Source organism: Cyphomyrmex costatus, unplaced genomic scaffold (genome assembly GCF_001594065.2).
Source record: "Cyphomyrmex costatus isolate MS0001 unplaced genomic scaffold, Ccosl1.0 scaffold277, whole genome shotgun sequence".
Lineage (NCBI taxonomy): Eukaryota > Metazoa > Arthropoda > Insecta > Hymenoptera > Formicidae > Cyphomyrmex > Cyphomyrmex costatus.
Genome location: NW_017276877.1, coordinates 455,239 through 527,327, shown reverse-complemented (window position 1 = coordinate 527,327; position 72,089 = coordinate 455,239). Strand labels below are relative to the sequence as shown.

Genomic DNA, 72,089 nt, shown 5'->3' with positions numbered 1-72,089 from the left:
ATTTGATAGTTTAAATTCGAGTTGTGTTAGATATAAAATTTATATTGTAGAATTGCCACAATAAGACCGAGAGCGCTAATTTCTCCATGGGCAACGCATCTACTTCTGAAAAGAAGGAAAAAGGTTGCAACTGCGAGCGTATACTTTCGAATATCGAACAACTGTTATTCTGGGCGAGACACACGAGAGGAATGACAACAGGTTTGAAAAAAAAAGTTTATTTAATTATTGAAAGAGAGTTTATGTATCGAAATCTCTAAAAATATTAATATGAGAGAATATTAAAAAATTATATATATAAATACATATGTTATTGCATTTATTTCATATTTTGATTACTAAATTTTATTCGATTTTATGGAACAGGTGCAGTTTCCGGTAGCAACTTTTCGGTTCCATTTTTTCCTAGATACGAGTTTAACTCCAATAAGAGTAATGCACAGTTAGAACTACGTAAAAGCAAACGCGATTCCAATGACGGTTGGCAAGTGATCGATCTTAGCGATCGGACGAGTTCTGTTTCACCTTTGATTACGGAAGAATCTAAGACAGAGGGTAAGTTAGAAGTAGACTAAAAACAATTGAAAACAAATATGTTACACGAATATTCTAATAAAAATGAAAAGACTTACAATAGATGTTCATTTAAGTTTAAGAAGAATAGGGTAAGTATATAAATGTGGTAGTAAAATAAATGTCAAGAATAAAGTATAAAATTCGAAAATAATTTCAAGAATAGTCCTAAATATGAAATATAATATAAAATAGAAAATAATGTATTAGAATTAGATTCTATTTATTTTAATTCTAAGTGAAAATAAACATAAAGTTACATGTATAAAATATAACCTAGCAAACACAATCTGACGTTATTTATTATTTTGACGTAAAAATTAATAATCTTTCGTTAACTTATAATAATATATAAGAAAAAAAATGAAAAAAAGTAAATTTTTTGTTTATAGGAGATATGAATTATGATACTACATGGGATATTTTCGATGTGTTGTCTAAAATAAGAATGGCTTTTTTCCGTTCTCTACTCGAATCGTTGCACAAGAACGATGGTGTGGTCAAGAATGAATTTCCCTCGCGTAAACAGTTCTTTCTTCAACCGACTGCGACTAATTTAATCGAGAAAACCATCAAAGAGATGAAGTCTATGCCAAACGATAAGGGTTACATGTTAATCGCTGCCGTGCCGGGAAGCGAGGGAGCCGCCGCTGTCGATCTTCTTCAACGCGAAGTAATCATAGCTTCATTATCAATAAAATCATCAAATCTGATCCGCAAATGATTTAGAATATAAATATAGTTTAGTAGGTTTCTTAATTGGAGTATCTTCGTTAAATATTAAATTGAAATGCCGAAATCTCGGAAATAAGTATAATAAATAAAAAATAATTATCAATTTTTGCATACATTAATAAGCTCTTAATTTTTTCGTAAATCAATTAAGGCTTCTCTGAAGAACACTCTTTTGATCGTAACACAAATCTGTATTGATGACCAAATACCCGTTTCATTTGCTGCACAAGGACCGAATTCTCAAATTTTTCGAGAGGCAAGAGTTATCGATGAGCTACCAATTTTAATAAAAAAAGCGATAATCACAAGTGATTGTTATGATAATAACGAATGTGTAAATCAACAAAAACGCGATGTTCCGATTGAGTCACGTGTGTCGATTGGCGGAGTCATTTCGCAAGAATTGCCAGCGGAAAAGCGAGTTGTTAGAAACATGAACACAGAAAAACTGGTAAGGTGAATCGATCAGGTCTTGTTAGTTAATAATAATAACTTGTTTAAATGTGTTGCAAGTTTATTTTAATATTATTGTTTATATTTAATACACTTATATACGTCGCATTCTTTGAACATTAATCTTTACATATACATTATTTTATAATGCGTCTTAAAATACAGATTGTATAAAAGTAGATGAATATATAGTTTAACATATATTTGAAATTTAAATAACAATAATAATGCTTTGTTAAATACAATTAATTAATTAATTTGGATTAGATTAATCCAAAATTAAATTAAAAAAAATAATTGTGAAATTAATTGTTAATTCTGATTAAATTATCTATAATATCTTTTACCTAAAAATAATTGTACTTCATTTTTGTACAGAAAACGGATGAACTGAATGGCACCACGTCAAAGTAGGTTCTTTGTTTGTGTAAATTTTATTGTGTGTGTTTGTAACAAAGATTTTAATAAAAGTTAGTTTCAATCAGATTTAAATAATCTGATTTAGAAATATGTATATTGAGCTTTGATATAAAAATGATCATTTTATATCGTTTGTTTAGAGCACCGTAAATACCGAAGGAACAACTATTGGGAAAGAAATACAACCAGGCTTCCCAGAAGACAATACCATGTGACCTTAGTACAGTTCGCGGTATTATGATCTCGATTCTCGCCAAGGCCGCAATAATATCTTAAATGTTGACATAATATTTCGTATTTCGTCTTTATATATTTTTATTTCTTTATCTTTTTTCTATTTACCCTTCTATCTATATTTTACATAATATAGATGCGAAAAAATGAGAGTAAACACAACAATTTTGATAATATTTTCTTTAAAAAGTATTATAAGCGATAATATTCGGCAAATAACTTGTTCGCGAAAGGAAACAAATTATAATGTTATTACATTGTCATATTATCAATTAAATCTATGAATAAACCTTTGACGAATAAATTGTGCTTGTGCGATACGTGAGATAATTGCCCTGATTGCATCAGAAATGAACTTTTCCCAAAGAAAAATTAATTTCCGATACGTAAAGCTGTCTCGTTATGATCTAATTGGCAATTCAGAGAAGGCGCAGAATTGACCAGCTCGCGGGGCCAAGTGTTCACCGCGTGTCTAAACACGTCTTGCTAGGTCCAGTCAATTTCAAAATCACACGCGATTGCAACTAGTAATTTTATATACACGCGAATTCTTTCGGTTATGACGGTCGCTACTCGCGTAATATCGTGCCCTGGTGCAACAACGGCGCACGTACCCGCGAAAGAAAGTAAGACGAGGGCACGAGTGCAGCCGGTGTGAGTAGCGTGCGATTCTATGCACTCGGAAGTGAGTACGATAAAGAATCGAGCAAACGATTATCACAGAGTTATCTTCACTAGCGGCTTGCAAAAGTCGATAATAAGTTCTTGCATTAATTATTAATTATTCGCAAGTGTCGCACAAAGACTTGCGATTCCGTTCGTGTTAATATAATGATCACAATATTACATCGATAACTGAAGTTTTTTTGAAGAAAACTTCGTTAATTTCGTTAAATCTTATTTTATAATCTTATGTGACTATAAAATATACGTTCGAGAATAATTTGATAATAACTTGTGTAGTGTTAAATATATTACTTAATAGGATTGAGCTGGCGATGTGTTCAGCACACATTAGAATTACGATTAGAATTACGTAAAACAAGCGTGCATAATAATGAAGAATGAACTTTGTAACAATTATATTGTTTTTTTGATTTGATCATTATTGTCTATATTTGAATACAGAGTAAACAGGTTTATTTTTTTTTCAATTCAGCTTCTTAAATAGTGTTATCTTCTCTTTTTTTTTCTTCACGTTGGAGAAACAAAGAGATAACGTTTTTCATATTTATCACTTTTTTTTTTGTCACTTTATCCTTTTTTTTTATATAAAAAATGTGCACAAGAAATAACTGCGGCAAATCCCGAGATTCGTCACAATTAATTCTTTCTTATTGTCAATCTTTTTCGCTGATAATTTATTAAATAATAGCCTACATTTATAACTAATTATGCATATAATGTTGATATCAATCGTATATTTATTATGCTAGGCTAACCAATGCATTCACAAAGTGAATCTAATAGTAGATAAAAATAGCTAGTATAAAGTTTTCTATTTCTTTCCTATTGTATATTAATAATACAATCAATTATATGAATACTTTGCTAATAAAAAAAAAACCTGTCGACACTTTTTGCGCGATAGTCTCACTCTCTTCCAAGACATTAATTAAACCAACACGAGAACGGCTTTTTTTGGTATACGATTTAAATACGTAATTCTATATGGTTCTTTCTCAAGTGATGGATGACGATGAACAAAAGCATTAACGGAATAACTTTTGTTTCTTAATAATGTATTTCGACGAAGACTGGGGAATTATTATTAACACGGATCAGTACACTTCCGGGTTTACTTATGCATCACATACAACGGTAAGTAATTGCAATAATTTCGCAATTACTTACCGAGGAACAGCGATAACTAACTTCAATATAATTCCGTGATTTTAGAAACTCACGAAATTGCAACGTTTATATAACGTGAAAATTCTCGCCTGATGAGCGTGCCTGACCGCTTTGGTGCGTGCGTGATTCATCTTTTTTGCTCTGATAAACAATAAAATATGAAACTTTCTTCTGGGAATTAATCTACGTATTCTTAAGCGATTTGCATGCAAATAATTAAAAGCTTTTATTTTTTTTCTCATGTTCTTTTTATAATATCTATTAGCTTTTTTAGTTGGCTTCAGACTCTATGGCTCTATGGCCAATGTACGTCAACTTTATGCACATTCGCTAAATATCGATCTACATTCATAGATAATTATGTATGCCATGTGTATATGTATATGTAACATTGGCTAATGTTGGCTTGCATTAGACATGTCATTTGACTCCACCTTAATAAGATTGGAAATTAGTCAGTAATCTCTTCTTTATAAAAACAGAAATAGACCTTTACGTTAAATTTTTTTGCTCATGTAAAGTCGCTTAAAATTTGCATAAATATAATTTTATAATGAACAACTCTATATTACATTATGAAATTTTCAGATAATGATTATATTTGGTTATTTTCACAATTTTAGCCTATTATTTTTGGGACTACCCACAGACGCTATGCAATACGTAAATGCTTGCTTTGCTCTGTTTAATGTGATATTATTCAAAATGTATTCTTTTACGTTCTCACGGAATAAACGGGATTTTTTCTGACTCCCACCAAATTAACGGAGCTCGACCAATTTATTAGTAAAATTTGCCCGAAAAAATTGTTAATCAGATTTTCTTTTTACCTCGTTGTACTATAACGGCAGAGAGTGGGGTGTCTCTCTGATAAAAGGAGAACCGGTCCACACGAAGTAATCATTCCCACTCCGTTGTTCATTTACCGTCTCTCGAGAGTTCGCGGCTCCGCTCATTTCTCTTTCCGCAACAATCCGAAAGTCGCCGTTGCCGCGATCATTTGAGTGTCTGTGCCTGAAAATCGTGTTGCACATCGGTCAAGGTAAGTTTGGCCCTCTTTTATAAGAAACATTCAGATTGAGATCATTTTGCATGCATATCATGTCACGTTAATGTTACTGCATAATACCACAGTTACAGATACATTTAGCAAAATATGCTTTAAACGTCGCGTTTAATCTCTCTAAATATAATAAAGGGTAAGGATTGTACGTTTCAAATTTAACGCAGAACCGCAATCATATTATCCGCAATATTTTATTTAACTCTTCTTTAATTCTTTTTAAATTTCGGGTTATCTTTATTTCCTCTTATACATTTTTTCCTCGTCTATATATACTACAGACACGACACATCAATTTATTTTATACTATAAATATCAAACAACCATGTGAGATTATTGAATATTTATAAAGTTGAAAACTGAAGATCCTCCTTTGTGTTTATGAGAACAGGTTTAAATGTATTTCTCTTCTTAAATAGTACCATTAATTCTAAATCTTTATAGTTAAACATTACTGTTAATTTTTTAAATCCGTGATATTTAATTAAAATTAAAAAGGTTCTCTCTTTGTCTCTCTTTTTCCCTAATAACTTGACATTATTATAAATTTAATTTCTATTGTATTCAAATTACATCCATTGATGCTGTACAGATAATACCCAAGTAATAACAAAATACCTATAAAATATTAAAAAAGACACTAAAAAATATACAAGCACTTTCTTAGTGCTTTACAGTTGTTTTCAAATATTTGTTAGAGTATAGACTTTCATACTTGCAATTTTCCTGTGCTTTACGAAAAGATAGTTTACGCGATAGTAACCTAGTCGCACTTACGTCATAGCTATTCTAATTTAAAAAACCTCTTGCTTTTAACTTTGTTATTTTTTAACTTCAAATTTTTACTTTCTCCTTTAAGTAAATACTTTGTTCTCGCGAACTCTACGTGGCAAGGAGAATATGCCCTACAATTTGTTGGTATAAATTACAAGAATATGATCTTACAAAATATTAGATGGCGACTAAACAGGTCATAAAAAATGAATTTCGAAATACCGCCGTTCCCGAAACGAGAAGGGATAAAGATTAAGAAACATTCTCTCGGCTTCATACGTATGAAGCCGCGACGAGTTAGAGAAAGTTCGCGTTGAGCAAGCCGCTTTGGTCAGCATTAATTCCTGACATAAGAACGATGGGTATCTCAACCGGTTGTGCAATCCCTGTAGCGCACATTGCGCGCGTAACACGTGCAACCGAAAAAGAGTTACAGGCATTATGCATACGCAGGACGATGTCGGATTTATTTTGCAAATATAATTTAATTTTACGCTTTCTAATCCTGAAAATGGGGGACGTAAATTTATATTTTTTATTATAAGAATTTTTTCTCAATTATCTTCGAATTTGCCTGTCTCTGTTTGGCATATAAGTACGTTCCTACTTTCTTATTGTGCATGCTGTGTTTGTAGATGCTGCTGATACAGCCTACTGAGGAAATGTCTAAGCAGATACGAGTGGAGTTGAACGAGAATATAGCAACGCGTGATAAGGATCTCGAAATGATCAAAGAATGGCTCACTAAGCAACCGCATTTACCTAAGTTTGATGGTACACACGATTTTTGTCAGATATTTGTTAAATGACACATAAAATTATATAATCGCGAAGGCGATCTACAGTCTGTATAAAGTTTTGGGATAGAATCTTTTTTATAGTTTTTTATATTGCATATTTTCATATACATATATACAGGGAATGGAAGTAACTCGTTACTTGTAACGAAGTTACAGTTACAAGTTACTTTTTTGGTAACTTTACTGGTAACTGCGTTACTTTCTTTTTTTGGTAACTGTAACTGTAACTAGTTACATTTTTTACTCGGTAACGAGTAACTGTAACTAGTTACATTTTTTACTCGGTAACGAGTAACTGTAACTAGTTACATTTTTTACTCGGTAACGAGTAACTGTAACTAGTTACATTTTTTACTCGGTAACGAGTAACTGTAACTAGTTACATTTTTTACTCGGTAACGAGTAACTGTAACTAGTTACATTTTTTACTCGGTAACGAGTAACTGTAACTAGTTACATTTTTTACTCGGTAACGAGTAACTGTAACTAGTTACATTTTTTACTCGGTAACGAGTAACTGTAACTAGTTACATTTTTTACTCGGTAACGAGTAACTGTAACTAGTTACATTTTTTACTCGGTAACGAGTAACTGTAACTAGTTACATTTTTTACTCGGTAACGAGTAACTGTAACTAGTTACATTTTTTACTCGGTAACGAGTAACTGTAACTAGTTACATTTTTTACTCGGTAACGAGTAACTGTAACTAGTTACATTTTTTACTCGGTAACGAGTAACTGTAACTAGTTACATTTTTTACTCGGTAACGAGTAACTGTAACTAGTTACATTTTTTACTCGGTAACGAGTAACTGTAACTAGTTACATTTTTTACTCGGTAACGAGTAACTGTAACTAGTTACATTTTTTACTCGGTAACGAGTAACTGTAACTAGTTACATTTTTTACTCGGTAACGAGTAACTGTAACTAGTTACATTTTTTACTCGGTAACGAGTAACTGTAACTAGTTACATTTTTTACTCGGTAACGAGTAACTGTAACTAGTTACTTTTAAAAAGTAACTTTCCATTCCCTGCATATATATATAAGTCTGTATTCAGAATTTACAACAATGTTAGCGTTTTAATATGCTATATATAATTTATGTTTACGTTACACATACTACAAAATTTCGAAGATAAAAACTCGTTTTTTATAAAAAAAAAAACGCGCTATGAATACATATCATAATTTTATAATATTAAATTTTATTTTAATTTATATGTAGTAGTAGTTTTTATTAACGCCATCGCCATAAGGCATTAAGCAATGACTTCCTTCATACATATAATTTACATATTCAACTATATTAAACAATATCCGCCGCAATATACCACACAATTGACTGCTTACAGTACTCACATGCCATATATCCCCTATTTGTTCTTTCCTTTTCTAATTACATTTAACTTTTCATTCAGCTTATTTAGCCATTCGTATCCATTTCCATCCTCTCTTAAAAGTCCATTCACGCTTCCATTCCATCTCTCCATTTTTTCGCACTCATACATCCAGTGTTCTAAGCTTTCTTTTACTCTTTCACACAATTCACAGTTCATTATTTCTCTATCTATCCAATAACAATTATTTCTTTCCAAATTTCCGCATCTTGCCCTAGCTATTATACACTTTTTATTTACTTTTTTATTTTCTCTCTCAGTCAGATATTTTGGTAACATTAACGTTTTTACATCTTTATATCTATAATTATATTCCGAATTTTCCATACTATTATAATTTTCTTGCCCCTGCACCTCAACATCTCTTTGCTTTAACTCATCTACATTTTTCACACTACACTCCCATTTCTCAACACTCATTCCACATCTCCATAAATACTTTCTTTTCTCCTCATTCTCCTCCGTCCATACATTCCTACTTTCATCCTGCATTCTCTCCCTATCGCATTCCAATATTATCTTTGCACTACTCTCCTCTCCCATTTTCTTTTCATATCTTATGGCCCTATTACCTGTTTCTACTCTAATCTTGTTTCTCTTGCCCTCCTCCCTTACAATATATCCCGGTGTATTCCAGTTAACTCCCATAACCCATCTTAGATATTTCTCCCCTACACTTTCTATTTCTCTCCATTCCCTATAGCCCCATATCTCAACTCCATAAAACAGTACACTTTTGACTAGGGAGTCAAAGAGTCTCCATCTCCATCTCCAATCATCTCTAAACTTTCTCTCCCCGAATCCCCAAACCCATCTCATTATCAGATTCGCTTTTTTAACTCTATCTCGAATCTGCTCTATATTCCTATTGCTTCTTTGTAAGATATAACCTAGGTATTTGAACTTTCTTACTACCTCTATGTTTTCACCCTTCCACCACCATTTTCGTGCACTATCCCTTCCTCCCCCCTTTTTAAAAATCATAATCTTTGTCTTTTCTACATTTAGCTTTAGTTTCTTATTTTTTAAATACTTCCCTAATCCTCTTATCATTCCGCTTAGCCCATCCTCTGTTTCCGCCAAAACCACTATATCATCTGCATATTCTAACGTTACAATTCTATATTCCCTTATTTTTACTCCTCCTACCCCTTTTTTTAAGAACTCTACCAAATCTGCAATGTATAGGCTGAACAGTGATGGGCTCAGCGGACATCCTTGTCTGACCCCATTTTCTATCCAGAAATACTCCGTCAATTTTGATCCAATTTTAACTCTGCATCTGGTTTCCTTATAGATTTCTTTTATTTTTTCAATTAAACTCTCCCTTATTCCTCTCTTTTTCAGGCAATTCCACAAGCTTTCTCTATTAACTTTGTCAAATGCTGCTTTTAAATCCACGAACATCGCGTATGTTTTCTTACTCTCATATATTCTTCTACCTACTATGTGTTTCAGTATTTTTATACAATCTATTGTTCCTCTTTTTTTCCTAAATCCAAATTGCGACTCACTCCACGCCCCCACTCTATCCGCTTCCTTGATCAGTCTTTCGTTTAAGATTCCTGCATAAATTTTACTAGCTGTACTTGTTAATGTGATTCCCCTATAATTTTCTACCTTTTTACTATCTCCTTTCTTTTTAATTGGTACTATTATTCCGTCCCTCCATTCATTTGGATATTCTTCTCCTTTTATTATTTTATTGAATAAATTGACCAATTTCTCAACTATTTTCTCACCTCCATACATCCATATTTCATTTTTTAGTTCATCTATTCCTGCTGCTTTATCCTTTTTCATTTTTTTAACCTGTAGCATTACCTCCTCTGTTGTGATCTCCTTTTCCATTTCTCCATTGTCCTTGTTTTTTCTACTATCCTTGCTCGACTTCTCCTTCTCCTCTGTTCCTTCTAACAATTCCACGAAATACTTTTTCCACTCTTCTAACTTAATTTCTTTATTAATGCCTTCTCTTTTTTTCCTATATTTGTTTACATACTGCCACGCTTGTACATCCGTTTTTATGTTTTTTATAACCTCTTCTTCCTTAATTCTCCATTCTTTAAGTTTTTGTTCACATAACTTTTTGTATTCTTCTCTAGCTTTCGATATTTCTACTTCCTTTCTTTTCTTAGCTTCTCTTAATATTTTTCTTAGTTTCTTTTTACCCTCCCAGCACTCCCGGTCCCACCATGGTTTTGTATTCATAATCATTGTATTCTCTTTCCTTTTATTTTTACTAACTGCTTCCCCTAATTTTTTTCTCATATCCTCCCACTCTTCAGCGCTGTTATTTACTATATTCCATTGCATTTCTTCTACTCTTTCCTTATATATTTTAGTCCCCTTCTCCGACCAATCCTGTATTACTCTTTCTTCCTCCCTCTCTATTACTCTCTCTATTTCCCCTTCTATTTCTACTACTAAGGCATTATGATCAGATTCTACTCTTTCTATCACCTTAAATTCGCTTACTTTATCCCACGTTCTCATGCTTGTTATACAATAATCTATTACTGATTTATTTAATCCCTTTTCATACGTCCAATTCCCTTCTTCGTCCCCTTGTTTATTTCCGTTCAAAATTACCCATCCTTTCTCTTCTACTAATCTTAACAGCTCTTCCCCCTCTTTATTTAATACTTCATCTTTAGATTTCCTTTCTATTTCCTTTCTACCTTCCTCCTCCCAGCCCATTTCCCCTCCTTCTCCTATTCTTGCATTAAAATCTCCTCCAACCAATATAAACTTTTCATCCCTCTCTTTAGTAATATTATCTAATTCTTGCAATCTGTCCCTATTTCCCTCTTTATTATATACTCCTATTATTCTCCATTTTTTTTCTCCCAGCTTTATTCTACATTCAATTAGCCACTCCTTATCTAACTTTATTTTTTCAACTACAATTCCTTTTCTTATTCCTAAAATTATTCCTCCCATTGCCCTGCCCTTTATCATCTTTTTATTTGCTCCAACGTTTTCCCATATCCATTCTTTTGGTAAATTTTTTTTAAAAACGTCCCAATTTTTGTTTTCTAACCATGTCTCTATAAAAATTATCACATCATACTCTTTTATCCAATCCCAAAATATCTTATTCTTATTATTAATTCCCGCTATATTCCAGAATAAAATTTTACATTTACCTAACTTTCTTTTTTCATTCACTTTTTTATTACTACTGCTCCTTTTTGCTCTCTTACTCTTATTTAATTTTTTACAATCCTTTACCTCATCCTTATCGCACTCATTCATTCTTATCTCTTCATGCATATCTTTTCCCACATCCATCTTTTCCTTTCCTTGTATTCTTACCCCTCCATCTGTATTTCTGTGCTCCTGTAAAACCCCCTCTCTACAACACTCTTACTTCCTTCGTTCCACATCCATTCTTTTCCATTTACCCACATTCTACCATACGCCACTTTAACATTCGCTCCACTTATTCTTTCACTCTTCGCCTTTAGTCTTAATTTTGCCTGCATCTCCCTCTCTCCCTTAGTCATATCGTCATTAATGTAAACATTTTTATACCCCTCTCTATTTGCCAGCTTCTTTTTGTTAACCATAACTAGTCTTTTTTCTTCGTAATTTCCCAATTTCGCAATTATTACCCCTTCCCTTTCCCTATTTCCGACTCTATACACTTCTTTCAATTCTACCCTATTTTCTAAACCCCCCATCTCCTTGAGTACTTTCGCTACCGCCCCCTTTGCGTCCCAACCCTCTACTTTCATCCCCGTTATTGCTATTCTGCATCTTCTTTCTCTTCTTTCTTCCTCTTCTCTCTTCTTCTCCATCCATATCATCTTCTCTTCATAGCGTCTGCCTTGTTTTTCTTGTTCTCCACTCTTCTTTTTCAACTCTTCTATCTCATTCTTCAGTTCTGCTATTTCTTCATCTCTGTTTTTCTCTCTCTTCTCACTCTCTTCTCTGTATCTTTTAAACTCCTCTTTCCACTCTCTTATCTCTTTTAACAGTTCTACATTGTTCTCTCTTAGTATTTTCTTAATCTTTTCTTCCTCCATTTTACATCTTTCTTCTTTAGCTTTATTTTCTTTCCTCTTCTTGCTTCGACTCTTCGTTATCTCCCACTCGTCCTCGCTGCTTTCTTCGCTTCTCTGTTTCCTCTTCAGCCACGAGGCTACGCTGCTCACCGATCCACTTCTTTCACTTTCTTTCCGCAGGCGATCGACGTTCGTCGGCCGTCCCCTTCGCTTAATCTCTTTTTTGTCTTCTCGTTCGCCTTCTCCTGATATCTGACTTGCTTCCGATGTTGCTTCCCCTTCCTTATCCACTCCCTCTCCTATCTTAGCTACCCACACCTCGGTGCGTCTCTCCCTCTCGTTCCTCGCCAGCTTCTATCTCTCCTTCCCCTCTCTCTGTCGCTACTCTTCTCTCTCTCTACTTCTATGTCCTTCGCTACTCATGTACTAACTCGGAGAGCATTACTCCGCCCTCATCTGCCGTTGTATGCTCGAAGCATGTAGCCCTATGCATGCACAAATATTACAAATATATATATAAATATACTCCGCTCTCCACTGCCTCTCGCCGCCTCTGCACCACTCTATCCTCGTACCCTCTCTCTCACACTCTCATGCCATGCAACTTTGTTGTGTGACGTTTTAGGTTAGATTTGCCTTCTTCCCTTTTTCGCAAAAATCTCGCTTCTCCAAACGGATAAACAAGCTGTTTATTATCGCTCAGCTCTATCTCTACCGACTCTTGCCTTCTGTAACAAACTCCCCGCAGGGCGTATCTCTCTTAACCGGAAATCCTATTTTAATTTATATTGTATTTTATTTTAATACATTATTCGTTGTATTTAAATGTTTAGAATAAAATTCTGTTTTAAATTCTGACATAAAAATTATATAGATTATCTAAAGTAGGCTTTAAGATATTTTTTCGATTAATTACAATATAGATATATAGTAACTATAATATAATCTTATTGCCTATTAGATGATCGAAGAATAATGACATTTCTACGTGGATGCAAGTTTTCCTTGGAGAAATGCAAACGGAAACTGGATATGTACTTCACGATGCGCGCAATAGTCCCTGAATTTTTCTCCAATCGTGACATCACAAGGCCGGCGCTGCAAGAAATAGTAAAGCTTGTGTAAGAATATTGCAATATTAAGCACATTATACATATGGCGATAATTTATGATGTCGATATTATTCGGTATTAGATATTCGGATTCGTAGTGAAAGGATTATGAACTATAGGCAAACTAATCGAACTCTTCGTCTTCTTCTCGCAGACATCTACCTCCTTTACCGGGCTTGACACACAAAGGATGTAGAGTGATCGTCATGAGAGGAGTTGATAAGGACGTACCGACTCCCAATATACCGGAAGCTATGAAGGTATAAGTTCCATTTCATTTCGTCAAAATTATCCAGATATTTACGGTTTTGTTGAAGTAGCTAAAAATTTAGACACAAATCTAAAAATAATTTTGTTGAACCTTTAAAGTAATTATGTAGGACGTTTAAGTAATGTTTACAAAAGTTTTAGCAATTAGTTTAAGCGTTCTTCATAATTATTTGAATAATCAATAAAATTCAAACCCGTGCTGTGAAAATTTAGATTCATTTTGGCTGCTTTACTTTAAAAGAAAATTATACAAAAAAGAACTGGTTTTTGTTAAAGTACACTGACAATTTAGCTAAATACAAATTTGAAAATAATTTTATTGGTTCCTTAAAATAATAAAGTAGGACGCTCAAGCATGATAGACAATACTTCAAATAATTGATGTTGTAGCAATCAGCTTAAACGTTTTTTATAACTATTTACATGTTTTAAAAAATTATTTTTAAACATATGTAGCTAAATTATAATATTAAATACTTCAGCAAAACCATATAAGCATTGCTTTAGAAATTTTATTGTGCCTGAAAATGGAAGATTAATCTTATTTATAGCTTAATCTTTCGTATTGGTGCTTAGTATTCTGGGAAAGATACTTTATGTTATACTTCGTATCATAGCGTCAGAATAACAGACATTATTATCATTAAAGATAGTGTTCATGATCGGCGACGTTCGTTTGAAAGAAGAGGAGCACGGTGTGGCCGGTGACGTCTACATCCTTGATGCTGCCGTTGCGACGCCCATACATTTTGCCAAGTTTACACCACCTATAGTGAAGAAATTTCTGGTCTGCGCGATGGAGGCATATCCGGTGAAGCTGAAGGAAGTGCACGTGATAAACATCAGTCCGCTTGTAGACACGATCCTTAATTTCGTCAAACCGTTCCTGAAGGAAAAGATACGCAATCGCATCTTCATGCACAGTGACATCAAGACACTATACGATTACGTACCCCGAGAGATATTGCCGGCCGAGTACGGTGGCGACGCTGGACCCATTCAGAATATACATGGCACGTCTCAATTTCATTAATTCTATTTATTTAAAGTTATATAGAGTCTCTCGAAATGTAACTTTTAATTTCAAGCACAGGTCTTTTAAATCTCTTGAATATTTCGAGAAAAAAAGTATTTTAATCAAAAAAGTCTTTTTCATTAAATATATAAAAAAAGTTGTTAAAAAAAACATTAAATTTTCTTTATTAAATTTATGAAACTTTTATATGATATTGAAGCAAATAATAATAACAACTTAATAGTTATTATCAAAATAGCAATAAGGTACTTGTAGGAAACGTTTGCATTTTATATATTTTCAATGTTAAGACGATTTCTCTATATCGTTTCTTTTTCTTTTGTCTTCTTCAGACAAGTGGATGAAGAAGTTAGAGGAATACGGACCGTGGTTCGCGGAGCAGGAAGCTTTGAAGACTAATGAGGCCTTACGACCAGGTAAACCAAAGACGCAAGACGACCTATTTGGTCTCGATGGATCCTTCCGGCAGTTATCGATCGATTAAGTCATTTAACGCGATCCGAAATCGTTATGGCGTAATCATCGCCAACGGCAGTCGTTAATCAGATCGTCAGCATAAACTTTGATGTTGATCGGTCATAAACTCCGTCCACGATGAAAACATTGAAATCTGAACATTTTTGTTTCAAACGACTACAAATGTATCGCAAACTTTTATGCGAATTGTGCTCAACATCGAGTATGTACCTTTAAAATAACACGACCAAATTCGTATATACTTGCGTAGTTAAAGCATAATATATTTTTACCGAAAATTTCTTAATTGTTTCACTGACTCTTTGCCCTTCTTCTATATACTTTGTTTTATACTTATAGAGTCTAACTTTTATTACTTTTACCGAAAAGCTTGCCAGAAAAATAGCAACGATGATTCATTATTAACAGTATTTTTCATTTTTTATAATTTTTTTAATATGATAATTTATTTATTTTTACAAACTAAATTAAATTATAATATCCGTTCAAATGAATTTTTCAAATTAATTATAATTTTCAAATTTATTTTTACAATTGGAGAGACGTTATATTATTGATTATAATTCATTAGACGATAACTTTAAAGACGATAACAAAAAACAAAGTTTATCATTTTTCTTTTTATTCATCTTTCCTTTTCATCGACTTTTATTGAATAATACAGTTCGTGTTTTTCTACGTACATAGAATAATCAAATTTTAATATTCTCTTTTAGGATTTTATGTAATAAAATGATAACTATACTTCATATACATATAATCATATTAATGATAAAACATAAAAATTATATTTTGGTTTTGTCTTCTAAATTGACTATCTCTCTAAATCTCGTGGAATGAAATTTTTCTCCACCACTCTCTTGTTCAACAGTAATAGATTTTTCACTTTTTTTAAAGTGAGATTTACTCTTTCGGAATGAGATTCACTCCAAAGGAGTGAAATCTCAGTCTCTGTTTTGGAGTGTATATAATACCAGAGTAAATAAAACCTCACTCTGAAATGAGATTTTACTTCCTTTGGAGTAAAATTTATTCCAAAGGAGTAAAATCTACTCCAAAGGAGTAAAATCTCATTCCAAAGATTAAATCTTACTTTAAAAAGAATGAAAATCTTCAACTCTTGGACAAAAGTGATAATATTTTCACGTTTCTTTTTTTTCGAGACTGACTTAATTTTAGTCTTTTCGAGTGATATTTTACTCCACGAGATTTAGAGAGTAAGTTAAGAAATTTTATTGCCAAAGTTGATGTCTTACAATAGGTAATATCTCAATATACAAAATATTGTGATATAACGTTTAGTCAAGCAGTATGTTAGAATATACCATACTTTTATACATATGTATATGCACATTATTAACTCTAAAACGCCTTTTCAGTATGACAAATCAAGATTTTCTTTTACCAATACCTGTTCAATGTTTTTCCATTGTTTACAACTTTTTTATTAATAAAGGTACATAACATTTATTTAGTACCGTTATGTTTCTCAATGTCTGACGTTTTAATTGAACAAAAATTGTTTATAACATGCGTTTACTTTCATGAAAGTAATAAGCAATCGCGTTAAATTGGCGAAGTCTAAGTGTGTTGTTTCCGCAATGAGGCGTTTAAGAGTTAAGTTTATATTGTAATTATCACAATCACGTCGTTAGTAAAATATGCGATAATGTTTGGAAATCGAGCAATGCTGAATTTCGTAGTAGAGTAAATGTAGCAATGTAAAAAAGTTTGGTAATAGTTCTGTACAGTTTTTGTTGGAATCGCTGGCGATTGCGCTTGGTAAATGTGCAAAAGTGTGGCGCACTGATACGTACCTATCATTCACGTGATGTTTTCTGATACTTCAGATATTTTTTTATTGATATTCTATCTCTTAAGAAATCGCGAATAATGTCTTCTAGAATGAAATATATGTTAATGTATTCAAATATTAATGGGTAATTTATATAAATAATAAATCGTAAAAGAAAACATTTTTCCTCAATCAATATCAAATACGCAGACAGATTCTTCGCGTGCCTCACATCAGTGACTCATATAGCAGTATTTTCGTCAGAGCGCGTATAAGAAGTTTACATGCGATTACATGTTATACCATAATGAGACGAGAAATTGCGAGAAGTGTTTTGTAATATACAATTTCAGAGACCTTGCAGTAAAACGTAAACCCTATTCTTAGAAAAAAAAATAGGTCCAATTTAACTTGGTCAGCAGCGACGCCAATCATCATTAATTCGTCACGAAGTAGAACGAAAACGAAAGATTCAATAAGAATGTCTCGTATCCAGTGAAAGTTGTATGTAACAGTTAAACCGCTGTACTGAAATTATCCGAGTTTCCATTTACGTTCACTTGACTTCCTGAGATAATCAATGCTAACTCCGTATTTTAATAATTCGAAAGTTAAAGAGAGAGAGAGAATAACTAAAATTTCTAAAAAGTATTACTGGGTCTAAAACAATTATCCTAAAAGTTTCTGCGAACAAGATTTCTTTCTTCTTTTTATTAAAACGAGATCGATGTACAATCTATTTAAGGTTAATTTATATATATAGTTATACATATATTTGGTCGGTTAATATTAATATTAAATTTCAAAAATTGTATTAACTCTTCTGCTATTTGATATATTTATAAAAATTAGCAAATAAAAGAAATTTATCTAATTTCTTGTTTTTTGTTTACTTTCCGCATAAAGAAAGATTTTTTTTATTCACACACATTCTTTACTAATGATATTCTCTATTAGAATAATAAGATTCTATTTAAAAAAGAAACCATCTTATCTCAATATATTATTCAAATTAAGTCTTCATTAGTCGCATCCTGGTAGGATTTGATGATTCCAATAATGACCTAATAAATGTGAAAAATAAAAATAAATTTTTTGAGCGACATATCAACACCAGCGATGACGATAGTGATGGTGATCCTAATATTATTCGTCATGCCATCATATAATATATGCGAGACGAGTAGTCGCCTCTCTTCCCGTGTGGACATATCCCTACTTCTTCATTCTTTTAGTCACTGCAATGCAAATGTCAGTCAGTCAGTCAGGCAGCTTATCAATCAGTCGGTTATTCGATTAAGTTAACTAATTAAACTTTTTCTACAATCCGCGGAATCAATAAATTATCAAAGTGTTAAAGATGATAATTAAAATCAATCAATACAGGGCGCGTATAATGATAATTAAATTGATGTTTGACAAAAAAATAATTTGTGAAAGTAGAGTGGTTTATTTTGTTGTCTTTAATTTGATGAACAATTATAAATCGTCAAAATAATAAATGATATTATCTGGAGTTACAATATTAATAATAAAAATAATTTACGATAGAAAATAAACAAATGTAACAAAATTGAGAAACGCTCTAGTTACAACAGATTAATGAATTATTTTATAAAAATGTACTAACAATTTTTGCAAAATTTATCAAGATCTTTATTATTATATCATTTTTTACTTGTATACTTGTAAATATTTAATTAAATTTTGACATTTTAGATTTTGCAGGCAAATTTTTAAATATAAAAAGTATTTTTCAGTTATTTAAAATCGAATTTTACAGAATAATAAATACTTTGACTCTTTTTTTGCTATATAATGCAATATTATATATGTGACAATTGAAAAAAAGTTTCCGAGCGTGTCAATTGAAGAAAAACTATTGTTTTTCTGGAAGAAAAAACTCACCAAATAATTACGGAGATTTTACGTTCGACTATTAGTATACATTTTGCATTTTTCTTCATTTTGTAAGTACGATTTTTTAAATAATTTTTCAAGCATTTGCATACACTTTTTCCATACTTTGCGAACTATATTGTATGAACTTGAAATTTGAAACAATACTTTGGCAATATAAAAAGAACAAATTTAAATATGAAGAATGTTGTAGAATTATTCAAATTTATTTTAATAATGCAAAATTAGCCTGTTGCTGAATTTTAAGCAGAAATAGAACTTGTTTCAAATTTTTACATAATATTTAATCGGTGGAGGAATATTTTTGGAATATTAAAATACTGTGTTATATACATATATATATATGTGTGTGTGTGTATATTTATACACTGTAATTTATTTGTATAGATTTCTAGTTATAAAATTAACTTATTAACGTTCAAAGCTAATTTATAACTTCAATTTGCTGAAGTGCTGTTGTGTTATTAATGAGAAAAGCATATTGATTGCAGTAGTCTCTGGATTTACCGTCTTCGTGTTTTGACATATATGATTCTATAATAGCGCACACAACAACCTGATAACTTATGCAGCATTCGAGCACAACAGTATCAATATTAATATTCGGTGAAATGAATTTAATAAAACAAATTAGAACAATTGAAGGGTTAAGAGCCCTTTATACAGTAAGCCAGTTATATAATAAAGAATGTTTATTTTAAAAACATAATAAAAATATAACGTTGATAATATCATTTTGGCTGCTCCTTCTGAGTTTGTCAACGATATATTAACAATTTTTCATTCCTTGCATACCAGATTACAGTTTATAGTGCAGGTTGGTACGAATAGTAAGATTAGTTTCTTAGATACACTATTAATTATTGAAGACAACAGACTTATTTTTGACGGATACCGTAAGGCAACCTTTTCTGGAAGATTTCTTTTCAATTCACAATATCCTATCTGTCATAAAAGAGGCGTTATTTATGGATTCGTTGACAAGGTAATTCGCTTGTGCCATCCATGTTTCCACATGGCTAATTTTATTGATGCTATCAATGTCCTTTTACATAATGGATATCCATTGCGATTATTTATCTTTTTGACGATCCATAATAGAATAAAATTTCATATTAAAAAAAATAGCACTATTCAGAATAATACTAACGGTTCCTTATTCTATTTCTGGTTAATTCTATTTTTGAAAAATTTGCACCGTTGGTCAATGTTTTTAATTGTAAACTAGCTTACACAATCCCTAATACTTTAAATAAATTAATAAAAAAGGAAAGGACCATTAATTAAAACCATCAAATAATCAAAACGTGGTCTATAAAATTTTATGTGAGAATTGTGATGTCAGTTATGTTGGCCAAACAAAAAGGCAACTAAAGACACGAGTACATGAGCACGTTTCCGACATCAATAGAAAAAGTGAAATCTCCTTCTGCCATCTCAAACCATCGTACTGAAAATAACCATAATTTTGATTGGGAGGACGTAAAAATTTCGGATGTTGAACCATCCTATAATAAAAGATTGATTTCGGAAATGGTGCATATAAAGAGACAAAAAAGCATTCATCAATAGACAAAATGATACGGATTCTCTGCCAGAGTCATATTCTAATATAATACGGTCTCTTTCCCCTTCCTAATCGTTCTACATTCCCCTTCCAGTTATACTTTACTTTCGGTTTCCTTTTTCCTTGTCACCATTGTGTTGCGGTACTTGATATCATAAACATCTTTTTTTTCAATTTGCAATATTTGCTCCAGTTGAGACTCACAATATTTCTTCTCTCTATTGACAAGGTAATTTATTTTTATTTTAATTATTATTCTTTGTGACGACAATTTATATTATTTGTAAAGAGTATAAAATATACTATATACGTATCTGCGGCCAATTGATATTAATTTTTATTGTTACACTGCGGTACTTTTTTTAGATAATATTGTTTGCTACCTTTGACTAACAAATACATTTTACATAATGGACAACCTTAATTTTTATCTAACGATTATGATTGACTTCTATTGTTCAAACATACGAATTTATAATATAACATATAAGGTTCTTTTGTAAAAAAAATTCCGTTATTAAAATCTAAATTTTGTTAATTACATTGAGAATGATCCGATCGGGATCAAATATCGAAACATTTGTTTTACTTGTTTATTGTTCTTTTAATATATTGTCTTGGTTTTTCTTGAATTTTATTGTTTTTAATTTGGCTCGTTGCTCGTTACACTAATTTAATTTTTATATATTATTGTCGAGCCTTCTCTCAATATTATTAATAATAAAAGTAATTACAAACGTTTCGATGCCAATCGGGTTATTTTCAATGTTACAGAAAATACATTATAATAACAAAATTATTGGAAATCTATTGTTTTATCGTATTTTTGTTTTTCTTTTGTCATAATCTTGCGAATCAATGAATTAAAATAGTCGAATTTGTTGTTAAAAACTCATAATAGTAGTACAATAATAACCTTATTAAATAATTTAATAAAGACCTCAAAGTAATCTTGTATTTAGGTAAATAATGTATCATTTGCAGGGCAAATTATTATTAACGGTTATGTAAATGTAATTTGCAATGAAATTATGCATAAATTGAAATTATTATTTTATTAAAATATGAATCGATAGAACAGAAGATATATTTTAAATAATCCACATGTAACATTGGATATTTGAAATGATACACATGTAATAGTGAAAATCAGTTGATTTTTCAACTCCGGACATCGTTCTTCTGCTAAATCGTGTCGAAAGATTGGACGTTTCTCACGTTCCTGTACGAATCGCTTCGACCAAACCTCTTATTCGAATCGTAGAGATAGCGGCGTGATCTGCATTTAAATACGATCTACAGAAGAAGATCGATGTGGTGAACAACGAAGAGAGAGAGAGAGAGTGGGAGAGTGATATAGCCAGACGAAGTCTCGGCGATCGAAGTGACGGTATAGAACGAGAGAAGACTGAGTACGCAACCTGTGCATGGCACATTCTGTCAGTGCTGAGTACACAAATACCGATGGTAGAAGAGGCAACCTTTGGCCTCTTTTAACAAATAACGCGAGGCACAGAACGGTCCGCGATCATCGTTCATTCTTGGTCTTCCGCGAGTCTTCCTCGAGATTGCGATGCAGACAGTCGACGACATTTAAGCCAGTGATCGGCGCTGACTGATATCGGAATACCTGCGGTAAGTTTGAATTCTGGCGTTATTTTGGATGCGACACGCACACACACACACACACACGCGCAGGATATGCATTTACATTTAACACGTCTCTTAAAGAAAATGTTTTCTAATGGTATTGAATTTTGCCGATTCCAGTCTCTGATAATTTATCTATGATGTAGATTTATTGTAATTAGGATTGTAGATCTGTTTTTTTAATGCAGATATTTTTTGCACCTTTGTATAAAAATATTTTATTCATTCGGATATTTTATATCTATATTCATATACGATTAAAGCTGGATTGTCCCATCTTTCGATTTTCAGCTTGCTCGTTTCGCTTTCATTTTCTCTCTTTCTCTCTCTTGCTTTTTCTTTTGTCCATTAGATAAATCACCACATAATTTATTCAAAGGTGGAACGCAACCAATCCTTATTATATTATTTATATTATTAATTATAAATATAATACTTAGATAAAAAGATTTTACAGCTGAGGTTTTATAAAAGAGTGATCAACCCAGTTTTGCGATGCATTTTACAAGACATGTTTAATATTTTTTTTCCATTAATTTCGTTTTGACTCTGCAGTGGAATTTTATATCTTTACAGAATAAACTTCACGTCTGTTCTGAAATTTGATTTATTTTCAGCTTTGAAGAAGAACGAAGGAAACTTGACACTTTACGAAACAGAACGTTTTCGTGTATCAAGGTGTGCTATGCCAATTCTCAACGACATTGCAGAATAACGGATACTTACACGAGGTTTCTGAATCGACGTGACCGACGCGTCGCGTTCGCGCTTCCGGGACGACAGAATCGCTAAGACAGAATGAAGTTCGACCTCTTCGTCACGTGCGTCACAGTGAGTTTTCCCGGCCAATGATTCCTGATGGTCACTCGCGATTACCTGTTGCATACTTACATTGCCTCGTGTTCCCTCAAACACGATGGAATGCTGTGAAAATTTGTGGTGAAATAACACTAAAAAAAGAAGTGTTTAATTTTAAGATATTAAAATGTTTTTCCTTTTGTTTCTGTTTTTTAAATATTTAAAGATACTTTAGAGTTTTAAACTTTTTTAATAAACAAATAATGTGTTTTAAATTCAAACACATAGGTCTTGTTTATTGAAAAAGTTTAAAACTCTAAAACAACAAAATATTTCAATATCTTATAATTAAACACTTCTTTTTTTTCGATAATTCCGTAAATTACAATAAGATAAATTTTTTTAGTCAAATATAATTTAATTGTCGTTATTACTATTTTTGTTTTATTTAATAAAACAGAGATTTTGTCGGAATCATTAGTTTTACATTCTTTATAAGTATAACAATTCTTATATGATTATCTTCAATGAATTGTCATTACAAATTTTTTTTTATCTTGACTCTTTGCATGGAATTTAGGATGGAATTTTTTTATTATCAGATTTGTCACAGATATTTTGAAGAGTTTTTAATCAGCTTTTTCTATTATAATTTTATAATGAAAAACCTTATATTTTCTGTCTAAATTTACACACATTCTTTATATAGATATTCAGATATAAATAATAAATCAAGAAAGCAGATTAATGAAAACGTTGGTAGAATTTTTATTGAAAATGAGATTCCATTCTTAATAAAGTAAGAAACATTTTGAAATATCTCAGCAGCATTGCAGTAATTAATGTTGTAACTTGGGAATTCCTATGTGAGCGTGAGAATTTCTCTCGCGGAATTCGACGTTTTTGGAACAGTATGTTTAAAACGAGCAAAGATGTCTTGCTATTCCTAAGTTCGTCAAGCTAATTATTATACATTTAATTTCAATGTGTAATAATTTGTTTAATGAACTTTGAAACAGCGAGACTTTTCTTCTCGGTTTTAAACATATTGTTTCAAAAACGTTGAATTTCCCGAAAGAAATTTTCACGCTTATACGTAGGAATTCACAAGTTTACAATAAGGTCGATATTTGCCGAAGCTATTGACGTTTGTCATACAGTAATTACACGGCCGATGAACCGAGAATTTCATGGAAATCCGGAGAACGCTTTGACGACGAGGAAGCAGGATCAAACGCAGCTGCAAATACGCTTCTTCCTTCCTTCTTAAACATACCGTTTCTTGAGTTCACGAATTAGTCATTTCATTTGTGGTACACGTCATGTTGATCATAAAAATTTATATGCAAATCTAGAATGTGACAAGAAAATAAGCTTTTTCAGATAAAACTTTACATAATAAGATAAACTGATCAAAGATTTTTCAAAGAAATGTAAAATATATATATTCAAATAAAATAACTGTAAAATGTAATATTTAAACAAAATAGATTATAAACTAAAGAATTCGTTGTAAAAACAATGCACGAGCATTGAAAATCAATTATGGCGCTCCAAAATCATTATTTATTAGAAGAAAAGAGAGAGTTAATTATTTCAGTGATTATAAAATAGAATGTTTCCTATATTTTGAAAATCAGTATTCATGATGGAATAAAGCTTGTTTGAAAATAAATTATTTATGTAGATTCCACGTCTTGCAAAGTCCTGATTAGATTATTGCGACCTACAATATGTTTTTATTTCTCAAATGTGCTTTAATCTGCTTTAATCAAGGTAGACGCAGCTGTACGAGAATGCGAGAATTTAATTCCTAATGAAGGCTTGTAAATGAACGAAGATTCAACTTGCAAATGAATCGCGTTTAAGTCCGTCACGTAGCTTATACGTGTTCTGCGGATTTATCACAGCAATTCATACGATGCCATCACATAGTCGGTATATCATAAGCAAAGAACAAAAGTGTATGCATATTGTTTTGTGCCGTCATGACTTTAGATAAAAAGATTTTACAGCTGAGGTTTTATAAAAGAGTGATCAACCCAGTTTTGCGATGCATTTTACAAGACATGTTTAATATTTTTTTTCCATTAATTTCGTTTTGACTCTGCAGTGGAATTTTATATCTTTACAGAATAAACTTCACGTCTGTTCTGAAATTTGATTTATTTTCAGCTTTGAAGAAGAACGAAGGAAACTTGACACTTTACGAAACAGAACGTTTTCGTGTATCAAGGTGTGCTATGCCAATTCTCAACGACATTGCAGAATAACGGATACTTACACGAGGTTTCTGAATCGACGTGACCGACGCGTCGCGTTCGCGCTTCCGGGACGACAGAATCGCTAAGACAGAATGAAGTTCGACCTCTTCGTCACGTGCGTCACAGTGAGTTTTCCCGGCCAATGATTCCTGATGGTCACTCGCGATTACCTGTTGCATACTTACATTGCCTCGTGTTCCCTCAAACACGATGGAATGCTGTGAAAATTTGTGGTGAAATAACACTAAAAAAAGAAGTGTTTAATTTTAAGATATTAAAATGTTTTTCCTTTTGTTTCTGTTTTTTAAATATTTAAAGATACTTTAGAGTTTTAAACTTTTTTAATAAACAAATAATGTGTTTTAAATTCAAACACATAGGTCTTGTTTATTGAAAAAGTTTAAAACTCTAAAACAACAAAATATTTCAATATCTTATAATTAAACACTTCTTTTTTTTCGATAATTCCGTAAATTACAATAAGATAAATTTTTTTAGTCAAATATAATTTAATTGTCGTTATTACTATTTTTGTTTTATTTAATAAAACAGAGATTTTGTCGGAATCATTAGTTTTACATTCTTTATAAGTATAACAATTCTTATATGATTATCTTCAATGAATTGTCATTACAAATTTTTTTTTATCTTGACTCTTTGCATGGAATTTAGGATGGAATTTTTTTATTATCAGATTTGTCACAGATATTTTGAAGAGTTTTTAATCAGCTTTTTCTATTATAATTTTATAATGAAAAACCTTATATTTTCTGTCTAAATTTACACACATTCTTTATATAGATATTCAGATATAAATAATAAATCAAGAAAGCAGATTAATGAAAACGTTGGTAGAATTTTTATTGAAAATGAGATTCCATTCTTAATAAAGTAAGAAACATTTTGAAATATCTCAGCAGCATTGCAGTAATTAATGTTGTAACTTGGGAATTCCTATGTGAGCGTGAGAATTTCTCTCGCGGAATTCGACGTTTTTGGAACAGTATGTTTAAAACGAGCAAAGATGTCTTGCTATTCCTAAGTTCGTCAAGCTAATTATTATACATTTAATTTCAATGTGTAATAATTTGTTTAATGAACTTTGAAACAGCGAGACTTTTCTTCTCGGTTTTAAACATATTGTTTCAAAAACGTTGAATTTCCCGAAAGAAATTTTCACGCTTATACGTAGGAATTCACAAGTTTACAATAAGGTCGATATTTGCCGAAGCTATTGACGTTTGTCATACAGTAATTACACGGCCGATGAACCGAGAATTTCATGGAAATCCGGAGAACGCTTTGACGACGAGGAAGCAGGATCAAACGCAGCTGCAAATACGCTTCTTCCTTCCTTCTTAAACATACCGTTTCTTGAGTTCACGAATTAGTCATTTCATTTGTGGTACACGTCATGTTGATCATAAAAATTTATATGCAAATCTAGAATGTGACAAGAAAATAAGCTTTTTCAGATAAAACTTTACATAATAAGATAAACTGATCAAAGATTGTTCAAAGAAATGTAAAATATATATATTCAAATAAAATAACTGTAAAATGTAATATTTAAACAAAATAGATTATAAACTAAAGAATTCGTTGTAAAAACAATGCACGAGCATTGAAAATCAATTATGGCGCTCCAAAATCATTATTTATTAGAAGAAAAGAGAGAGTTAATTATTTCAGTGATTATAAAATAGAATGTTTCCTATATTTTGAAAATCAGTATTCATGATGGAATAAAGCTTGTTTGAAAATAAATTATTTATGTAGATTCCACGTCTTGCAAAGTCCTGATTAGATTATTGCGACCTACAATATGTTTTTATTTCTCAAATGTGCTTTAATCTGCTTTAATCAAGGTAGACGCAGCTGTACGAGAATGCGAGAATTTAATTCCTAATGAAGGCTTGTAAATGAACGAAGATTCAACTTGCAAATGAATCGCGTTTAAGTCCGTCACGTAGCTTATACGTGTTCTGCGGATTTATCACAGCAATTCATACGATGCCATCACATAGTCGGTATATCATAAGCAAAGAACAAAAGTGTATGCATATTGTTTTGTGCCGTCATGACTTCTTTAGCAAACAAAAGACATATGATTGTAATATGCACACAAAATGTATGTATACTTATATTATAATATTACATTTTGCAAAGGATATCCCTTCTTTTTTTTTTTAAAGTCGAATTCCCCGGAGCTTGCAAACAAAAGAAGGAGATAAGCATTCGTACATATCATTACTTCCAAATTTTTATATTTATTTTGTTATTTTTTTTTATTCATCAAGTATTATGAAGTAATTTGAATTTTATTATGTATTAAAATAATTATTGCATTCAGAAATAAATTTCTTGAATTTGAGAAAAGACAAGTGTTCGATACTTCAAAATTCTTATTTATTTTATCACCTTGAATTCTGTTATTTTTAGTCACGTTAAGCCATTTAAAGTTACCCGAAATGACAGTTATATCAAATTAATTATCAAATTAAAACTCTGAAAAATAAGAGTGTAAATATAACAATTTAACATCATGCGGTGTTTGTATATAATTCTCACTATGTTGGTGTTAATGTAATCAACATGGCGATGATGTATTTATGTCAAAACATCATTACGGTGCAAATTTAAAATCTACGGTATTAAATTCACGTTAAGTTTATATCAATGTCAATATAGTGAGAATTATATAGGTATGCATAAACATCGCATGCATGAAGTGGTAAATCCACACCGACATTTTTTAGAGTATGAAGATGCATGACATCATATTTAAAATTATTCAAAATTATGTTTGTTTTCCTCGACTCTCGATAAATCGGAAAATTGACCTTTACTTTTTCCCCCAGAGTGTAAACCTTGATTGCGCAGATTATCGTATACGCAGATTATGTTATAACTGTAGTCTACATAGAAAATTAAAGACTCTACACGACATTGTCCCACATTGCGCTTCGTCCAGTACACGTGCACTGAAAATCATTACATGTTCTCCGTGTAAACGTTCCGCCGTGCAACAATGATATTAAACACTTGTTAATGTACGATTTATCGACAGATTCTGCCGGCAATATTGATTACGTCGACGTGCGAGATAAACGCTGTGCCGGCGGAAAATGCGAAGGCAATTGAGAACGGGAACGATTACGCCAAAGTCCTCGAGCTTTCATTATTGTTTTACGAAGCGCAGCGTTCTGGTAGGCTACCGAAGAATAACAGAATCTCATGGCGAGGCGATTCCGCGTTGTACGACCGCGGCTCAAATGGCGAGGATTTAACCGGAGGATATTACGACGGTAATAAGCCAGTTTATGTTTTAAATTACTACATAATTCGATAAGTTTATGATATAATTATTTAAATCTACGTAGAAAGAAATACAAGATTATGATACATTATTATTTATTATATAAATTTATCAAAGACTAGTTATTATACCATTGAAAGTATAATATCAATATAAGTGTGTTTAGGAAATCACACACATAAATACGTGCAAGAAAGTTATTAAAATATAATAAAAAATTCCATATATTATTATTTTAATTTAAGAAATCAAAAAAGACGTATTTATCTTATAGTGTCATAAAAATAATAAAGGAAAAAAACTTAGAGAGCGAGGAAGAATAACAGAAAAAAATTGAAAAAAAAGAGCGAATAAACTATTTATAATATAAAAAATTATTAATAATTGTGTGATAAAAATAATAGTAAATCTTGACAATAACGGAAGCAGCTCCGATGACCTTGACCTTGACATATGTTGTTAAGGTCATGATCCTGAGTAACCTCCAATAGATTTTAGCCGTCGCTTCCGTTATTATCCAGGTTTACCTATTATTTTATAGATTTTTATTTCTTTAAATCTGTTTAGAATGAAGAAAAATGTATAATTCATTTTGTAAAATTAATTGTTCTTATTCTGCCAGCTGGTGACTTCGTCAAATTTGGCTTCACGATGGCGTTCACAACGTCACTTTTAGCCTGGGGAACAGTTAACTGGCCGGAGGCTTATGACGCCGCCGGTCAACTGGACGAAATTCGTAGAACTATCAAATGGTCTACCGATTATTTTATCAAGTGTCACGTAAGCGAAAACGCGCTGTACGGACAAGTGGGCGATTTTCCCAATGATCATATGTTTTGGGGAAGACCCGAGGAACTGAACACCACTAGACCAACCTACAAGATTGATGCAGAACATCCTGGTATTATCAACACGTTATACTTCTCTTATGATATAAATTATTTATTTATCAAAACTTAAACATAGAAACAAAAAATTACAATGAATAAGATGTTTGATTAAATATGCTGATTCATTAATCCTTTAAAGAGAAAAGGACGTTTTTCTATTCAATGTCATAAAATCAGATAGACGAGCAAAAATTTTAATTTTAATTTTAATTGCACACATTAAAACAAGAATGTAATGGACGCTGTCATATTACATATCATCTATATATATGTATATGTAGATATTTTTGAAATTTTTTATTATACAGTAACTGTAACGATAACGAGTTACTTTCGGGAACGAGTTATTTTTTAGGAAAAAGAACGGTAATGATAAGGAGTTATTTTTATGAGGCAATGCCAACCCTGATTAAAATATATTATTGCCTTCAATTTTTATTATAGATATATATTTACGAGAAAATAATTTTTTTTTCTATTTCCTTGACACCCTGGACTTATCTTTTTACATTTATTACATTTATTATGTATTGCAATCTTATAATATATTTTATTTGCTATTAACCAGGTTCCGATCTCGCCGGCGAAACGGCCGCCGCTCTCGCGGCTTCCAGTATCGTCTTCAAGAACGTCGATCCTGAATACAGTGACAAGTGTCTGGAGCACGCGAAGGACTTGTACAAATTCGCTGATGTTTATCGCGGTCTTTATCACGAGGCGATACGCGGTGCCGAGCGTTATTACGAAAGCACGGACTATGGCGACGAACTAGCATGGGCCGCAATTTGGCTTTTCAAGGCTACCGGAGATACAAAATACTTCGACGACGCAGTGCATCACTACCAGCATTTCCATCTGAAGGAACGACCAAACGCATTCTTCTACAATAAGAAAGTCGCCGGTATCCAGGTACTTATTTATATATTATTTTATTCTAGGATAACCACTAACAAAAAAAGGTATCGATATATCTAAAGGAAGAAAACCTGGATGTAGTAAAATAGGGGAAAGAGATGAGAGCATTAATAATAAATACTAGAATCTTTTTACGACCGTACAATTGATAAACAATAATAAACAAGAAGAAGGAAGCCAATAGCGATTTTTGGAGGACTACATACACAGTATATAAAATTCACACAATTATAATAAGCACTGTGATCCAGCTTTGACAGTTATTGGCTTCCTTCTTCTTGTCTATTATTGTTTATTAATAATAAAATTGAGGTGCGAGAATAAAAAAGGCTAATAAATATTAGTTATGGGAAGGCGATGGAGAGGGGAAGTGTGTATTCTGCGGAAGTGGTAAAGATAATAAACGAGGATAGTTTGATAAATCCATTCAAAGTCTAAAATATAGCACCACCAGTGCGTATCGAGATTATTTTTAGTATTCAAATAAACGCCAAACACAAAATAATAGATGTATGTCATTGAAATTTGGGTTGCATATTCGGGGAGACGCTATTAACGCTATTTGTGTTATTCTATCTTCATCGTCTGTTAGACGTGAAACAAGGACAGTACGACACAAATAGCGCTGATAGCGCGCTTTCCGAATGCAGCCTTAGTGTGCAATCCTTTAAGAGTTGCTGAATACTAAAAATTATCTCGATACGTACTGCTACATTTTAGACTTTGCATGGACTTATCAAACTATCCTCGTAGAAAACACTAAAAAAAGAATCTGAGAAGAGATTGGAGGTAGATTCAATAAATTAGGAGAAAAGAAAGAAAAAAACGAGAATTGGATGATATAATATTAAAACTAGAGTTACAAAGAAATTGTGTAGGAAGCTAAAGAGATGATATTGAGAAGAAAGAGAGACGAAAAAGTATCTTGTTCTTTTTCTGATATTTTCAACTGAAATATACTTTTTCTCACTTTTCGTAGATACTATTGGCCGAATTGACAGGACAGTCTGAGTATCAAAATGCCAGCCGCGCGTTCTGCGACTTCTCAGTGCGGCAGCAGAAACGTACATCGAAAGGTCTTCTATTTATTGATAAGTCCGGTACTCTTTCTCATGCTGCTAACGTAGCCTTCGTCTGCCTCGTAGCGGCAGACTCCCCAGAAATCGGCGAACCGCAGGAATATCGCCAATTCGCAAAAGAGCAAATTGATTACATGCTGGGTGGAGCTGGTAAGACCTGAGTTAAAAATATAGGAGTACAAATTAGTCCGGTCCGTTTCCCAAAAAATGATCGCCTCTAAAGACGAGTCATTTTTTCGAGATGGAATTCGAAAATTGCCTGAGAGATGGGAAAAAGTAGTAGCCAGTGATGGACAATACTTTTATTAAACTGTTCATTCATTTTGTTTTGAAATAAATGCATTTTTGAACACAAAAAACGGACCGAACTAATTTGTACACCTAGCTGCGACGGCTTATTTTATTCATGGAATTTCTATTTCTCAATTATTTTTCACATTATTATTTATTATTAATTATACCACTAGTTAAAAATTTTCCTTGTTAAATATAAATAAAATCTAAATATCTGGCAGTCAATAAATGCACAATAATGATAATAAATTTTTGTCATTTTTTGCCATTTCTGAAGTTTGAGAGTTTGTCTTTATTTTTTTTATTTTTATTATTGAACTTTGGCATTTTTTAGGAAGGAGTTACGTGGTCGGATACGGTAAAAATTCACCGAAACAGCCGCATCATGCTGCCTCTTCTTGCCCCAATAGACCGACACCCTGCGGATGGCAGGAATTTAGCAAAAATGCTCCGAATCCGCAGATTCTTTATGGTGCTCTAGTCTCCGGACCTGACGAGGTGGACTCGTTTAAAGATTGTCGCGAGGAGTACGCCTATACAGAAGTCACGCTGGACTACAACGCTGGTTTCACCAGCGCGCTCGCCGGACTGTTGCAGCTGCAATTGAAAAACGTGGATAGAAGAGCGACAAAAGAAAATTAATTTGCAGTTAAACAACACATAGACAAATTTCCATGTAAAAACGAGGCTGTCGTCGATTCTTTGTAGCGATAAGCAAAGAAACTTTTTAATACTAAAAATTACGTTTTGATATAATTTTACAAGACTTATAACAGTAATTTTATATTAGAAATCTAATTATGTATTATGTGTGTATACAAATATATATTATATATATAACTTTCATTTGTAAACTATATATTGTTGATGTATGCCGTAATATTGCGATAAAATCAAGCGTGTGATACCTTCAGATGATAAGTATGTAAGCTGAGATTTTACATCGTTAAGTTTAAGAATGTTTTAAATTTAATGCAAATTTTTTAAAACTGAAATTATATAGAAAATTATAATACTTTATCTATGTTAACAACATTTAATTAAATATAAATTGATTATGTTGAAGCAGAAAAATAACATGCGGGTGTATCAATCAAGATTCGCGTATAAATAAAGCATCGTTTTGTTTTAAATAATAGATATTAATTTATTTGCCATCTTTCCGACAAAGACTACAACAATTTAAATGCATTTGAGAAAATGGTAACATAAGACTTTTATAGAAGGTGAAATAAAAAGATGCTTAGATGGTTATCGATCGTAAGCTTATGTACATACACGAACTGAGTCACATAGTACAATATTGATCGCGTGAACGTAAACAAAAACAAACAGTGTGAAGTATCTTTTAAAAAACAATGCACCTAATATAATAATAAACAATAGCAAAATAAAAGGTCGAGCATTTGCCACGCACTGGGTGGTGTTTGTGAAAATTATATATATTCTTTAATTAAAAATACAAAATAGTTTCGACCCTAAATATGGTAGTCATCTTCAGTATATACATTTAAATAAAGTCTCACAGTCAGGGAACTATATTCGTAAAAAAACGGACATTACACACTATGACGGATACAACTAATACAAGGTTTCGCAACTGTAAAATAACTTGAACTATCGAAATTACAATTAAGATAATAATTTGACATGCGTTATACGTTTCCGACAATTGTAAAAATAATTATTGGACGTACTTAAATTTTAATCTTTTGTCTTTCTTTTACTTTATTTAAATGTATATACTGAAGATGACCATATTTAGGGTCGAAACGTCTATTTTGTATTTTTAATTAAAGAATATATATAATTTTCACAAACACCATCCAGTGCGTGGCAAATGCTCGACTTTTTACTTTGTATTTTTAAGCCACTAAATAGATTTATCTTTTAATAAACAATAGATACTTAAAATGTTTCTATGATATTTTCGTTTTAAATACAATATTTTACAGATTATATTATAGATTAGATTAGATATATAGATAAATTTCTTAAAAATTTATCTTTGATAAGATATCGTTAATTATTCTTATGCGTTCTTATTAATCTCTAAAAATATTTAGAAGATTGAATCATAAATTTATTATTATCTCTTATTATTGCTTAATAATTATGTGAAACATTGTTTTGACATATACTGACTAACAAGTCAAAGCACAGTGTGTTTTGTTACATGATCAGACTTCGTATCTTGTTTCTTTAATAAATTTAATATGATAAAATAACATTCGTGTCATGAAAAAAGCAAATTTTCGTGCAGTATAGGTATTTAAAATTTTACAAGAGATCCGCGAAGAGATAGCAACGGGAATTTATGCTCTCTAAATGCCTAAGTTTATTAAAAATATTAAAATTTAAAACGACTAAAAACGAAATAGAATATTTAAAAAAATAATCAAAACAGTTTTAATTAATCAATAAAATCATAAATATAATATAATATATAAAACGTTTCGGCTCACAGAGTCTTCATCGGTTAACATAAATTGAAACTTCAAATTCTACATTATAAACTAGGGGAGAGTGGTCTAAATCGGACCTATTTGCAGTTTTTGTTCTCTATAAGGCATAAATAAAGTCCGATCATAAAACTAATGGTGACGTTCGAAAGATCATTTAATTTCCTTCATTTTTGTTTGAGACTATTTTGACGTATCTCTTACCTGTGTCGAATTATAATAGAAAATGTAAAAATGCATCTTCCGATTTTTATGGACTTTTAGATAGAATTTTAAAATATCTTAATTAATTTTTGTTAGTATTTAATAAAAACGAGCAATTTAAGACTGAAAGATAAAAATACAGTTTATATTATTAGAATTAAAATCAATAAAGATTCCATCAATCTGAGTCTGATGACACATGATATTTTATTGATTTAGTGTTCCTTAGACGAGATCTGGTCGATCGATCACCTGTACCACAACCAGGTTGTGGCAAACCTCCTTTCTTCCATGAATTAATTGGCTTACTCGTCTTTTTAGTGTTTTTTGTATGTAGGTCAGATTTGGACACAGATTCTTTCAAACTATTGGAACAAATTGTACAATAAACCTCAAAAGTAATCACAAAACTCTTGATATTTTTGAATTCTACACTCTTTAATTATCTCTTAAATCAATTACCGTTTAAATTTTTAACATCTTTTAAATAATGATTTACAAGGATTTCCTTTTTTAAAAAAATTTTCACATAATAGCTGAAAATACATATTTTGTGTTTATTTTATGAACGTTATGACAAAGTACTGCCAAACTGCCACATGTTCGGTGTCTTATAAAGACTTTACATTATAAATAGCAAGCAAATCTGCTTAACCGTATTTATTTAAATTAAAAAGGTCCGATTTAGGACATTCTCCTCTATAAGTTATAAAGTAGCAACGAGAGGCCAAGTTAATAAATCAGATAAGATATTCTTCTCGCATATGATAATTTCTTACGTTAGAGGTATAAGAAACACACCATGTCCAACGATAAAAATTACATATTTAGTATCGTGATATAAAATCTAATAACTATTTCATCGTGACAGCGTTAAGATTGATATAGAGAATGTAGTAAATATTGCAAAATTGTCTGAACAATCAAAAATAAGTCAATAAAAAATTTTTGTTTTTTTTCAAATACAAAACCAGGATTTTAACTTACTATACTGGTGTGAGATAAAACATTCAAATTAAGTTTCATTGTTCGGTATTGATTCGTCAGTCTCTTCTAGTTAACGAGTCCCAAGCGTATCTGTTTATCAAAAATGAATATGCAAAAAGTAAAACAAGATTTATTGGACGTTCGTGTTTCAAGTCTCTCCTTTGGTACGTGTAACTTGACAATAGACTTGTTCAACAAGGCGTAACGTTAGCGACAACTGCTGTATTGACAATACGCTTTTCTATGCGGTGGCTCTTGTTACACTCGCGCTTACATTACACGCTATTACGGTCTATAGCTGTATCGGCACAGGTGCACCATCGCAATTGAAATAAGCGAGTGCTATCGGCGTAGTCGTCATGCGGCGGGAATACATTTGTATCTTAATGTGGCATTTTTTCTTTCTGCTTTCCGAAAGACTTTTTGCGAGCGGTAAGTTTAATTCAAAATTCTATGAAACTTCATATTTTATACTTTACTTTTCCAAAAAAAATTACGATAATTTGCGACAGAATCAGGAAACGATTATTCGAAGGGATGCGCTCATCTACATTGTGAGAATGGTAGCCGTTGCGTAAAACGAAGATTTTGGTGCAAGGATCCTCCTTGCCCTGGCATGTTGTATTGTTCGAAATCGAGAAGAGGTGAAGTTCAAGAAGATAGATAGCTTTCTTTTCTGTCAGATAGAAATTTGTCTGTTTTATGAGCTTTCTACAATGAGCTATTATCTAAAGTCATAAGAATTACAATAAACTATCTATGTTTTAAGTCTAGAGACATAAGAAGTTTTTATGGCTCTAGACTTAAAACTTAGATGGTTTATTGTAAAAAACTTTATTAGATACTTCAATTTCTTATGATTTCTTCTATATTTCTTTATATTTTTTTTATATTTAATTTAATTAATTTAAAATATATCCTCTCCCTGTTAAGCAATATTATATATTGTAAATGTAGATTTTTTTTAATCTGCTTATTTTTAGAATCGTTGAAGGGACCTCTAAATTGTGACACTGTTCGTTGCAACCGACGACACATGTGCATTATTAAAGTTCAAGGATGCCATTGGGATAGAAGTAATTATTGCATATTAACGAATTAATTATATTTTTGAAAATTGCAGATAATATATAGATTTTCAAAATGTTCTCAGAGTGTAAGCAGCAATTGGCGCGCTGTATATCGGAAAAAGAATATTACGAGGGTGCAGCTTCCTGCGCCGGTTTCGAATGTCCATCGGGAAAACGTTGCATCTTGCGAGAAATTTTATGCGTTAATCCACCCTGCAAACTTATCAGAAGTTGCGAAGATGAGGAAGGTTACATCAAGCAAACCAATCATTTATTTAATTCTCATCCTTTTTACATTTTCATAATATTTTACGTATTTGAAACTGTTTAAATATATTTATATATATTACATATTTAAAATTATTATTACGCTTACAAATTTTGAATAATTTTTAATGCAAAAAAAGAACATAACTTTCTTAAACATCTTTTCGAGCAATGAATCTGTCATCAGAAAAATTCCATTAGATCGAATATGTTCTTGCATCTAACTTTACATATATAAACCAGTGTTATTAATTGATATTAAATTTTAATTGTCAAGTGAGCCACTCGAAAACTTTTGGATTAAAGTAATTGTAATTGCACATGCAAGCTTAATTCTTGCATGCAGAAGTGTAGCCGTTCTCTTACAAATAAGATTGGACAATAATAACAATTTATAAAAATGCAAAATTATATTGTAAAAAAATTTATAATAAGAAAACGATAATTTTAGTATAAAAGTAATATCAATCACAGAAACACTTTTTTTTAAATAGGTAAATATAAAAAAAATAAATTATTACATTGAAAATGAACCAAAAATTTTAGGAAATGAAAAAGTCATGAGCTTATACCTGTATTATTTTATCGTGTAAAAAAATGCAAAATTAAAAAAAAATTAATTCGAAAAAAAATAGAAGGAAAAATTTGCCCACGATCAAATTAGTCTTAAAAATCATCAAATAAATCTAAGTTTTTATGAGAATTTAAAAAAAAAATTAAACGTGTCATACTTTAAAAAATTAATAATTTTTTACATTAAATTAAAAAAAAAATTAAAAAACAATTTTAAAACTTTTTTTGATATTTTTTTTGAAAACTAGAGAAAAAACACACAATTTAAAAAAAAAAAGCGTTTTATTTGGATTATTTTTCGCAAAGTTTATAGGCATTTGAAAATTGCGAATTTTGAAAAATGCGAGTTTTTAAAAAAATTCATATCTCTATATCATGACTATGTTGATAAAAAAATATCAAAAAAATCATGGTAGCTTCTTGCGATGAGTACTATAATATATCAAAATTTCAGTCAAAAATAAAAAATCCAAAAGTTTTTGAGTGGCTCACTTGGCGTGGAATGCCCCATATATTTTTTGAGATACACATATACACCCAACTTAAAATACCTGTTAGAAAATTGTTAAATCTGTAGTCATAGTGAAAATAAATCGTCATTATTTTCAGATATACAAACTTGGTTCGACAAATGCAGAAGTTTGAACTGCGCCTCCGAATATGAGTGTTTCTTGCGAAGGCCAGAAAACAATTGTCGCGATCAGTGGTGTACACATACGCCCGATTGTACGCTCACCGTCGGTTCGTTGATGACAAAATAATAAAACTATGTACTCAAGCATTTGCGACAATAATGACTCGATATAATTCTTTTCGTAGAAGATGAGCTAATCAGTAAATATTGCTACGGTTGGATCTGCCCACGATCGCAAAAATGCGTAGTGCGAATTGTAGATTCATGTAAGGGTTTTAATTGTACAATCGAGCGATCATGTCGTGCATCTTCAGTTTCGTCCACCACACGCAATACGACTAATAACGAGGTATCTCGTCTTTTCTTAAAAAGACGTTATAAATTGTATAAAATTTATTGCTAATTCTAAACAACAAATTTTTCAAGAAAACTCACGAATATAGATGTAGGAAAAAATATATATATTTATATTTATGTTATTTTTATATAATCAAATTAACTTATTTTTATCTTGTATTCAATGACTTTTTCATCGAAATAAATTCGCGAGTTTACTAAACATAGACTAGAAAGACTCTGACAGAAACAAATGTAGGTCTCTAAGCAATCCACAACCAGAAGAACCTTGATGCAAGCCGAGAGGGAATTGATTCAACAGGAGCTACAGAAAAGAACGAATTATCCGATCATAAGCAAACAGGTGACGGATTTTCTTATATGAATCAGTTAAAGATCGCAAGAAAATTTAGTTTCGAAATTGAAAGACTCGATTATAATTTCAGTCAACTGTACCAGTGACTTCAACGCGGAGACAAACTATTCACTATACAACCTCTACGTAAATTAAGAATTTTCCATTAATATTAAATAGTATTTTAAAGATGATTATTCTGCAATCTAAATTAAATGCAAATACTTTTCTGTTACATCTTACATGCGTTTCTTTATATAGAAAACAAGGGACAGAAGTTTCGTTGTCTCATCAGCAAATCACAACGATGAAATCAAATTTAATCACAGAGTCATCAACGAATGAACATTCGACATTGCCTTATCCTCGTTTTCGATTGAATTACGATAAACCCGTTGCCATCAATGATGGCAAGGTTTTCCAGGTAGGATAAACCTATACAATACAGATCATTTCAGCGATCAACATATTGTAAATGTTATAGAAATATATCACTCCTAAATTCTGTAATTAAGGGTTCAAGTTCTCCGGCAACTGAACTCGCTGATGGGAAGACCGAGCCAACTATATCGTATGATACAGATAAATTAGAAACACCAAGGAAGATCTACATTACAACCAATGACGAGTTCCCCCTTCCCATGATATTAAAGGACATTAACTTCTTTGACCAAGGTTATCCGATCTGGATAAAAAATGATCCGTATCGTTCGTGGGAAGCGAAGGACGAAGATGGATGGAGATATCACGCGCCACAAGAACCGTACAAGATTTTATTGCCGCCATATGAGCCGGTGATCCTTGTTGAAGATATGGGGAAACGAGGACAATTTCTACCGTTCTTCACTGACGCATTCTTCACTGACCTTTTTAACGAAGCGGCTTCTATACCTTTGCCAGAAATAACACCTGCAGGTATTTACGTTAGTTGGAATTATATGTTCTGATCAACGATTAACGTCGCAGAAACTTAAGAATTTGAATTGAGAGAAATATTAAATGTACAGCCATAAAATCCTTTAAATTCGTGAGGTACAATTTAGAGTTGATTTTTCTTACGCGAAAGTTCTCAAAGAGATAAATCATTTTTTTTTGCAATTTTTCTACTTCTAACGTTGCCTATCTTTATTTGATTAAAGTTTAAATTTAAATTGTGTTATAAATATACTTGAAATTAATTAAAGAATATTTATTAGCTAGAGTTCAGTTTACAAAAAGATCTTTGGTAATAGATTATATTAATTAATGTAATTACTAATTTAAAAGTCAATACCTGAATATTTTATATTCTGCATAATTAAATATTTAATTTTTTTACGATTTAAATTTACTGGAATTTAAATAAGGTATTTATATATCTTTTTTAATTCTTCAACTCTGTTCTTTATTGCTGCACTCTCCGAATTTAATAAATTGAAGTGAAATAAATATACGTTTATTTGCAGCAATAAAAAACGGACTTTTACATAAATTTTACTATACTTTAGATATTGGAAATTCGAGGACGGATAGTACTTCGACGATTGCAGATAAGACTGTTGATTATACAAATAGTTCTACAATTGCCAAGCAAGAAAACATCAAGACGAATCATACCGATGAATCGCCCAACGATCATAGGAGTTTCCCGATGACGGAAGAAACAAGCACTGCTTCGCTAAATATTCGTGACAAAGAAAAACTGGATAACTATGACGTGAGTACACTTCAAAGGATTATCTTTCAGACGTTTGTACAAGGAACATAAAGGCCTAGCTATCCGAAAGTTGCGTGCGTATCGAAGAAGGTACAATATAAGAAGGAATGAGAAGAAGGCACGTGAGGACTGAAAAGGCACAGCTAGACATTTGTGTCCTCGTGTACTTTCAGCGGATAGAATTGGTATGGCAATTGTCTATTCCATCACATTCAAACCGTACAGGACTACGAGTGGCGACCGTGGTTTCATGATTATCTGGAACGGAATGAGCCCCGATCAAGCCGCGAACAAGAATCAAACGTCGCTGATGTCGCAATTGATAATTTGTGTAAAAATGATTCTCTAAAATTTTGCTAAATCGCATAATGTTAAAACAAAGTAATAACAATATAAACGCAAGGAAATAAAACAATATTGTATACAAAAAATTATAAAAGCTCTGCGATGCCGCGAAAAAGCACAGATTTAATTTACTTAAAATAAAATGGAAGAAATCTGTAGCATACTCATATAATTATAATGTCTGGCTTCATTGCAACGTATTATTGATATTTACAGATAGAAACGTTGCCCGACACAGAAACGTCCGCGAGACGCCAAATTACGGACGAGAAGAGGAGTCGAGTCTCTGAAATACGATATACGTAGATAGGCGCAATAAAAGTATTGCGACATTCAGTCCACCTGCTTCAACAAGGCAAAGTGATTACGTGCAACACTCGCGGGACGAGAAATTCCACGGTCTTGCAAATTACCCTTATGACACGATATATCCGTTCTCCACGTTGGTAAATCGAGTCGCGAATACGGAGGATCTTCCTTAAGGTAGATCTCGAACGTTTCGTTGGAACGGGGAAGGAAATACAGGTATATGCGGCTCGCGAACGATGTCTCGATATTTTTATCTTATTCTAGATGACTCGTGAAACCGGTTCCGAATTTCGGTTCGGCGCGATATGCTGATCACGTTTCTTCTCGACGAATTAATCGGCAATGAACAATTCGGTGATGCTCCTCCTACGCTTTCCTAGCTATGAGACATCACCTCATTGTAACAATAATATGAGAAACCGAGCAACTAAGTGTACGGCGAATACTTCAGTCACGAGAACCATGACAACATCGGCAAGCATCGAAATGACGGAATCGTGATGGGAAACAATACCTTTCTGCTCGAGTGTAAAATTTATGGGTGTTTTTTTATCACCTCCTTGTCGTCACCTTTCCTTTTCCTTTCCATAGCGTGATTTTAGAAACGAAATCGTTCGTTTGTAAATGCTTCCGCGATCATTAGCCCGGGGGTAGAGTAAGCAAATATACAATGGCAGCGAGAAATTGCAGTATTTCGCGTACTTTGGAGAACGGTGTCAGAGGCGACGTGTGTGTGAGTATGTCTGCGGAAAATGAATTTATCCCTCACGAATATCGTTTCTCTTCACGCTTAGATAATATCATATGAGATAACCAAACGTATTATATTGTTCTTAGCTTATCTTCCGTTCGATTTTTTCAATTAAGAATTCAATTAAGAAATTCTCTCTTTCGATTTACTATAATACTTATTCCTTAATAATGATTCAATTTGATGGGGGGTACTACATACGCAGTATATAAAATTCACACATAATTATAATAAGCATCGTGATCCAGCTTTGACCGTCATTGGCTTCCTTCTTCTTGTTGCTGTTTATCATTTGCGGTCTTAAAAAGATTCTAATATTTATATATATTATTAGGATGAGATATTAAATAAATGTCCTTAGAACGTGATAATTCAATCAACAGTCAACGATTAATGATGACTTTCTGTATTACGCACAGAACATCGTCATTAAGAGATCTTCGGAAGCATCCGCGATAATTTAATTAGTGCCTGCCGGGTCTCTCCATCGGCGCATCATCGCGAAATTTCTTTGTGATGCTAACTAGTCGCATCACGTAAATTCCCGAAACTGTTCTTGCGAGTGCGAAGCAGAGGAGAGAAGGTAGGAAAGTGGTGGAAGTTGTCGAATATTACCACGGCGATGGGGAATGGTACCGGTCTAGTCGGCTGTTGATCGCGGTACCGCGAACTACGTTTACTCTCTCGTGCGTCTTTTCCGCGCTCTGTGCGCTGCGGGTTGCTCCAGTCGAGCAATTATCTTTCGAAGGATACGGGGTGACCATCCTTGAAAGGTGAGTTCTTTGCCCCTTTTCTTCTTTACGCCGATCTCGGTATGGAGAACTTACCAGACCTTGAAACCGGTGTAATTTTGGCGAGTCGAGATATGCCGAGAGATGATTTCTGTATCTCTTTATTCGTGACAGTAAAACCAAAAGGCGGTTGATGCGACCTGTAATTTCCATGTTCGTGAAATATAACATAAACTATTATCAATGAATAATATATTTTTAATGAATTTATTTATATTTTTTATTATATTATTAAAAAGAAAAGAAAGAAACAAAAAATTTATGATATTACATAAACGGTATAAAAACAAGCAGAAGTAAGAGTTGACAATATTTGTTGAAATTCATAAAATATAATTAAAAAGTTGACAATATATATATATTGAATAAAATAAAATTAAAAACGAGAAACATTTCGACTTATGCAAAGTCCTTTTCAATCTCCTATGATATAATATACATTGACAATATTAATTATAATAATAAAACGAGAAGCCATGGTCAAATTATTGTCTCTCACATCGGAAAGTAAAACGTATGAATATTGTCTCGCAGAAAAGAAAGAAAAAAAAAAAAAAGAACAAGAAATTAGTTACTCTAAATTAATTAATTCCTATTTAATCTTAATAATTTAATTAATTTTGATTGTTTTATATAGAATTAGTCTATAAAATAAAATATTATAAATTATATCAAACTGAGATACACTTTTCCCAGTAATGCTCGTTACAAATTCTAACGACTGTATAATTATTTCTGTGCACATACGAGAAGTATGAAATTTTAATGTTAACGGATTAATTGATAAACATCTATCAACTAAAGAAAGAAACATCGTACGTAATGTCTCATATATATATAAAAATACGTGTATTTATAAATATATGGATAAGTGCGTGTATTTACATATCTGACAGGTAAATGAGTGAAAGGCGTTTCTGTGCCTCATCGTCTTCTTGTCTCTGATATATGTATTATACGCTCGATGCATTTTTGCAGCTAGAAATTATGTGTGTCTCTCTGTATAATATAGCTAATTACTTATTAAATAAACGCAATGATAAGTATATGCAGGATTAATTCGCTATCTAATAATCGTGTACCTTGGCATTAAACGTCGTTGGACGTATTTCTCCCTTGAAACGCATAATCACCACCGTATCAACGTATACGGTGACTTCTTCTCGTCGAATATGCATAATTCGTCTTTCAAGTCTACCGATAGGGCACGACATCTACTCGCGAGTCCTTGAGAGATATATATGCGTGTTTAAAGATCATATCGAGTCAATCACGTGAGAGACATACACGAAACGTGACGATTCTTCAGCATTTATCAAAATTAAAGTTATATAAAGTTTTAAGATTATATCATAATCGCGCCTTATTTTCTGAAGTGTGATTGTATGTAATTATAAAGAAACTGATAATGGTTTGTCGTAGACACGGTAATTTTTCCACTAAAATCGTAAATCTTGAAGTTCATGAAAATTACGAAGCACGTATGACACAATTGTGTTTAATATATTTGCCTGGTAGTTTGGCTCGGCTGTGTTCATTAAAAAGCAATTAGGCAGATATATAGAAGAGCCGCCGTATATAGGAGAGAATAAGTCTTAATCACATTGATCACAGTGAAATTTGCCATTATCAAATATCCTGTAATTATATAAAAATTAAGATTATATTCAGAAGAGTCGTACGTTCAGATTGTCTTACGCGCGTAACGCGCGTTGCATAACATTGTAATCAAATATTTCAAATAGCTGCCACATCGGAGATATTCGTCGGAACTGGATACGTGTATAATAAGGCGAATATAGAAAAATCGATGAAATTGACATGAAAAATCACGCCAGGAAATATGTAACGTGGCGTGTAATATCCACATTTTCACGCTCGAGAATCAAGAGCATATATAGTAATTTGCGGGAAATTATACTCTCTTTGTGGCAACCGCGGTGTTGTTAACGCCGACGTTAAGCATTTTTAAGTTACATAAATTCCAATTAACACCCTCTCAGACTCTCGTGCGAACAATCATTACACCGGCCAAACTGTTACGCGATTGATTGTACGTTACGTGTAACACACATTGGACAACAATGCACGAATAACAATTAAAAAAATGCAAACCGTCAGTTAACGTTCACGCGAGATCAGAGTAATCTCGCTTAGTCAAGAAATCAATGGGTGTACAAATCATAATAAATTGCGCGATTTAATTTTCTTGCCTTTATTTCACAAGTGAAATAGTAAAAATTTTGTAGAACTTGAAGATAAACACATTATACAATTTTGTCATCTACTATACATTCGCAGGTAAAAATTATTTTTAAATCTCTTGAAAATACATTAAAAGAAAATGTTGGCTAATTATATCCAAATGTCATAAGATGCGATGGAAATTCTTTAGGAAGAGGAAAGACTTGTTTCGTTATCGTATACGTTAAATTTACATATTGCGATAATTTGCGTAAAATGGGAAGCGAGATGCGTTCTTTTGAATTACTAGGATTATGAGTAAGCGATTTCTCAATGGCCCGTTGATGCTCATACGCGCCACAAACGCACACACGCGTGTAAGATAATGGCAAAAAATTGAGCAAAATTATACTTCCATTACTCTAAACGATCGAAAATTACTTTGTTTATTCATGATTTTCCATTTTGTGCGAAAGATTATATCCAGCGGGGGAGGAAGGGGACATGGACGGTGCGTTAATTAATCAGGAAGCGCATTAATGTCGAGTGTATAAAATAAGAATAATCTAATAATAAACAGACGTGTTCTGTTTTGAAAGTGGTGTAAATATAATAGTTAACAAAAATATATCACTCGATTTTTATTTTACAATTGATATTCTGTGCTGAAATTTAAATAAAAAAAAATGTCATAAAATTAATTTTAAATAAGTATTATAAAATTAGATTGCGTTTAAATCATTTAATACAAATCGCGAATAGGTAATTCAGTAATATTATTAATTATCATATACCATAATTTATACAAATCATCAACATTTCCGACATTTTCAAACTTCTAATATTTCACACTGAATCATTGTTATTATATTACACTATTATTTTTGATAGAATATACAAATAAGACGAGCTAATTTCCTGCCCTGCGATCGTCGAGCTTTGTTTATTACATTCAGCGTGGCTCCAAGTACATTATGGTACTTTATGGTACTTTAGCACGTAATCGCAGGAGTCCGAAGCCATACGTCCCTCGAGCGCATACGCTCCTTCGCAAAGTCTCAACACCGTTACGTTCACTGACCGAGAACCGCACACTGTCTCGCCGTCGATTACGAAAGTCATGCTATTTTACAGCTTCTCCTTCTGTTTTCTTACCTCCTCACCGTGTTGTGTCAGGTACATCCGTGCGATACAACCTGTCGGATGTAATTTCGTTGATAAAAAAAAAGCCGTCTCTTATTATAGATCTATCCTTAATCTCCGTTGAAAATCCATTGAACTGATAACAGATTTTCGACGTAAAATTTACTAATCTGTTAATTAAAAAAGTTTAGTAGCTTTATCTTTCTTTTTAGCGAATTTGAAAATTTGTGGGAATTCTCCGAATATATCTAGAAATTGAAAAAAATAATCCACGTATCTTTGAAATATATAATAAATATTATTTATAAAAATCATTTACAAATATGTTGACCTTGGTATCTAAACCTTTCTCATACAACACACTTTATCCGTGGAACGTTTTGGAAACATCCTTCAGCCGTAATCACCCTAGCGATTGCGCGATTGTGATTGACGATTGAGGATTATTTCTCAACCAATCGGAGCAAAGCAGTCACCGGTTGCTTTGTTCCGATTGGTTGAGAAATGATCCTCAATCGTCAATCACAATCGCGCAATCCCTAGTGTGATTACGGTTTTATAGGACGAAGAACGTCTTCTGTATGCCTTCAGGATGTCTCTTGGAGGTCTGTATAGCACCTTCCTTTTCAATGAGAAGAGAAGACGTGTGGCGCACTGCTCTCTTTGTTTTTCCACACCTCTCGTGCTTTCTCACCGAAAATTTAAGCGTCGCGTGAATGCAATCCCTACATACAATCGTTACGCTTCACTCGCGGGTTCGCGGTAGACATTCGGCGCGTTACGCCTCGCGCGATTATGTATCCGACTGTGAGAAATGTCGGAAGAGGAAACACAGCGGTGTAAAAAAAAGTTTCACCGCTGCGTACAAGTACGCGCGCATTCCGAGCGACGGAACGATTGCATTGTGTGTAGAAAGCACGTGCGACGAGGCCTCCCGCGAAGAGGAGTCGCTTCTCAATCGCGCCGGTCGAACGTCGAGCTGAATGAATTCGCAGCTGGACACACTCTATTACGAGGCTGTTACACGTTCGTTACGACGGCGACGATGACGGCGACGTCGGTATGCGCACTCTCACTCTCGTTCGGGCTTTTGTTCTCCACGGAGCGGAGCTCGCTTCATGGTCCGCCGACGATGAAGCGGATCGAAGATAAACGCGCTCTCGTCGGATTGCATCGGTGCATGACTGGTTAAGGGATATTGCTTATTGTTATAGATGCCTCGGCTCCTTTGATGAATGAAAATTTTACTTTCGCGGATCACACGCTTTACCTCTCAAGTGGGCAATTAAGAGCAGGTTGTGCTGTATCTGTATAATGTTTCAACAATGCGTTTTCATGGAGTATTTATGTATTGTTTACGTTTAATTTACACGAATTGTTTACACGTAGACAATATATAATGTAAAATATGTAAATTATTATTAGGTGTACAAATAAGTGTTTCCGCCGTTTTTTCATCAAAATTTGGGAATTTATTGTGAAAGAACGATACTTAATGTTGTTTTATTCGAAGTATTGTCCATCGCTAGCCACTACTTTTTCCCATTTTTCTGGTAATTGGTGGATTCCACGTCGAAAAAACAAAAAATGTCGAAACTACGTTCTTTGTCTTCGACGTCAAATTCACCGTTCTTAAACTTTTGAAACCACTCACGGCAACTTCTCTCACTTAAGGCAGCCTCACCATATGCTTCTACAAGCAATCGATGCGCCTCAGCTGCAGATTTCTTCAAATTAAAGAAGCTCCAGCAAATGACGCTTATTCGGCTAAAAAAAAAACTCGACATTTTCACACGAAAAAAGATATATGATGCTGATACAAAATCGCTAATATTTTAAGGTTATGTTGTTGCCAGATGTCCAACCTTACTATATGACGCTTTACAGCAGACAATTTTAACCATAACATACTGGTGACGCCATCTTTTGTCAAACGGCGGAAACTTATTTATACTCCTAATATTTGACTTGAATATTTTATGTAGTTCAAAACTAAAACTTGATTTATATAGCTCGTATTATCTTTATTATTATGTATAATCAGTACAACGATAAAGAACATAATCTTCAATAATCCTTACATTATTTACATTTGTACCTAAAACATAGTTTATATTCTATATACGTAAATATAGATTATTATGTTGCACGTATATAAAATCCTGATCAACACGGTTAATATTGGCGTGGTAATTGTTGTCGAGAGAAACTATCATTTTAACCTCATCATAATCATGTTACAACAAAATGCGATGACAGTTACCGTTATATCTTCGAGGTACAAGAATATGTATGATTATCGCGCATAATTTACGTAATCACAGTAATACCTGTAAATTAAATGATCATGCATTTCTGCGGTTGGTTATTGTAGTCGGTTGTGTGCGGCTTATAGAAAAACGTTCTCAAATAAAATATACGTTCTCCTTGGAATTAACGCGCGACGATTCGATAAAGTCCTTTCCTCGTCGATACAGACATACGTTATTTACTGTCGTATGAAAGAACCGAGAACGAGCTCGGTTTCAATCAGATCCGCCAAAGTAAATTGTTGTCTTACAGTGAGCCTTTCGGTGTTGCAGCAAGCCGATTTACGTCGAATCACTACGTGATTGATGAAACACTAATGTTTCTGTTCCAGATGAGTTGCAACTGTCCGTTGACCACGTCCGCAGGACCCACTTTGGCCTCGACATGCGGTGGCCCGTCCTTCATGCTCTTTATGGGGCTGCTCGAAGTCTTTTTGCGGAGCCAATGCGACCTCGAGGACCCATGTAACAGACCTGCACCACCGAGCACTGTCAATACGAGGTAAATTTCATACAAAGACGTTTCGAACAAGGCGATTGCCGTGATCAATATGGGTCACGGGTAAACGAAAAGGAGATTTCGTTCTAATCGACCTTTCCTAATCGACCTCGCCTTTGATGATTTCTTTCGACGGATTGCGCGATAACGATAATCGACTCACTGGGAATTGTTATCCGCGTGTCTAGATAAGTACGTGATGTGTGTACATCTCTCGGTCATTCGTGCGACAATCAAGCGTGCGTTAATGACGTAAAATGACATCGTTGAAAAATGAAAAGGATTTTATCGTTGACTGCGTGTTATATTAACTCGACACACAATGTTCAGTCTCTATATTTTATTTTTACATCTTTAATTTTGATTTATTTCATAGTCGTTCGTATTGTGTCGACTATTTTTTATCATCCGAACAATTTTTATATCTGTTATAATAACAAAAGTACACGATAGACAAAGTGTCGGCCGACTATTGTGTTATTGATGAAAAGTCCATGACAATGTATGTAACCCCCTTACATGCACACAACACACTTTTAATTGTTTTCCATAAACGCGCGACACACTCGGCTGACACTTTAGGTCTGTTCTTTATCGATAAACTCTCTGAACTGGTGCACAACGGTACAATGAGTTGAAGTGAAACAAACGTAGTTGCAGTAGTTTAGAGAATTCTTTGATAAAGAATGGACCTTTTGTTACGTGCTTTTAACCTTACTAACGATCTCTATTTCGATGGTTTCTATACAAATTACTTTATCTATTAAAGCCATAGGATACCAAAAAAAAAGCAGTAAGCTATAATTGGCTAATCACGGTGAAAATCGTAAGACCATAACGTGTATAACGTAAGCAGTAGAAAATCAAACATTGATTTTCTTACTGCTTACGTTTTACTATACTTAATACTTTTTGCGTGCTATTATTGTTATCATCTATCGATTCTAAAGTGAAAATCATATCTGCTACGGCTACATTCACTTTAGCGCTTTATTTAGCATCTCAATAGCGTTTTAATTAGCATCATTTTATCCTTGTTCTTTATTAAATATTGAAAAAAGGGTAAATGATACAAGTGCTGTGAACACAAATGCAAACATAGTCTGTATTGAAGACTAAGCAGCTTTCCTATTTGTGACATCTTATTAAAGAAATTTTATGGTGTTTTTATTATTAAACTAATTTGCTTATTGAAATATTACTGCGCCCTAATGAACTATACGCATCAATTCATATTTGCCGTCTTTAAAACTTTCAAAGCGAATTCTCACACTAAAGAGTAAAGATCTCATTGTTACAGATTGAAATTGGGCCATTCTTTTTCAAGATGCTTTAGAGTGAGTTTCTACTCCAAAAATTTAGAATGTACATGTCAAATATCTCACGTCCTATTTTATTAGGAGTATAAATAAGTTTCCGCCGTTTGACAAAAGATAGCGCCAGCAGTATGTTATGGTTAAAATTGTCTGTTATAAAACGTCATATCGTAAGATTGGACATCTGGCAACAACATAACCTTGAAATATTAGCGATTTTGTATCAGCATCGTATATTTTTTTTCGTGTGAAAATGTCGAGTTTTTTTTTAGTCGAATAAGCGTCATTTGCGGGAGCTTCTTTAATTTGAAGAAATCTGCAGCTGAGGCGCATCGATTGCTTGTAGAAGCATATGGTGAGGCTACTTTAAGTGAGAGAAGTTGCCGTGAGTAGTTTCAAAAGTATAAGAATGGTGAGTTTGACGTCGAAGACAAAGATCGTAGTTTCGACGTTTCTTGTTTTTTCGACGTGGAATCCATCAATTACCAGAAAGATTGGAAAAAGTAGTGGCTAGCGATGAACAAAATACTTCGAATAAAATATTAGGTACCGTTCTTTCACAATAAATGCCCAATTTTTTATGAAAAAATGGCGGAAACTTATTTATACACCTAATAGAAACTCGGAAATTAGAAACGATATATCTCTCGAGAGTTCATGAATGTCGAAAACAAACATATTCATAAATCTCATGCCCGCTGAGTCACGGATGTCCATCGGATTGTCAACTTGTCCAACTATCGCGGTTATCAGCGATTACCCGGATAGTGGGAACGTGAGCTTAGGAAACTCGCAAACACAGTTTCCTTGTTTTCGTATCGTTTGATCGTCCGATCGAGGTCGGGAGATACGGTTGCGGGGATGAGTCTACTACCATCGCGAGTGGTTTCCTTATCTCGCGACCGCATTGTGCGCGCACTGAATGTAATAACACGTCGCACTTTTTTTCTCTCCTGGCATGGGATCTTTCGGCACTTATCGATGGGAGAGATTTCTTCCGCTAAGAAGAAGAGAGCATCGCATCCGCGGGAAGTGTTCCGCGACGAATCCTAAATACGGATATACGATTGTGTCGTGCGGGCACACGTTACTCACGTAATACCACAGAAATACAGCAGGCGCGGCGGCGCTTTTCTCATTTCTCTCTTTATTTCTCGGAAAAACACGAGCATCCACGCACACCTCTATCCGCGAGATCGTTGTTACGCGCGTACGTAATACCACACGGGCTATTGTTCCGATGCATCTCTTCGTTGCATCACATCTGGTCGCCTCATCGACGCGCACTTGCGCTGCATGCACCGACGCGCGAAAGGAGCAGAGCTCTCTCATACGAGGGGAAGAATTAGCTGCGAAACAGATGTGTCGAATCGCGTAAAAAAAGAACATGTAAAAATGAAATTATATAAAGCAAATATCACATTCATTTTAAGGTGGTTATACCCCAACTATGCGAGTCACAAAGACAGACTCAAACATAACTCTAAATTTAAATCAATATATATTGTTATGTAAAATGTAAAAATAAAAAAACAATGTATTTTTTATACACTTACACAATATTAAATCATGATGAAATAAGTGAATTTAAGAAAAGAAGGAAAATCTACGTAGTTTTCACATAAGAGAAATTAGATCGTGCCAACGTCGCATTTTTACGAGTAGACGAATAACTGTATTCACTGGACAGGCACAAGTACCGAAGCACCGCGCGCTGTCAAAATATTTATATAAAACACAAAAATGTCCGCACAATCACGATATAAAGGAAAATATATTAAAAGTAAGGTTTTAGAAAGAGAAAAGAAAAATGTGAAGCGGCTCTTTTGCGAGGAAACGACAAGAATGGCACAACCTCACTCTTGATGAGAAACGAGATACCATATACCAAATCTATGTAATGGCAATCGCATTGTCATTGAAAGTGCGACGTTGCCATACCTACTAGATTTCGTCAATTTTTGAGAGAATGTATAAAATCAAGATTTTTTCTTGATTCAAACTTTAATATCATAAAATTACAATATTTGTAGGACCGTTGGGATTTCAAACAATAATTGAATAAAGGTCAAATGACGGTCAAGCAAGATTTAGGTTGCTACAATAATGTGTGAATTTTATTTACCACGTATGTAGTCTTCTTTAATCGCGCGCCGAAATATTTTCAGTCTTTTACAAACGCAGCTCTAAATAACTACCGTAGTAATATCACTAGTTAAATTGACACGCAATTTAACAATATTTGATGCTTATAGCATCTTATTAGATCTTAATAATATGTTAAAAGACATATATTAAAATTTAATATTAAAGTAATGATAATTTAAAATCTGTGAAAAATAAGAATTGCGAAGAATATCACAAGTTGGCGTGGTTTTAATATCATACAGTCAGTGTTCGATCTTATCTGGATAAAATTATCTAGATGATCATCTAGATGAAATTTTTTCACTCTTCGATTTTAATATTTATTGCAAAATGGTCCTGAAATGTTCCAAAACCAATTCCAGAAGGAAAATCAGAGGTGCAGGAAAGTCAGGGTTGAATTCAATCGAGGACCACCGTGATTTTTTAATTATTTTGAGAAAAAACTGATTCTTAATTTATAAATAGTCTTAAAAATAAAAAATTATCTGGAATTTTTTAGATGAATTGTCAGATAAATTTATCTATATTATCTAGATTAATTTAAATGTAATCATCTTTATCTTATCTAAGATAAATTTCCAAATTTTCATCTTATCTTTATCTAGCTAATTTTAAAATCATCTATGCACAACACTGCATACAGTAAATATTTGCGGTCTTGTTACATATGCTTCTTCATAAATTCAACTATATGAGACTCGTTTTTCGTTAACTTCTTAAATGCGGTTTCGATGCTATATGAAAATTTGTGTAATATCACGACGGAAATGGCTATACTACGATGATAAATATAGAAAAATCTGCGATGTTATCTAATCGGTTATATCCCAGGAACGAGACGGTAAATCGTAAAGCTCAAATTTTACAAACATATATGTATTAATACCTAAATTACTTTGAAACGAAAGTTTCAAGACATTCTTAATGTGTTTTAGGGTATAACTATACCTTAATTTATAATTTATTTGGTTTTTAAATGTCTTTGATTTATTTATTTGATTCTCAAATATACGATTGTTCCAGAATCTTCATTAGAGGATTTTCAAAATACTATCCTTTATGCCTTAATTACGATATTCAACTAAGAGAACCTGGATTGTTAAAAATACTTTGTCATTTCATATGCTTTTGTCTTACCTTATCATGCGCGAAGGACACAAAGTGATCTGCAATATTGCGACCGTAAAAAAAAAGAGAAAAAGAACAGAACGTGCAGTGCAGTTTATTTGTCATACAAGAACCCGTTTAGCGAAGATGAAAACAGGTTTGATAAGCGTTTATGCTTATCTCAACATGTTACATAGCCACCGGCACTTAGACAATCTGAGTCATTTGCCATATTCATTCCAATAAATCTACATAAGTACAAAACATTATTTATTAATATGTATTGTCGCAAATATTAGCGATGGTAAATGTTGGATTTTGATAGAGTAATAGCAGCACAACGATACATAAAACGATCTGATGTAAGACGTATTGCGTTTGCATCACATTTCTCATGATACATTATGTTTGCATACTAAAGATGATATTAATAAAATAAAATTAATTAATTAAGTTATTTAAGATAAGACGTCCCCAAATATCTTTTACAAGAAACGTATAAATGATATTCGTTTGCTAACGATTAAAAAACGCCAATTTTGAAATAAAATAATTTGATACCTTCTATTATATCTTATTCCGCGTGAAGCGGATCATCTATCAGAAATTTTTTAAATTTTGCACATAGGTAGTGCTCTTGGAGAATTTTGTGTCAAAGGATTTTTTTTATTGCAAAATTAATCGAGATATAAACAATTAAAAATTAAACTATTTTATTCTGCACGGAGAAAATTTTATACTTAAAATTATTATAATGTGATAGAAGCTGCGGATTATCGTGTAATTATATGTTTAAATGCTATAACCATTTTTTCATAAACAATAATATAAAGTAATTTTTACATTTTTTCATAATAAAAATTTTTTACTACAAAATCACTTGTTGAATAAAAGTTAGTATTGTAAAGATAAAGAATATATAAATAACCTAGCAAATATTGTTTGCGTACCATAGTAAAAATTAACTTTTTCCATGGCTTAAGCACTGGATTTAATAAAAATTACTTCATTTATGTGATAAAATTAGTATTACTATAGTAAAAATTGTGTAATGTTGTTGTGAGAATCCATCCGAAAATACAAGACATGGTGAAATGTAATTTAAAATTGTATTAAAACTTAATATAAAATTTTCTCCGTGTACAAAGATTCATATCTCTGTTACTAATATAATGCTAGCTGACTTCGTTTTTTTTTTAATTCACGCTAAAAAGTTCTATAGTTAATGGGAAAAATATTAATATTCCGAAAAGATTTCGTTTTCCATTGTTTATTTAACAATGAACTTTTTAATAAATTTTTTAACAATCTAGGAGAGAGTCGAAAAATCTGGAAAAATATGTTTACATACTTTTGATTTTCCTACATCTTAGAAAAAAAAAGTTAAACGATGTATTTTGCCTCGTTTTCGAGAAAACAAATTTTTCAGTTCTCAATACAGGGAAAATTTTTAAGACCTTTATCTTACGAAGAGTTTATTTTCTGTAGCTAAATTGGTATACACTTTGAAACTTAAAGTGAAGTAGGTATATATATATATGTATATATTTAATATTTATCGAAAGCGAGATAGAAAGTTCTAGTGCAGTCTAATGCAGAAATAAGAGACAGACTTAATGTTTACAATTTAAAAAAGTACTTATCTTTTTATGGGGAAATCGGTTCCGGATTAGCCAAAGACAGAATTGAGAAAAAAGATTATCACAGGGAGATCCTTATAGAATCGTGTGTACGCCGTTCTATCAAGTCCGGCGCGTAAAAGTATGTCATTGTCCCCCACAGCATATAAATACGGATACAGGTACGCCGTGGCATTCAGCTGAGAGCATATACCACGGACACTTACGATTGTCCCGAGCAACCTCCTGAGAAACCCGCCTTTCGCCCGATGTCGGTATAGGAGGTGTAGCTAGAAGGGAAAGGGTGCACCGTCCCCAATACAGGGGCCTGGTGCGGCGTAAAATCGATCGAATTTGCCAACGTCGATGATGTAACAATCATTAGCTCACTAGACAAATTAAGAATTGAATTTAATAAAGTTTAATGAAACCTCAGAACGAGGCTTATTAAATTATTAATTATGCAATGATATATAATTATCGATTTAATTATCCAATTAAAGGAAAAAGAAAACTTATCATGAGAGAACAAATAATTCAATTTAACAGTGAATTTAATTTCTCATTTTTCCTTGTAATAATTTTTCTTTTTTCTAACCCAATTTCTAATTCATAAAAGGTAAGAAGATCACTTAATAAATAATACTACTTTGCTAATTATAACGTGCCTTTCGTAAACGAGTGTACGTCTTTATTAAATCGTTGGAAACCGAAACTGTCTTCCACGCGAATACGACATTTTCGTTTTCGAAACGTCAGTTTTCGAATTAAGAGAGAGGACCGAAATTTCAATTAAAAAATTTGCGTGTGCTAAGAATTTTTATGTTACTTCGTCGCGCTTCGTTTATCACAAGATCAATGACCCAGTTCAGTAATTAAATGCAAAGGCTGAAAACGAGATACCTATGCATTTACCTAGGTTTAATATTAAAGATTCGATGTCAACGCGATGACGTCTCTCCTTCTTTAGGTACGATTTCGTAGTGATCGGAGGCGGTAGCGCTGGAGCGACCGTGGCGGCTAGATTGTCGGAAGAATCGAGATTTTCCGTATTGCTGTTGGAAGCTGGATTGGACGAGCCAACGGGTACTCAGATACCTTCGTTCTTCTTCAATTTCATTGGCAGCGAGATCGACTGGCAGTACACTACAGAGAGCGAAGACGAAGCTTGCTTGAACAAAGAACACAAAAAATGTTACTGGCCTAGAGGGAAAGTATGTAGAATTAAGTGAAAGAAAAAAAGAGAGAGAAGAAGAGGAAACTCCGATGATAATTCTTTCAATCTTCTAATTGTTTTTCAATTAAATTCTTAATTTAGTCACATGATTAAAAGTTATGTAGATACACAATGTTTTTATTTTTAAAAGCTTAGTATTTTTTGTAATTGTACAGATAATGCAAAATTAATGAATTTCCAATTGAATCGCTGTTAAAATAAATTTAACAGTTTATCATTTTCTAGTTTTAATTAAAAATTAGAAGATCTTTCTTCGTCGCAGATAGTTGTTAAGGAGAAGTATCTATATGAAGCCACGGTATGAAACTGTAGATAACAACGTAAATCCGTAGGTGTTGGGCGGTACGAGCGTTATGAACGGGATGATGTATATGAGAGGCTCGCGTAAGGATTACGACGACTGGGCCAAGCTCGGCAACGTCGGATGGTCCTATCGCGACGTCCTACCGTTTTTTATACGGAGCGAGGATAATCAGCAAGTGAACAGCATGGATTACGGCTATCACGGGGTCGGCGGGCCACTCACGGTTATGCAGTTTCCTTACCACCCACCATTAAGTTTCTCTCTCTTGGAAGCTGGAAAAGAATTGGGTATATACAGTTGCGAGATCCGAGCGACCGGGCAATCTCTTTACCTCTAAATTTATCAAGATTAATCCAAGAAATCCAAGATAAATTGCTTCTGTTTCAATTTTTTCCTTCTATTTCCACTTAGCTTTTAGTTCTCGTGTTGTCTATTCACCGTTCGTTTTTTATTAGCCCTTAATCTCAATGCAATTTTAGTGCGTAAAATTTAAATTTTAGCTTCAGGCTTAAGAAATTAATCAACCGTAGTGTGTGATCGATCAATTTCTTACGGCTTAAAGTTAATTTAAAGTTGCAATTAATTTTATTATAGATGCCGCTTTAGAGGACTTATCCTAAAATTTCTGATCTATTTATCTATATATCTATTTATATCAGGATACGATGCGGTTGATCTGAATGGACGAACCCACACCGGGTTTGCCATAGCGCAGACCACATCCAGGAATGGCTCACGTCTTTCCACGGCGCGCGCCTTCCTGCGTCCCGCCCGAAACCGTCCGAATCTCCATATAATGCTGAACTCGACAGCGACGAGGATCCTCTTCGACGAGAATAACAGAGCGGTCGGTGTCGAGTTCCTTCATGACGGAATGACGAAACACGTGTCGGTGGCGAAGGAGGTGGTCGTGAGCGGAGGTAATTTCACTGATTAATTGGAATAACGAACGCTTTTGTCGGCCAGCATTCGTGTGTAATTTAAACCGGTTCGAGTCAGGCAAATCTCTGTGGACTTCTCCTTTCTCGAGTTCTCGGGTATATATTGACGGTTCTGTCTTATGTATGATACGGAAGAAGACGCGTCTCTGAAGAGGCGCAACTACATTCCTATTCATGTCAAGAATGTCCCATATATGTATAGAAATCCGTGTTTAGAAACACCACACGTTCTGCACACACATATACAGAGAATCAGTCTTAATTACTCATCCTTCCGCAAATTCTCTCGAGGGATAGCGATCGATTTCTCTCGAACAATACGGATTGCGCACTTACGACGACTTTGGGACTTGACTTCGCAGTGACATTGAAGCGATAAAAATAAACGCCGATAAATTCTTTATCTTTAAATATACTCTATAATATAGATAATAAAATTAAATTTATTGGATGAAGAAGAGACATTTTTTCATTTTTAAATCTGCATATTTGATAAACATTTAATTAAATGTATGAATTTCAAACAAACAAAGAAGACAGCCTATAACGGTCAAAGCTGGATCACAGTGCTTATTATAATTTTATGTGTGAATTTTATATATTATATATGTAGTCCTCCCATAATTGCGCGCTGAAAACTTTCAGATATAACGCATAAATACTACAGTAGTAATATCACAAATTTAATTAATGACATATTAAAAATTCCGAAAATAATTAGATCTTTAATTTATTCTTTATATATTGCGAAAAATATCGCTTAGTTTTTGGCGTTTCGTCTGAATAAATTCAATTTGCATTACCTTTTATGTTCACGATATCATCCAGTGGCAAAACCTGTACGATTTATCGTTATACATTTAGCATTACTATATCATGTACACAAATCCCCGCAATAAAATTGTCACGTTTATTTAGGTGCCGTTAACTCGCCGCAAATTCTCTTAAATAGCGGAATAGGACCTCGAGAGGATCTTAATGCGGTGGGAGTGCCGGTTGTTCGCGATCTCCCGGGTGTCGGCAAAAATCTTCACAATCACGTTGCCTACGCATTGACCTTCACCATCAACGATACCGATACTACTCCGCTCAATTGGGCAACCGCTATGGAATATTTACTCTTCAGGGACGGCCTGATGTCTGGAACAGGTAAGATGGACTGCTCTAAACATTTACTTAAAAAATTTTTATATTTTGTTAAAATAAAACAATCAATAAAAAATTTAAAGGACCTTCTTAGATAATATATAAAATTTTTTTTTAATATGCATATGTATAATATAACATATAAAAAATATTTACAGTTATATAATAATAAATAAAAGTTAAGAAAAAAGAAGCTGTTAAAAATAAAAATTAGGAAACTAATAAACTGTTTTTAACACTATTAAAAAATTAATTATGGCTGTAAAATTTAAACAATGTGATATAATGCCGAGTGTTATGTGGAATAAGATATATGACGGATACCTAATTACATATTTCCATAAATCACTCGTTGCAGTTTCGTGTTACATTGTATTAAATTTGATCAATTATTGATCTATTTATCACACACATTCAAAAAAAAATTTTAATCAATAACATAAATTAAAAGTAGAAAGAATATACAGGACTCTTAGTATTTAAAAAACAAAGAAAAAGATAATAAGAGTCAAAAAACATAAATACGATCTACAAAATCATCACATGATGCAATATATTATATTTAATCAATAAAATAAATTAATTTTTTTATAAGTTAAAAAATTTAATTTCTTGAAAGATAAATAAAGTTTAGCGTGACTTTTGAAGAAGAAACTGAAGAGGCCGGTTAACTTCGATTCTATCTATATTTTTCCTCAACAAGTACAAGCCATCATTGTCTCAGATTATTACATTAGAAGTCGAGACTTGAGATCGACTCCCTAGGGTTGCAATTTCATTGATCGGGGCAACGCGGTCGGGTTAAAGTACTAACCCGCTTCTTCTTCCTGTTTACCATGTCGAAGGATGTTGCATCTCGGAGCGTTAATTCACGGGCTTCGTGCTACGAGCAGTGAAAGTGTATTATTGCACAATGGTCACGTTCGTGGTTCTGTCGACCCGCGATTACGTGACTTATCCCGATCGACAGATCTATTTACCGTCATCCGAATTGCGGGCCGACTTGAAGCCGATCGTCGCCTCGTGTGATACTCGTGACTCTCTTTTTACGATTTGTCAATGCGAATTATCTGATCCTCGTACCATACCATTATTTCACATACACTCCATACATCATCGACATTACGTTCGAATTATTTCTCAAGCTTTCTATGATCTCTGAGGAAAAGAGTCTAACAACGAGACTGAGAAATACAATTATAAAAAAACGAAATGTATAGATATATTAATATAACATTAGGAGTTAATAATTTAACGATGCACGATACGTAATATATGACGTAACTTTTATTATACATGTCAATAGCTATAATAACTTCTCTCATTGCAATGTTGTTAATTTGAGTACGATAATTTACGGGAACATCAATGATACTTAAGATTGATATATCAATCTAATATTTACATTAATTTCCTCATAAATTAATATTAACAACTCATACGCATTGAACGATCATCATTTACCTTTCTACAAATTACATTTGCATTTCTATTATATATAGGCTTAACTATGTCTCATGCGTGCAAGTAGTGATTAAAAAAGATTGTATATACAGGTTTTTTTATAACACGTAGGCACAACTTGACAAAATAAATTCAGAATAAAAATAACAATAAAAAGTTTATATAAACATATATTATCTGACTTTGTTTTCGAAAGTTATAGATATTTTCGTGTTTCATTAATTTTCATTACAAACTGAGCTAGCGTAGCATACAATCTTGACATACATTTCTGTTTAATAGTAAACATCTTAATTTAAATTGATAGTAAACATTTGAATAGAATCAGCTAAACTAACAAAGGAACGTTTTTGGTGTAAAGGTGTAAATTATTGATCTCGATGAAGGTTGGCGCATAGAGGAGTCGAAACTAAGTGTATATTTTCTTTTTTGTCTAAATTGTCTACTGAAGTGGGATAGTAACATTTTCGCTGGAGTACGACCTACTCATTGTCAATATAAATAAAGCACGCAACGGTTCTCCGTATGCTTTCTTAATTTTATTACACATTACATTGCCCGACGTGTGTATTGTATGAAGAAGTTTCATTTATATTATGTGCGTGGTGTACAAAAATTACGTGTTTTAAACCTTTTCTCACAGAATTCCATTATTGTAATAATTTTATGTTATAAAAATAAATGAATTAATCATTATTTTCAATTCGTTTCTTTTGGAGACCACTCAAGGACACTTTATGATCTTATTTTGTTAATTTAACCAATTTTGAGGTTTTTAATTTTTCTTAGGAAGTATTTCATGCGACATTGATCAATACATATTAAAAGTTTAACGTCCCCTAGCGACTAAAAAAGGCATTTTGGACAGAAAGGAAAATATACGTTACACTTAGTTTTGATTCCTCTCTACGCACTCACCAAGTTTCGAGATCAATGATTTACACCTAAAAACGTTCCCTTGTAAATTTATAATGAAAATAAATGAAACACATGAAAACGTAACTCAAAAAAGAAGATCATATACAGAATGAATTTTTATGTGAACTTTTTGTGTTCTGAATTTATTTTTAAAATTATATTCACATGTTATGAAATGTCCTGTACATGATTAATCATAATCGAGGCTGAGCGAAATATATCATTAAAAAATATTTGAAATACAAAATACTTTCAAATTTTTTTAAATATAAAATACCTTTTTGTGATCTTTTAATTATGATAATGTCTTAATATTAAACTTCTTTAACACAAAACTGAGCCCTCGACATATTAAGTGGAAATTTTATTTTACTTGCATTAGAATTTCTAAAAGGAACAGTCCAATCTTTAAAATACAAAATACTTTTAAATACTCCACTGAAATACAAAATACAAATTATATTTCAAATACGAGTATTAGAAATATGCTCAGCTCTAACCGTAGTGAAGTACAAACGTTTGCGTTTATTATACCATTAATATAATAAAAGAAAGAATGAAGGACAGTACGCGGAGAAAGTTTTTATTTTGCGCGATCATCTAATTAACACATTCAATTACATAGACAACTCTGATTGGGTGACATATCTATCTTGCACTCCGCTTGTATATCTTTCGATCTTTAATTGAAGGCAGAACTCAGGTAGGAGAGTAATCGTTGAAAATGATGCGAGCACATATAGCTTCGCGTCGGGAATTCACCGAGTAAATTGCTCGGGAATTTATGTAGATACATACTGCGTCGCGTGTGTTATATCCGTAACGTATCCCTTTCACGAGAGACTAACTCGATCATAATCCATAGTGCTTTTTAAGGTATTCAGCACGATCGGCAGCCTCGAGCTGTGCCAGTTTTTAACAAGCCTCACCTCCGAGGCTGAACTCCTTCACATCTGAGAATCGCGTCTTTCGCCTCCTCGCCACGAACGCTCGCGGCGCGGCGCGGCGCGGCGAGACGTTATAATGGGGCACAGTTCTCGCTAAATGCAACTCGCAAAATCGCTTCTCTTGACATCAGCTATGCGAATCAGTTATGCGATTCGAAGCTCAATTAAATTACATAAGGATAATAGAACGCAGGCTGGGTGCATTAACTAGTGTGCCCAATGAATACACCTAATATTTGAATAAATGACTAAAAAATGAATGAAAATATCCATTTGAATACATTTCTTTTTTATTCATCAAGAAACGAATAAATACTTTTTTATTTCATTTGATTGAATATTTTTTAAATATAATTACGAATATATATTTGTCTCCGTATTCATTTCTACAGTAGGTAATGCCAGATGGTACATTAGTGACACGGTACGGTATACAGCTAAATAAATTAAAAATAAACATAATACGTTGTCTCAAATAAAAATTTATTCTATAAAATTATATGTTATCTCAAATGAAGACGTATATAAAATTATATGTCATATAAATTAGATACTTATGAATAAAAAATGTATATACTTTTTTTAAAAATAATTTAAAAAATTCTAAGTTTTCCTTCCTTATTGGCTGCGTTCAGCAGACTCAACAGTTTTGCAACCGTTTTATGATTCGTCTCGCTAATTGGATTATATTTTTAGATCTAAAGGAATAGTCCTATCTCAGCAAAGAATCATAAAACAGTTGTAAAACTGTTGAGTCTGCTGAACGCAACCATTAAATCTGAATATTATAACGACAAAAATAATAAAATGAATTTTCTTTTACTTAAAATCATCAAGGTGCCGCACAGTGCGCTGAATGAGCAAAAAACGGATCATGATTGAACGATTAAGCAAATTTTTGTTGTAATAAAATGAAACTTGGTCTCTAAAGGTTTTTGAAGTCGCCGTATTAGAATCTGAACTGATAATTTCGAAATTTAATATAGCGGATTCAATATAACCGACAAGTGCAAAAATGCTTCCGATTTGCCTAGAGTATATACTGTCTAAATCTGAATCAGTGGATAATCACTGATATCAGTACCAAGTATGCCTGATTTTATCCCCCAGTATTCACTGATTACCCAGTGACGTTTGGCACTGGATAATCAGTGAAGTTCAATTAAAAAAGAAAAAAGTTTGAGCATTATATCCTAAAATATTGATATTTACATGTTAATTTCAATCTTCAATACTATATTCATTGAATTTATGCACTAAAATAAGATTAGATCACATAATAAAGATTAGCTAGATTAGAAATCTCATATTTCATTCATTAATTGCCAGTGGCATACTTGGCACTGATATCAGTGATTATCCACTAATTTAGATTTAGTAATGTACAGGATTTTTTGAGTCGCTATAATCTAATTAGATGTCACAATGACAAAGTTCAATATATCAGGCGGATTTATACACAAATAATTTCGATTATGAAATAATATATGTTATGTGGCTTAAAATATAAAATCAAGACAAAACAAAGAGCATACAGCCACAGAGCCAGTTATAATGAGCGAGTGTCCTTTATTCAAAATAAACAGTAAATTTGTCTAGACATTTCGGTCTATTTTATGCCCATTTCTACCAACTTCGGTTTAAACCGTAGGTTATTAAAACTTTGGTTAACAGAAAACTTTAGGTTAGAGAGTTAGCAGCACCGATTGGTTTCTACCAGCATCGAATCTCGTAAGTTTAACTAAACTTATAATCCATGTGATATAACTGTAGGAAACTCAAGAATACTAAATGCTGATTGGTTCAGTGCCTGCTCTAACTGGCTGAACAGATTTTTTTATATTTTGGCTGCAAAAAGTAATAATGTCGAGTGAAGTAAACATAAAAAATAAACAGCAACGCAAACGTGCCGACAATTTTTCGGAAGCGGAAAAAATGATTTTAACCAATTTAGTTTTACAGTACAAGGATATCATAGAAAATAAAAAATCTGATGCAGTAACCTCAAAAGACAAAGACAAATGTTGGAAAACTATAGAAATTTAATAGTAGATCTTCGGCCAAATGTCGAAAAAAAACTCCAACTCTTTCTGTCATAAAAAAAACTCCAACTCTTCTCTTATTTCTTCCAATATTAATCGAACTGACTGTTTGTTTAATCTAAGCCGCATTTTAAATTCCATGTCGTCTAATTGTTCAATATAATTTATGCACTGTTTAAATCTTTTTCTTCTTCTACGGTTTGGTTCTCGATAATCTTCATCATCAGATGATGACAGTAAAAAAATTAAACAAATCTGCCATGTTTTTTTAATAAAATCTAGTTTATAGCCTTGTATTTTTAGTATAAATTTCTTTCTTTTTATATTTTCAATAACTTTAACCTTACTTGTCGCATGTGTTTAAAGAAATTTAGGTTAAGAACTACTTTCAGTAGGCTAGTTACATTTTTAATCGGAGTTTAAGAAGCTTAAACGGTCAAAATTGGCCGTTTAAATAGAACTCAGTTTACAGAAGTTTAAACTTAAATAAATTATTGGTAGAAACCAATATTCTAGTAAACTTTGGTTAACCGAGTGTCACTAGGGATTAACTTTTTAAACCGCGTTGGTAGAAACGGGCATTAGACCATCGTCTGTAAAAATCATTACATTTAAAAATATTCAAAAGTTATCGCAAGAATACATTTACAATATCCGCCGTTCTCGCATTTTTTATATAATAAAATGTTATTACGTGCTTGTTCTTCTCGTTGATCGAAATTAGCGATCCTTGTATTAGTTTAAATCCGTTTTTTAATGTCAAGTCCTTCTAACATTTGTCAATTTAACTTCATATTTGTCAATGGAACTTCTTATATATTGTGAGTGTTCTATTTCCTTGTTTGCACAGAATTTCCAGAAACTGTGATAATAGATTAGAATATATTGATATTGATATTAAAAGCTATGAAAATTATTTTAAATAATATAATAAATTTATAAATAATTGCTGCAAATTGATTGTCGCTTCAGTGTTATTGTAAAATAAATATTTGATAGTAAAAATATATTTTTTAAAATGATGTTAAAACCTTAACAATAATTGATCGTTCTATACACACATAAAATTATTTCATTGCAACTATTACTTGTATAATAAATTAATAACACTATTAAATTTTTTAAAAACAAAACAGAACAAGATTCAGCATTGCATTAATCTACATTAATCTAGGAATATCCGAGGTGACAGCAATGATAAATACTAAGTACGCGGATCCGAGGGAGGATCATCCAGATGTGCAGCTAATCTTCGGCGGTTACCTGGCCGATTGCGCGGAGACTGGTATGGTAGGTGAAAGGAAGGGCGCGAATCGCAGTATCTACATCATCCCGACTATCCTGCATCCGAAAAGTCGCGGTTATCTGCGCTTACGAAACAATGATCCTCTCTCAAAGCCGCTGATCTACCCCAAATACTTGACCCATCCCGACGATTCAGCAGCTCTCGTGGAAGCCGTTAAGTTCAGCATTCAATTAACGGAGACCCAGGCGCTCAAAAGGTATTAACTTTCATTTCTTAGCATTTTTTGGTAAATGTTCATAAAAACAGATGTTGCATCCTTTCAAAAAATGAGAATTCTAGATAGAAAAGAACAAATATGTCTTCCTGTTTTTGTTATTGTTTCTACATTTCCTAAACAACTTTTTAAATCCATAGATGGCTTGTTACTTGTATTTTAAATTTTACGATAGAATTCTGTTTATAATTTTACTGTAAACTTTGATGTACGAGGTTTGTACAAAAAGTTTGTGCACTGAATTTTATTCTGCTGACGTGCCGTTGTAAGCTTGTACTATGATGCAATGTCTCGGGGGAAGCCTCACGTGTCCTTAGTAAAAGTTTGGTCACGGTCAAGTGAGATTTCTGCTTTTTCGTGTGTTTTTATTAACGTACTTTTGGTCGTGTCGGGAGAATAGAGCGAAACGTTTTAACCGAGCAAAAAACCAACATCAAATTTCTCGTAAAGCTTGGCAAAAACGACTAGGAAATTCTTTAAAATGTTGGAAATGGTGTTTGGTGACTCTGCCAAGCGTAGAACTGTGTATAAATGGGTGGACCTGTTCAAGAAGGGGAGGGAGTGCATTGATGATGACGCATATGAGCGGAACATTCAATGCGTTCATGATTTGGTTAAGGCAGATCGTCAAATTATCACTAGAATGATTGAGGAAAAACTTGGAATAAAAGTAACGGTAGTGTTCAGACAATTTTACAAGAAGATTTGAACTTGCGGTAGCTGTGTGCAAAAATTGTTTCGAAAGTTTGGCTCGTTACGCACAAGTTTTTGGTCAAAAAATAATATCCACTACTATGGACCACCCTTCCTATTCACCTGACATAATACCCTATAACTTCTACCTGTTCCTTAAAGTAAGAAATATCATTCGTGGTGAACATTTTGTGGATGTCATTGATACCATATGGGCGTCGAGTGGCTCACCGCTCCGTGCGATTGACTTGCGATCTGTAGACCCGAGTTCAATCCCACATGCGCCCAAACGCGATTTTTCGCGTTTAATGAGCCAAAAAATGGCTCCACCTGGTGATCAAAAAATCTATGATCATCAGCGCCGTTCGGATTCGACGTTAAACTGTAGGTCCTATACATCAGTATACATATCAGTAGATATTTGTCTCTAATATCTGACTTAGATAGGATTCTGTGGATCAATCACCCACAAATCCGAAAAACAATCTGATTCGAGAAACGAATATAGGCCTCGGACAAAAGAGGAAGAGACCTATAGACGTCCTATGCTCCACATAAGGAGATAAAAGGAGTCATTATTGATACCATATAAAACGAGAAATGACGAAGCTTCTAAAGGAAGTGACAAAGAAAGACATGCAGCACTACTTTCAGGAATGGAAAAAGCGTTGGACCAAGTGCATTCTATCAAGGGAGAGTACTTCGAGGGTAACTACATCCCTGTTACAGAATAATTTAATTTGGATTTTTGGTGAACCGAGTGCACGAACTTTTTGTACATATCTCATATGTGCATATTTTAAAATAGCATAAAGTGTGCAGTGATTGACCACTTAAGTGCTAAAATTTAAAGTATAATCACTCTGTAATAATTACTATTGAAATTATTTGAAATTTGAATTTGATTTGCAAAGGGAACATTAAGTAAGGTTCAAAGAATACGTTCAAATACAAAAGAACTTTGAATAAAATCATGTTTTTAATTTTTTCTAACAGTAGAAACTTTTATTTAGAAAATGATAGTTATTGACTACAGAGATAGTTATCGATGACAGTGATTGACCATTAGTATGAAAATAAAGAAAAAAAATTTAGAAAATGGAAAAGAAATAAATTTAATAAAATGTTATATCGTTGAGTGGAGGAAAAATGCTACTCACTGGAGGAGAATTATCGCTCGCACTTGATAGCACTTACACTACGCGCGTTTAGACAAGACACAAACAGAAAGAAATAAAAGGAAATAATAATAAAAAAAAATAATAAGGCGATGGTTCATCATTGTTCACCTTTAAAGGTAGCTTTTATTTCAGCTGATAACAAAAAGGAGACAGGCCAGAGAATAATAGTCGCGTCGGTTTGGCCGTTAGTGTGTTGCAATTGAATTCGGAAAGAAAAAAAAAGAATAACAACAGAGTCGCAATAATTCGAATGCTCGCGAACAAATCTGCTGGAACGACGGACAGAGTAATAATAAGCGCGTAATATTATAATTCTTGGTCGGAATAAGGAATTTACTTACTATCGAACTTAGAATTTAGAATGGATTTAACAAGTGCTAATATAATATGAGAAAATAGAACGAACGAATCTTAATATAATACAAAGTGTTAGAACGATTATGTACAATAGTAGGAAATTAAACGAGAGATTCGCGCACGAAAGACTTACATCTCTCATTTGCCGGTATTATTCTTGTTATTTGAAACTTTCGAGAGTCATCTTTAATTGATTTGTTTAATATTTACAAATTTTCATCTGCCCGCGGGTCTTATATGTATAAGTTTATCTCGTAAAAAACGGATTGTAAATTGAATATTTTATTCATATATGAAGTTAAGATCAGTTATTACTCTGTTGAGAAATTAACTTAATTTTATTTTAATTTGATTTTAATATGTAGGCAAATTTATAGCGAATGGTCAATCACTATGCTTCTGGTAAAGAACCATGTGGACCAATTTCACCAACGCCAATTACTTAATCGGCTGCGGAACTGACTAGTCATATTTGCTGTTTAGTAGAATACAATAAAACCTAAGTTCTATCCACGTAAAAAATTAAAAAGCTTTTTACCTTTTTAAAAAAAGATAAAAAAAGGCGCTAAGAGTATATTTGCTCCACGTAAAAAACTATCGTCTAAAAAAATCATCTGAAAAAGATCAAAGATACCGACACCTATTGTCCCTACCGTATATCTTTACATCTTTAAAAACCTATGTGGTATTAACCTACTTACATAATGTATAAATTATAATGTATAAATATAATAAATGTGAATTTTCTTATTCTGAACATATGATGATGTTAAATAATATTATTATTTCATTATATGATACATGTAAGCATATAATATTCGTTTTCGAATTCGAGAAAATGTATACAGTTTGAACCAAATTTAATTTATTTTGAACAATTTATACCGCGTGTGTAACAGCCGTCACGTGCGCAAAGCTGATCTGCTATAGTTATTATTAGATAGATAGATCTGTAGACGCATATTGATACAAAAAATCCTACTATACGCAAATATATACACACTACTTACTTTAACTTTCATGGAAATGTTTTTAATCTCTTTTATACTAAATGTCACATCCATATTTTTACTATAACGTTATGATATCAGAATCGAGATACAACTCACTCACTTATATACATATGAACATTGAATACACTTTAACTCTTGTGGGAATGTATCTTTTTTATTCTAAATGTCACATCAATATTTTTCCTCGACGGCGAACACCTAGATACATCCATTTCCTCGAGGCAAACACAGAGACAACACCTATAGACACTTAATTCCTTTGATGGTGAACACCTGGACACACATTTCCTCGACGGCGAATATCTAGACACCTATGTCCTCGACGGCGAGCATCTAGACACTCACTTCCTCGACGGTGAACATCTAGATACACCCATTTTTTTCGAGGCAAACACCTAGACTGCCATTTCTTGTACGGCGAACACCTATAGAGACTCATTTCCTCGACGGTGAACATCTGGACATCTTCTTCCTCGACGATACAGTTCCTCAAGGACACTTTCGATATTTCCTTTTTAATATTTATACGTCGGAAGTCGATTCTTTTCCATAACTTCTAATTTATTTGTTGTTACAAAAGAAGCGATTAGAAAGGAATTCTCTTTAACAGATTTCTTTATTGGTTCTTTGAACAAATTATTCAAGATAAAGGAGTGTTGTTCATCCGTGTTCGCTTGTCCATATTTTCGTCCGTTTCCTTGACGATCAACATTTAACCACACGCTTCGCTAGAGCAGACAACTAATTATTCCGCTCTCACTTCCGAACACAGTTCCGAATCCAAGCGCGCTGTCATGTATAATATTTTAAATTATATTGTGTGAATTTTCTGGAGAGACACGGTCTCGATTTATTAAATATTAATTAATTATATTATTACAATGACAATCTCAATATTTCATTTTAAATCGCGCGCGTGTTACAGCCATCGTATATAAATGGATATTGGATAGATAGATGACATAAAGTCAAAAGTCCACTATTATCGAAAAATTAACCGTACATTTCTCAACTGGTCGACGAACATAACGACGTATTTTAATTTTTGTAACTTAAAAATCAACATATTCGATCTTTACTAGACACGGTCTCGATTTATTAAATATTAATTAATTATATTATTACAATGACAATCTCAATATTTTATTTTAAATCGTGCGCGTGTTACAGCCATCCTATATAATGGATATTGGATAGATAGATGACATAAAGTCAAAAGTCCACTATTATCGAAAAATTAACCTTACATTTCTCAACTGGTCGACGAACATAACGACGTATCTTAATTTTTGTAATTAAAAATCAACATATTCGATCTTTATATTACAATATCTCCGCTCACAGGGCATGTAGAGAAAAAATAAAAATACTTTCATTATATATCCTGAGTGAGCGCAATCGATTGAGCACACTTAATCGGTTCAGTTCTTACTGAGATCAATAACCTCGATTCCCCGAAATTCGCCGGCTCGCATGAAAGACCCACAGCAGTGTCGCTGCGCTTGGCTTAACGCCTAGACACTTTCGCGTCTCTTAGAAAAAATAAAAATACTTTCATTATATATCCTGAGTGAGCGCAATCGATTGAGCACACTTAATTGGTTCAGTTCTTATTGAGATCAATAACCTCGACTCCCCGAAATTCGCCGGCTCGCATGAAAAACCCACAGCAGTGTCGCTGCGCTTGGCTTAACGCCTTAGACACTTTTGCGTCTCCAGATATATTTTATCCTATATGTTTTACATATTTATAATGCATTTAGATTCTTTGAGCGTTATTTGTGATATAGAGTACATAAAAACATAAATGTATTTATGTTTTTATGTTTTTATTGAAGTATTTTTTATTGACAGAAAGTGTGTTACGAAAAATGCGAATTAATTAATTAAAGTATAGCATTTGATTGAGTTCATTTTAAAATCTAATTCCATGGAATTAGATTAAAAAAAAAACATAAAAACATAAATGCATTTAAATCATGCATTTAAATCTAATTCCATGTAATTAGATTTTAAAATAAACTCTATCAAATGCTATACTTTCAATAATTAATTCGCATTTTTTGTAACACTTTTTCAATAAAAAATACTTTTTTTTTTAATTACTAGTTTTTTATATCATAGATCAATAGATTTATCATAAACAAAAATGATTAAAAAATCTTAGCTTGTTTTCATATCTTGGCTTATTTTTGCTGATTCTACGGAAATCACTTATAGGTACGGTTTCGAGTTGGACCGAACTCCAGTGAAGAATTGCGAGCACCTGAAGTTCGGCTGTGACGCTTACTGGGAATGTGCGATTCGTCATGACACTGCACCCGAGAATCATCAGGCGGGATCCTGCAAAATGGGACCGTCAGACGATCCAATGGCCGTGGTTGACAATCAATTGCGAGTCAGAGGAGTGCGAGGTATAAGAGTGGCCGACACAAGCATCATGCCAAGGGTTACATCTGGCAATACGAATGCACCAGCGATCATGATCGGTACGTAAATCTTTTTATCTTTCTCTTTTTCTTTTTATAACTGTATATGTACATGTTGCAGGTGAAAGAGCAGCAGATTTTATTAAGAAAACCTGGATCGGTTGATTCGAAATTATTTAATCAAACGATTCGATTACACTGTCATATTATTATTTCGTTAAAGACCTCACACCGATAAATAAATGAAGAAAGGAATTTAGAAAAAAAACGTACAATATATATTTATATAAAAATTGTAAGTATAAATATAGTTATTATTAGATATTTTGAAAATAAATAATGTAAAAATTAAGTGAAATACTCGCATTCGTGTGCGCGCGCACACATATACTATTTTGGGGATTATTGTGTTATTTCGAATCTCCTACCGTAGATAAGAAATAGACATTTTGCGTAATGCATTTAGAAATACATATTATGCGGAGTTTTATTTAAAAATGTGTATTTGTTTATATTATATATATAGATATATTATATATAATATAAAAATTACATATTTATATATATATAATTAATATGACCAGCTCCATCAAATTTATTAGTAAAATTTCATAATATAATTTTAATGAGCATAAACGACACATTAGCGAAAATTAACATATATTCAAATCATTAAAAGTACATCAAATCTAATAGACATTTCGGCCATATTTTAAGATATAGCTTGGAAACTATGTCTTGATATGGAGAAGATGAGTCACAAGTTTGACGTTATAATAAACTTATACAAATTATATGTAACGATGGATTGTTTGACATGTTATTCCAAAATTCTGTGAAAATGGCTATATTTATGACTGAAACGTCTATTAGATTTGATGTACTTTTAATGATTTGGATATATGTTAATTTTCGTTAATGATATCTAGTGTGTGGTTTATGCTCATTAAAATTTATATCTTTATTTGGATTTTTAAGCTACTTTATTTATATAAAATTTTATACTTTACTGAAAAACCATGTTACATTTTTTCCTAATTACATGACAATTTAGAATTTACTTTCTACATATTTGATGTATTGATAT

At 32.7% G+C, this 72,089-nt stretch overlaps 3 protein-coding genes across 4 annotated transcripts in view; all 3 read left to right on the top strand.

Moving 5' to 3' along the window:
* Positions 1-15,484, top strand: part of LOC108774904 (alpha-tocopherol transfer protein-like) — a 17,115-nt gene extending 1,631 nt beyond the window's left edge. Inside the window, exons 4-12 of one of the 2 annotated variants that reach the window (XM_018541135.1) lie at positions 51-201; positions 367-555; positions 966-1,246; positions 1,460-1,759; positions 6,742-6,880; positions 13,281-13,440; positions 13,586-13,691; positions 14,351-14,714; positions 15,070-15,484. In XM_018541135.1, coding sequence (XP_018396637.1) covers positions 51-201; positions 367-555; positions 966-1,246; positions 1,460-1,759; positions 6,742-6,880; positions 13,281-13,440; positions 13,586-13,691; positions 14,351-14,714; positions 15,070-15,221 — 1,842 coding nt within the window. In that variant the 3' untranslated portion in view covers positions 15,222-15,484. Of the gene's footprint in view, positions 1-50; positions 202-366; positions 556-965; positions 1,247-1,459; positions 1,760-2,974; positions 2,993-6,741; positions 6,881-13,280; positions 13,441-13,585; positions 13,692-14,350; positions 14,715-15,069 lie in introns of those variants that run through there. The other variant, XM_018541134.1, reaches the window with a different exon arrangement.
* Positions 15,485-28,272: 12,788 nt separating this feature from the next.
* Positions 28,273-32,365, top strand: LOC108774903 (endoglucanase E-4; the record flags this gene model as incomplete). Its single annotated transcript, XM_018541133.1, has 5 exons — positions 28,273-28,516; positions 29,150-29,428; positions 29,986-30,326; positions 31,312-31,561; positions 32,040-32,365. Coding segments are annotated over 5 exons (1,422 nt in total), but the record flags the coding sequence as incomplete, so codon positions are not given.
* Positions 32,366-35,729: 3,364 nt separating this feature from the next.
* On the top strand, positions 35,730-71,167 carry LOC108774923 (glucose dehydrogenase [FAD, quinone]). Its single transcript, XM_018541166.1, has 19 exons — positions 35,730-35,790; positions 35,871-36,002; positions 36,342-36,434; positions 36,512-36,676; positions 37,878-38,009; positions 38,088-38,251; positions 38,498-38,602; positions 38,685-38,740; positions 38,855-39,017; positions 39,109-39,508; positions 40,081-40,289; positions 48,454-48,623; positions 55,781-56,024; positions 56,380-56,638; positions 57,011-57,271; positions 58,211-58,441; positions 64,984-65,311; positions 70,794-71,062; positions 71,124-71,167. The coding sequence occupies exons 1-19, from the start codon at positions 35,745-35,747 to the stop codon at positions 71,165-71,167; spliced, it is 3,471 nt and encodes a 1,156-aa protein (XP_018396668.1). The 5' UTR covers positions 35,730-35,744.
* The last annotated feature ends 922 nt before the right edge of the window (positions 71,168-72,089 follow it).

Excerpts from the sequence above, each read along its gene's own strand:
- LOC108774923 (XM_018541166.1), top strand. The coding sequence starts at position 35,745 with ATGTGGCATTTTTTCTTTCTGCTTTCCGAAAGACTTTTTGCGAGCG. Across the intron at positions 38,252-38,497 it reads GCAATACGACTAATAACGAG|GTCTCTAAGCAATCCACAAC; the intron begins GTATCTCGTCTT and ends AAACAAATGTAG. Across the intron at positions 38,741-38,854 it reads ATTCACTATACAACCTCTAC|AAAACAAGGGACAGAAGTTT; the intron begins GTAAATTAAGAA and ends TTCTTTATATAG.